This window comes from Ostrinia furnacalis, unplaced genomic scaffold (genome assembly GCF_004193835.3).
Source record: "Ostrinia furnacalis isolate ACB-3 unplaced genomic scaffold, ASM419383v2 OfSCF7458, whole genome shotgun sequence".
NCBI lineage: Eukaryota > Metazoa > Arthropoda > Insecta > Lepidoptera > Crambidae > Ostrinia > Ostrinia furnacalis.
Genome location: NW_021137697.1, coordinates 462163 through 534251, shown reverse-complemented (window position 1 = coordinate 534251; position 72089 = coordinate 462163). Strand labels below are relative to the sequence as shown.

Genomic DNA, 72089 nt, shown 5'->3' with positions numbered 1-72089 from the left:
CGCTCGCGCGTAATTATATTGCTGTCGCGACTGTGCGACGGGCGCCCGCAGTGAGTGTGCGAGCGCGATAGCAACATAATTACGCGCGAGCGATAAGGATGGGTAGCTAGGGGTCATTGGACAAAATTCTACGTGCTCACGGACCAGACTATACCTCAGAGCATGACACATGCTGAGCGGTAGCCATTTAAAAAAACATTTATATTCATTCAGTAAAGTCTTATAAAATAGGTAAGTTAAACGTATAGTCCCTGTAAGAGCATTGCAATTTTACTCGTCCAACATCCGGACTCCGGAGTGGTCAACCGCGTACACTTGCGCAAGTTTTAGCAGAGTAAATACAAATGAGTACGTCATCTTCATAGAAACACACACGCACACACTGACAAAATTCTGCGCAACCCTCTAATCCACGCTAAATTTTGTCAGTCTGTGCGTGCGCGCCGCATACGCATCGGCGCGCTCACATACAAACCGCGCTCGGTGCGTTTCTATGAAGATGACCTACTCATTTGTATTTACTCTGGTTTTAGCGTAGGTCCTAAGGCCGGGTTCTCACTATGCCGGACCGGCAGATCTCCGGTATCTCCGGTCCGGTAAAATCGCCGGAAGGCCTAGCGGCGGTACAAATTGTATGAAGCTGTTCACATTATCCCGGATCCGGCATTTTCGCCGAGCCCGGCATTTTTACCGAGCGTTTTGTCGCTACAAAATGCCGGCAAAATCACCGGACCGGTAATGTGAACGAGTCGCGGCCCACCCCGCCGGGCCCGTGCTTCCCGCCCCGCCCCGCCCGTGCTCCCCGCACTTCATTCGGCTCGGATTTCGGATCCGGTGTAATGTGAACGTCTCTACGAGCTACGGCCGTTGGGCGAGGAAAGTTATCGAGTGGCGACCACGGGCTGGAAAACGTAGCGTGGGCAGGCTTCCTACTAGGTGGACCGACGATCTGGTAAAGGTCGCGGGAAGAGCCTGGATGCGGGCAGCGCAGGACCGTTCATTGTGGAAAACCTTGGGGGAGGCCTTTGTCCAGCAGTGGACGTCATTTGGCTGAAACGAACGAACGAACGTAATGTGAACACCCTTGTCCGGTGTCCGGTTTCCGGCAGAAATGCCGGTCCGGCATAGTGGGAACCCGGCCTAACTGTTTCCCTCGCAGGCCCGATGGCGGCCGACCGGCACGAGCTGCTGGAGATGAGCCGCGAGCAGTCGCTGCTGGAGCAGATCATCCAGCAGGCGCAGCACTTCTTCATGCGCCGCCGCAGCGAGTACGTGCTCGACACCATCGCCAAGGAGGTACCAAAGTCAAAGTCAACATTTCTTTATCTGCATTAGGGTGGTCTTTATTTTTCGTCTTTTGAATTAACCCCGGGGCACTTTCTCATTCGATTATATACCTCTAAATATGAAATTACCTTTTTTTGTTTTTTTTTAGTCAAGATTTAGAGGTCGCTACCAGCTGACAAAATATTTACAAAAGCTTTAAAAATCTTAAATCATGGTTTAATAAATGTTTTATTTAAGTGTTTATATCACATTTTACGTGAAAATGAACATCGCATAGATAGTATAGACAATCGCTTCTTGTCCCCTTCTCCCCCTCTTCTATACCGACCATGGTACCGACGCGTCGAGATACTCACAAGTAAACTCTACTCTATGTCTTAAAAATAATTGATTCAAATAATGTACATTGTACATAATATTATCTTAGTTCATAGCAACAACAATAATTTTGTAATATTTTTATTTGGCTTTGGCTTTAAAAATAAATGAATCTAACAAATACAGATTTTGTTTTTACTTAAAATTTAAACCTTGGTAGCGACCAATAAATGTCTTTTAAAAATTAAAATGAAATACTTTCATATGGTATATATTCAAATTACGTGTTGCCCCGTTTTTCGTAGGAATAAGGACCACCCTAATCTGCATAGACCAGTCTCTCCCAAAGTGGGCGATAACGCTCCCATGTCGGCGCTGCAGGCTAAAGGGGGCGGTAAGGACCCAGAAAAAAAAATCGGGACGTTGTGTACAGGCTTGGGAGGCGTCATTTACTAGTTACTCTTAGACACCGACTGAGCACTCGACACTCGACTACAAATGGGGGCGCTAAAAAGAATTTATTCTCAAAGTGGGCAGTAGACAAAATAAGTTTGGGAACCGCTGGCATAGACTATTATACAGGGTGACTTTTGTATCAGTATCCAAATTTTTTCCTGACATTAGGTATCGTTTATAGATGACATTTTTAATAAAAAATAGGTAGGTCAAATTTTAACATCAACTATTTTTTTCCTAACCAATTAATCACGTAGTGTGGTTACCGCGCTTAGCGCGTAAACATTTTGCGGGAGAGCTGGTCGAGCGGAGAGCTGGCAACGTGTGGCAACGCTCGACCGGCCGGCCTGGCTGNTAATTAATAATTATAGATTTTTTTATAATTATACCTAGGTGACATGCAACGTTTACCACTGTGCGGTGGGACTATGGTTAAAATAAATTACCCGTAGACCCATGACTGGCAAAAACTGTTCAGAACGGTGGGACAACGGGTAAAAAAAATTACCCGTGGACCCACCAGGGGGACATGTTGGGGGGACCACGGGTAAACGCCGGAAATATTCGGGTACCAGTTATTCGATGTTCGGCTATCTTTAACCGTCCCGTTAAACCGTTTTTAGAACTACAAAATATTCCAAATATTGGTAAAACCGCAGTCATAAAAGTTTTATTCTTAAAACGTTAAATTGTTAGTTTGAATATCATCAATTGTTTGATTCCGAGTTCATGGCGCTAACTCGCAGAATGTGTTAGGCTTTTTTTCAACATTTACCTTTGCGTTTTTAAATTTGCTATTGGTAAACGCGTCTCTCTCTACGCAGTGTGAAGTGTTCCGTTTCTGCTGAAATGGTTAATATGTAGCAGCCGACATTTTCAAAAACTTTAGATACTATCTAAATGTTTATTCTAGGACATACGTAACAGACCGATTTCCAGCGGGTTTCATTCCCATGCTTACTTGCCTCAGACTAAAGAATATCCTCACGTCTTGTTCCCACCTCTTCAACCATAGCAAGCGTCTGCAGCTTAGCTGCCAATGAAACCTAAGCAGTGAAGGATTCCCTAGAGACAATGTCGTGAAACCCGCAACGAATTTAATCAGGGGAATAGGAGGAGTTCGAAGTATAATATCGACTTACCTCCATTGCGGAACTCGAGGTAGATGACTAAACATAGAATAATATTTAATACATTATTATATACATAATTATTTAAAAATACAATAGCCATATTAATTTGGACACTGATTTCCTGGAGCGCAAAACTTTATAATACCTATTTATATTCAAAAGCTTTTGTATTTTTTTAAGGTTTATAAAATTGGTAGGTATCTGTAACAAATTATTTAAATTTCTTTATTGATAACGGAAGGACGATAGTTAAAAATTAAATTCCAGTGAAAATAAAAAGAAAAACAGATAATAATGAAACAAAAAGGATAACATTATGTACAAAAAAATCAGGAATTTCAAAGGATCTATTCTGTTATTACGTCTTTTGGAAAGTTCAAATTACTGCGTTAATGATCTTATATTGTATTCCGACACTATGAGAGCCACTTAGGCCCTTATTAGATATGGCTAGGTCTTGAAAATGAGCGGCCTTTTAATCTAGAACGGTAACTGCTAATGAACTATTAGATCCTATCAGTTTTTCCCCAATAAGGCGCCTCCTTAATTCGATTTCTGTAGCAGTTTTAAAATGTAAAATATTTAGGTAAGTAAGTAATTCCTAAAATTAAACTTTAACTGACTCTCTGATAACTTATCCAGACACTTTTACAGTTATACATTATTTTATATTTTCTTCATTCTTCATTCGTTGATCAAAAGATGTTTTACATTCTTTTGCTGTATTTTAGCTGAGTTGCACCACCTTACCAGAACCGTAACTATTGATTTTGTATGGAGTTTTTGACGTATACCTAGTTAAAGTAAGATGGTGCCACTCACGCTTAGATAGCAGGTACCATCAAAGTCGAAAAACGCTAGCTCAAAAAAATCTGCAAGCCTACAGAAACATGAAGTTTCGTACAATATTTATCTTTGTTTCAATATTTTTCTTATGTAAAAGTGAAAGCTAAAAGTACTGCTCGGCTAATAGCCCAAAATTATAGGACGTAAATGAGATGAAAACGAGACATAAAATTGTTCGTGTAGGTAGCGTCCGATTTAATTAATGAAAATTGTAAAATATTTACGTACACGTTCTGCTGTGACGTACATTTTCTAGTTCTCATATTTCTGGCAATAATTTTATGGTGGATATTTTATTTGTACCCGTATATTTTTAATCTCAGGCAGGTAATTAAAGTTATAACATACCTGAATGAAATAATTTTATTATGGAACAGAGGAAATATTTAGGTACACGTTCTGTACCGTGTAGTTTTTAGTTTTAATATTACTGCCAAAAAATTTAAGGCGGATATTTTTATTTGATGTAATTTTTTTAATGTCACGGAATTAAAATATACTCAAACTAAATAATAATATATTTTTAGAGAGACAAGGAAATTGTTTTTACGGAGAAAAGGCTTTTGCCAACTATAGCGGGGCTCAGCGCCGTCTTCCGATTTGACAACCGTGGCGCCTGGCGCGTTCTTGCGACAACTAACAATATATTTCCATAGAAGATAGCTGCCATGGCAACTTATTGCGGATTCGCGCCCGCTGTTTCGTCTTTTAACTTTTTACTACAAAGGATGCATGTTAACCGTCACTGACATCAAATAATTCGATTTTTTACTATCATCAGTAACAAAATATTGAAACGGCACAATTTAGGCGTCTTGTCGCAAGGGCTAAACTATCTCTATCTGTAAATAATACCTATCGCTAATCCATAAGCACCCGAAAAATCCTATCATTTTTCTATTCAAGAAGTTCAAATTAATACAAACATATTGTACACAAGACAGACAAGGAACGGAGCAGGAAGCGAATAAACGTTTTCCCGTGCAATAAAAATGTCACAAGATTTTCCAATAATTCAATAGTAAGGTATTAAACATTCAATTCACTTTAACGCCACTAGAAGTATTTTCTGCCCCAAATAGTCGGATATTCCATAATTCAATAGTTATATTGAATCTATGAAGCTTTTTTTTTAATTTAGATTTACCTTTTTTAAGATATTCTTCTGCTATTTAAGTGTAAGTTATGTAAGTATATCAAGCAAATTTTCGTTAGCAAGAATATTATTTATCTCGAGATATTGATATAATTAATTCGAGATAATCTTGTGTATTTTTTTCTCTCTGAAAAGCGTAACAACAAAACCTTTTAAAACGAATCGGGAATTGGAAACTTAATAGAAAAAGTCGACGAAGGACGAATTTGTTAATGAAATGAACAAAAGGAAATCCTCAATACGAAAACAACTGGGTTTTAGCGATGGTGAAAATCTCATATTTACCCAAACACTGTTAGTTTGTACAAGCGTCATTAACCTTTTTCTGCGTATTTACTAATAGCCAACCCTTGAAAGAAATGCACAACCTCTTAAATCGTTTGAGGAAACAAAAACTGTAACCACAACTTCTGAGCACACTCTAAAAAGATCAACGGCGAAAATTTTCGACGTAATATAGAAAGAAATGACGTTGCAAATGGAAGAAATATTGCTAGAATGGTGCCTCAAAATGGCTCTTAGGACATAATGTTCGACCGACCGAAGTGAAAAAAGACATAGCGATAGTGCGCGACCACAGAAGTAAGGCGGTCTTGTGGGTCTGCGAGTATTAAAGGAGCTTCCGAGCAGTGGAATGCGGTTTCAGTGATTCAGATAAACGTCCGGTCAGCATTCATATATCAAGCCGATGACGCTCCCCAGAATACGGGCTCGCTCGCTTTTTCACTATATGACCGATAAAGTTCTCCAATGAAGTGTTCCCGTGCTTGTTTTAGGTGCTTTTCAGTTGAAATAACACTTTCTTCTTTTGTTTGAAGCTCAACGTTCATCATATTAAAACTTGCTTTAGTAAATTTTACGGAAAACTGCATAACAGACACATTTATCATTTTTATGTTACGAATTACCTACTGGAATGGATTATTATGTAATCATGTGCATTGACAAATTCTCGTCGCTATGTTTCGGATTTTTTATTTACGATTTTGATTAATATTACGAATCAACGGATTTCATAATATTTAATATTAGCCCATCATCATCTTGTTACGTAAGATATGCACTTCTACAACCAGCCGAGTTACATTAGTATTATTTATTTCAGGTGCAATCTTCGATCAAAATACGGAGGAAATCCAGAATGTGTTTCGATACGCAATGACAGTTCACAACCAAAACTTCAGCAGCCGACGGCTCGAGTTACAGGCGTATGTCGACGTGATCAACACTGCCGACGCATTCAAGCTATCACGCCTGAGTGAGTATTGAAATGAATTATTTTTTTCTGTATGTTGGATATGAGATGAAAGAATGTCCTCTTCTTGCTTGTAATTAAAGTCGCACGGAATATTGGATGAACATAACCAAATCTTTTACATATTTAGTTTTTTTCGCAAGTCTTTCAAAAGGTACCTTATGTATTTACTTTTTGATAAATCAAACATTACTAAAGTAAATTTTCCTATTAATTTGTGTCTACGCATATTCTTCGTTACTTTCCTGTAGGTACATAAACTCCAAAAGTGTTGGCTGCATTAAATTTCCTCATAAACCATTTATCGCTAATGAGTTTTCTCGGATGTTGTAAGCTTTATGAGTTCAACGCTATCTCTAAAAGTCTGGCAGTAGTAATTAGGACTAATACCCACTCATTATAAATCTCGTATATTTTTCTTTATCCGATTTAGATTAAAACAGGTCAACCCTTTCTTTCCAAAACCTTGTTTATGTGATATTATGGCGTTTTAGGATNTAGATCGAACTTCACTTGGTAAGTTCGTTTGATCATTCAATTTTAGAGTATTTACAACCCTTATATAAAAACTACGTTACACAAAACAAAAAATAACAAATATTTTAGCTGTGTTATTTGTGTGTTAGCTGTGGAATGTTTATTTATGTGTTATTTTAATCGTTGCATTGAATATTAATTCGACAATATAAAAATGAAATTAATACGTGGAAAAATCTTATGAAATATCTTCACTAAATTGAATTGATGGCATATCGGTATATTGATCAATATTAATTTCAGCTTACTTTTTTCATGATTTCGTTTGGGTTTTGTTTATTAAAACAGAATAGTTGTTCCTAACTTCGTGGCTTTGTTCTAGCCAAAACAAATTTAATTCCAATCAAAAACCTTTTGTAAAGGACGTTGAAACGGAAATTAACGCCGGGATTTCTTGGTTCTTTACCGATCATCCTCAGAACTATAAGTAAATGGAGTTCTACAAAGGAAAGTTTAATAGTCTATTAACCTTATTTTTATTGTAAACATGTACACATTGCAATATTATTTCGCTAAAATTCTCGAGAAAACGCTAAATGTGTGTACCGCTTTACACACCCGTCCCAATGGAAGCACGATATTCTTGCTGAGCTCAAAATATCACAATATTTCTGTATGAATATATTCATATCAGGTGATATACCCAAATATCGACATTCATCCATCACTGAAAGCATGAGGGACGGAATTTGATTATCTTTTTCATATTAGACATTCCGGCTTGCACTACAAAGGCGCGCAAGATAAACTGGATATCAGACGATACTTATGCATCAATTTTCTCCGGAGATGCCCAGTGCGACTGAAATTATTTTAATAACAAAATTACCCTTTAGGTACACAATGTTAAATTTTCAAACCGTTTAAATTGTAAAATGTTGAACTTGCAGAAAGTTTAATTCCATTAATAGTTTGTTTATAGAAAGAAATAACGAGAGAACAGCTTTTCCCGTGAATAAGTAAACATACGTACCGACATACATTATCTTGATACATTTTGATCGGACAAACTTAACTACAAGTTGACACAGATGACATCTTTTGGTTTAATAAAGGAACAATAGATAAAAATAATAGCATATTTTGGAGTCCCTTGTAGAATGAGAACAATACAAAAATACTGACGCGGAAATTAAAAGGAGAAACAAAAGCAAATTACCCGTGAAACAGAAAAAGCGCCGGCCGCAGACTCTCGCGCCTATTTTTTGTAGTGCCGTTCCTGTCGGCACAATATCGATAGACCGACAAAAATAAGAATTCTTATTTAGGCCATAAGAAATCTAAGAACGATGTCCAATTTATTTCGTTACCCAATAGTTCTTTACAAGCCAAAAAAAATTATACGACTGATAACGCTGACGACAAAAAAATGTATGCCTAATGTTTATAAATATGATTAGAAAGTGATTTTCATAAAATATGTTTGGAATCTTCTATGTTTGCTGTCCTGTCACTGTCTACAAACACATTTTGGAAATAATATGTTTACAGGAGTGTTTAACGCCAGTAGAAAATCGATTTTATTTGACGGTCTCTCTCGGCTTGTCCTTTTCATGCCTTACAACGCAAATCCTTTTCGCCCTCCTTTCTTACTATCTAGCCACATCTACATACATAACTTGTAGAATCATTCAGCCAGGCAGCAGTCGCAAAGCTTTCCACTGATTTAACCCACATTTTTACAACGGGTTAAATGGGTAGCACATTGGAATAAGTATTTTTATTGCGAATCCATTAGAATTACAAAATGTGTCCACAGATGAAACATTAACGATTACAAATTTTTTAAATCTTAAATCGTATCGATAAATTCTGTAATGTCTCACAACACCATCTCTCAAACGACAACTACATTCCGGATTCTACAGACGCTTTTACCTCGGGAATCGCGCTTTTGTATTCAAAATAAAACCTTGCACGATTTTGACGTTCAAACGCATAACATTGAACATTTGAGAAGTGTTACAAATTGTAAGAGTAGGGGCGCACACCGTTGATTTTTAGTTGGCCGATAGTGCCCGATTTTAATTTGTATGAAGAATCGGCCAAATCGAATCGGCGTAGTGTGCGCACCATACATGCCCATACTGATCAACTGCCCGACTAAACTATCGGCCGACGAAAAATCAACGGTGTGCGCCTACTCTAAACATCACCTGATTGAAGTTATATTCTTTTTATTTTATAAAATATTATCTTTTTGTGGAGGAAAAATTAAGTTAAGTGTTTAAGCTATTGTTGTCCGATTACGTCTTAACGCGGAGTTTTATATTTTGATAATCTGTTCGATAGAGCTTGATGAGATAAAGTAATTTATTACTTCAATATTATTATTTATCAGATTACAAGATCACGAAAAAGCGCTTTTCCAATATTATGTTAATTTCCCAACATAGTATTTATAAATATTCATTATAACATTAATCCGGCTGGATTTGGCTAATCCCAGCAATTTCATCCACGGGTAGTGTGATTTGCTATAAAATAATTCGCTTGTAATCTAAGATTAAACGTATCGGTATATTATTATTTTTTACAATAAGTAATATCAAAAGGTATTTTGTATACTTTAGATTAAAAAAAAATGTAGTGTAAAAATATACTCCTCCAGATCCAATAAAGAAGAATATACGTAAACATTCAGGGATTATAAAATCAAAAACTTTGCTAATATGAATTAGTGCGAACACTCAACTTATTAGCGGACCTGACGGTGCAATATCTAATTGAAGTTTAATTTCGCTTTCGAACTCTAAATTACAAGTTATTCAATTATTAGATTTCTTAGCGGGAGCAGGTGATATTATGCGATCTGAGACGGTAGCTACGGTTGCTATATCTTTGTAGAGAATTTTGTTGATCCAGTCCCTAAAGCCGAATTCACAAAAGACAAAACCTTTGTTACCTCCGTTTATCATTTTCCACCGACAGACATAAATACTGGCTAACGACGAAGGACGACGAGCGAGAGTTAAAAGAACTCTTTCAACAAGCAATACTTACCTATTCTATTCGTTAAATTATGATAACTCCAAAAGCAGTCATACTATTTTGGATTGTCTATAGAATATTTTTTTGAATACTTTCCTATTCATCAAGTCATATTTAAAGTTATTATTTCTAATTTAGTTCAGTTTAAGTGAATGCGTATCTTAGTCAAAGGTGCCAAGATTTTTATCATCCTAATAAAATAGAGCTTGTAGCGTTTCTTTCAAAAAGCTTGCCTTGTGTCTGCACCTTAAGGCAATTACCTTAAAAGCCTGTCACTGGAGCTAAATTTAATGAACTTGAAAATAAAGTGAATTGTCTTATTTAATCCGTCTCCGCTTTCTGTATTTTTTCCATCTCACCCTTGATAACTGAATTAAAACTACGCTTTTCGGGACGAATCAGACATTACTGAATTATTTTTTACGTTTCTTACGTTTCAAATACCAAACTATATTGATGGACAACGTAAAGGAACTGGCACATGAAATATTGGTGCGACTGCTTTAAAGTTCGAAAACTTGTTAGGAGGAAAATAACTTCAATATCTAATACATCAGCCTTATAAACTACTTATTATGATGTTGATTTTGTTTAAAGCAAATAAAAATGGGACTTAACGACACCTACTAAGGAACAGTCAACTAATCTACAATCGTCAAATTCTCGAAATAGCCGCACATTCTGATACCAGAAGTCAGAATTTTGTCAAACCCCATAATTTGTACCTAATCATAAACAGAACATCAATTAATAATATGGTACATTCAGCGTCAAATATCTAGTTCGTGATACCTATCCAAAGTGGTCACTTTAACGTGACTCCCACTGTATAGGTTATGTATATTTTAAAGCTATTGGTAGTTTCTTCTTTTTTGGTTATATCTATTAGATTGTAAGGATTTACGTTAAGCAAGCGAGAAGTGGTTTCATGGATGTGGCGTTGTGTGACGAATCTATGGCATTGTGTAAGAAGATGTTCCCATGTTTGTGGCGTTTGGTCGTCACAGGGACAGTGGTCATCTGCGACGATGTGGAAACGTTTTAAGTAGCTTTTGTGATATCCGTGGTTGGTTAAGAGCCATTTTACATTTTCGTGCAAATTTCTAAGATTTTGGAAGCATGAATTACTATCTTAAGCAACACCCAGATATTATTGAATAACTGCGAAAGATAGGTCAATCCTTAGTATTGACCATTAATGAAACGGATTTACTAAAACTCTTTTGCTTAATTCTCAGTGCCCCATCTCCCACAACCATTTTACGGAAAAATTGCCGCAGACTCAATTTCAAAGTCCTGTATCTATTATTTATGCTCATATAATAAGCTTAAAAATATATAGTAATCATCGGACATATATTCTTGTTGTCCATTAATGAAATGGATTCTTGAATTTCACTACCATTATTGAGTAAAATTTAAAAATAATTTGGCAAATTTGAAGATTAACGTCACATTTTGATCGTGGTTTTTGGTTTAAAAACACAGCAATAACTGCAATAAAAGTATCCCAAAATAAAGAATATGCATTGTAGAATAGATTTCTACAGTTATTGTTTAAATATTAGTAACCACTTTGTCAAAATATTGATGTGAATATCAGTATAAATTACAATACGCAAGCCGACATCGATTAGTATGGCGCGAGCGCCCGTCAAGGCAGGACCTGTGTCACTTTTCCCGCCATGACGTTTACGTGCGTTCGTGTCGTGAAACGGTGATTTATATGGCGACCAAATACATTTGATACTATGCCGAGAGGTCCCTGTTTCAAGTCGGCCGTTTGGTGTAGTGGTTCGAAACGGACTAATATGCCGAGAGGTCCCGGGTTCGATTCCCGGCCGAGCAGAAACTGAAAGGATGGGAAAGTAATTGTATGTACAAGGAAGGGAACTTAAGTAGAAGAGAGGAATCGTTTGAGGAAGGGGAATATGTTTATTGTAGAGATTACAGAAACCCTAATAAGAAAGTTTTTACTAAATGTGTTATCGATGAGGTATTAGGAAAGAGAACATACTTGTGTAAAGTTTTAAATGAAGGTTTAATTTGGAAAAGACACTTAAATCAGATTATTCGTTCTGTACCTTCAGAAAGTAAAGATATTAATGATTCCATAGATTCTCAAACTTTACCTTTAATTAAATGTAATGATAACTTTAATAGTGAAAAAGAGTCTAGTATTATTTCAGAAAATGTTTCAATTCCTGTAAACGAGAAAACAATTCAGGCATCTCCAATTGTTTCCTCGGGTAGAACTGTAGAAGATTTAAAGTTAAATAGTGATAATATTCATTCCCCAACAAATGTAACTAAGGATAAAAATGTACCAGGCAATTCTCCAGTTCCTGTAGTCCGTTCACAGAGAGTCCGGAGACCTCCTGTTAAGTTAGATTTATAAGTACTGATTGGAATTGTAAGAGGGGAGTATATGTTATGTATCGTTATTTTATATCGGTATTTAATTTGTTATTATAAGCGCGTATCCAAACGTAGCTAGTTTAAAAGCATTATTCAGGATGTGTATCCGAGATTCCTTCTTCTTGATACGCCAGACAAAATGGCGATAGGCAATCTTGTAAGCTCTGTGTTTAATCGAAAATAAAAGACAGTATCTTCAAATAGAAACAACTTTTATTTACGTCTCCAAGGCGGAGACATCACACTAAGTACCTACTTTTTTCAATTTTTGGACTAAGTAGGAAAGTTTACTCTCTATGCATCCTGAACTAATTTCTGGAGAATTGCTTAGGTACCAGCTCACACACTCTACACCCCCTTTTTGGTCACTTTTTGAGTGGACTATTTATGCTATTTATGAAGTCTTACAAACGGGGCGGCGCGGCAGCGATTCTCTACGCGGCACCCACCATACAAATGTACTTAAGGGATGGGAGAAGGCGGCGGAGCCACTGCTACTGCCGTCATATTTCAAAACTGAATGAAACTTTTCTAAGGATCCAGCTACCCTGGTCATGTGACGTGCTAATTTTGGGACAACCTGTATATTTTTAATTTCAATCCTTACATGTTTTACAGATGGTGCAGGCATTATCTAATAATAAAATTGTTTAATTATGTAATAAATAGTAATAATAACTTGCATTAGGCATTGTAGTATGTTATGCAGGTTAGATAATTTTGTAATGAGATCGTCGATTTCCAAAATTCAGGGGTTGTGTCAATGTGAGCGAGTGTCTCATGGAAGAAGTAACATTTTTAATTTTGTGTTGATACTTCACCCTTTAAGACAGAGGTTACCACCCTATAGATGACCCACGCTGAACTGTCCCACCAAACTCAATGACAGGGGGGCGCTACCATCGTTCAACTATACTGGACATCACAAAAATCGGCCCACCTACGTTTTACAGGAAAACTCGTTTCTACTGACACAATCATGGTGCCCCAACAATATATGGTGTTATTTGAAAACCCAATAAATATCCTTAAAGAAAAACACATTTAATTTCATAATAAACGATTAACATATTATACAATAAATGTGACTTGAAAAAAGACCTCACTTTAGGCTCACCTCTGGGATCGTTTAGACCAATTTTTATGGTTATAAAACCAAATAATGATCTCACATGTCCTATTTAACAGATGTATAGCGATTAATCCCAACTTAACAGCTTTATAGCCATAAAAGTTGCCGCAACTTAATTACCTATTTTTTTAAGAAGTGACTGGATTCTTCTACAGACACATTTTTGGGGTAAAAACCTTTCCTTTAAAGAAATGAAGTTTCGAACTAGGCTTTTAAATGGTGCCAATATTGGTGGGAAGTGTGGATGCATACGTTTAAAAGTGCTTGTCGCGGAAGGGTCGATTTTTGTGATGACCAGTGTATATTGTTTCCAACATGGCAAAAATCCATCAAAAATCGGAACCAGCGATCCTTTATTGACGGTGGCGCCCCACTGTCAATGTCATGGATAGGACAGTTCAGTATTTTGGAACTATATTCCATTGTCTTAAGTAGTAATAGTAGTGTCCGTTTGAGTTAATTTTAAAGTCTTATTAAAAAAGTAAGTAAAATTAAAAACTATTTAACAGTAAAACAATATTTTATTCAAAATTCACAATGATACATACAATTGGAAAACCTTAATTTCACTTAATTGATAAACAATGCTTGCTTATCTGTAAGTAATAAAGCAATGATTTCAAAAAAGAAATACTGTGATTAAAATGTCTTAATTATAAAATATGTGCATAGGGGCTAAAATGGAGTCTATGAAATGCAGACAATACTTTGTTATAATCTATTGAGTTTAGAACGCGAGACCGGCGTCGGCGGTGGTCGTGAAGATTTTCTCTATGGAGTTGGCGTAGGCAGCTGTTCTCAGATCTAGGCCCAGGTTGAACTTTTGAGCAGTCTTCATGATGGCCTGTGTACAAAACGGAATGTCAGTAAAGAGGACACAATAACAGTTGATATTGCACGTTTTATTATTTAATATATTTATTTTATTAGCCCAATAGGGCTAGCGAGCACGTATCGACAGTGACATAAACTTTTTTGTCACCTCCATACATCTCTATGGATGTGACGAAACACTCACGGCGACAAGTCACCCGTGCCCTTTACGGTTAGTAAAAGTTTAGTAGAATAATTGTTGAAGTCACGTTCATGTTTTTATAGTCCGCAACAATAGAATCTGTCAATCTATATCTATACTAATATTATAAATGCGAAAGTAACTCTGTCTGTCTCGCTTTCACACTGAACCGATTTTTATGATATTTGGCATAGAGGTAGTTTGAGTCCCGGGAAAGGACAAAGGATAGTTTTTATCCCGGTTTTTAAAACAGGGACGCGCGCGATAAGGTTTTTCTATAACAGACAAAATTCCACGCGGGCGAAGCCGCGGGCGGAAAGCTAGTTATAAATAATTTTATAAATAAGACCAATTTGGGACGTATGCATTATTTATTTATTTAACGTGTTTTAGTGAGCAGTGACGCTGATTTTATTTATCAACTACCTACTTGTGCATAGCGATTGCAGCGCCATTTTTAACGAAAGTTCTTTATCCAACGGTGCCTGCTTGTACCATATACAGAGTGAAGTATTGTTAAAACTGCCCAGGACATTAACCAATAAAATAAGGCAAAAAAAACTGCAAGGAAAAATCTCAAAATTAAGTCTATCTCCTATATTAAGCAAAATCGTAGAATATACATGGGACTGATTTGAATACACCTTGATATAAGGACTCTAAATTTTATCTTTGAACGTTAGGTCCCTGGCCACCCTGTATGTAGGTAAACTTGCCAAGTTACATAATAAGAGATTTCATGACAGAGTTCAATTTTATTTATACTAAGACATAGAAGCACGTAAAAATTCATCAACAAGTCATACATTATTTGGGATCATTTATCATGCAAAAAGGTTTAGGAAGTTAGTCAAATGATTCCAAACATTTTAAATTAATACAAGCAAGTTAATTTACACTTCAACAATACCTACTTTTTTCCATAAGAAATTATACTACCTAAAAGGGATATTAAAATTAAAACAATAATTGTAAAACAATATTTTATTCAAATAAGATAATAATATAATCGGAAATTATCATTATTTAAATGTCACAATATTCGCTTAACAATTAGTTTCAAGCCCATGATTTCAACAAATAAATACTGTGATGTCTTTTGTTTAAAGTTTCAAGAATATAATAAAATGTATAAAATGCACAAAATACTTATATTTAGATATCTAAGTCAGTGTTTAGAACGCAAGTCCGGCGTCGGCGTAGGTTGTGAAAATTTTCTCAATGGAATTGGCGTACGCGGCTGTCCTCAGATCCAGACCCAGGTTGAATCTCATGGCTGTCTTCATAATGGCCTGTGTAAACAAAATGGCGAGTGTAATATTTAGATCAGGAATCCTTCATTTATTGATTTGCTTCAGTACCTACCTACGAGGAAGCAACAGTTTCGTTTGGGTCTGAGATTTTGGCTCGTCCGTCTTTGGTAATAGGCCTCTTTTTATTGTTGCTTATCTTTTACATTAGCAGTACATTCTCTTTAGAACCCTTTCTTAAATATCTAGATAGGTATACCTCCATCATTGATTTATATACCTATTAGTATAAAAGATATAGGCGAGTAACGTGTTTTTTCTTGCAGTCTATTTGATTCAGGCCACTAAATCCATGTTCATATTTTAGTTGGCAAAATAACCAACCGCTTTGATACCTATTTTTAATTTTCACGCACTTTTGAATATTTTTCACCCATTCTGACTTACCAAGATTACCATTTTCAAAAATGGTGGTGTGCAAACCATTAAGATTAAAAGTTAGTAGTCATAGTAGTAAGTTAGTGGTAACAAGTCATGCTTTACCTAGATTGGAACTATGCGAAATATGTTCGCGTGATGTTCTTTACTTTAGATATTAAGACAATATTTAACAATTTTTTTTATGTGACAGGAGCTTAGGAGGCAAACGAGCAGACGGATCACCTGATGGTAAGTGATTACCGTAGCCCATAGACACCCGCAGACCCAGGGGCGTTACAGGTGCGTATCTTCACCTTAAAGGCCGGCAGCCTTTAAGGTGAAGATACGCTCTCTTCTTGAAAGCTTGCAGGTCGTATCTGTCCGGAAACACCGCAGACGACAGTCCATTCCACAGTTTGGTTGTACGGGGCAGGAAGTTTCTGGAGAAACGTACTGTTGTGGACTGCCAACCATCTAAGTGATGAGGATGGAAGTGCTGTCGGGTAGATCGGTGGTGAAAAGTGGCGGTCTGCCAAACTGTCATAATATTAGTAGGGTTAATGTCTCTATGTGCCCTGCCCATTGCCACTTCAGCTTGCTAATACGTCGGGCTATGTCAGCGACTTTGGTTCGTTTACGGATCTCCTCATTTCTGATTCGATCTCGCAAAGAAACACCAAGCATAGCCCTCTCCATAGCACGCTGTGCAACTTTGAGCTTCTGTATAAGGCCTATAGTGAGAGGCCACGTTTCCGAGCCATAAGTTATCACTGGTAACACACATTGGTTATACACTCTAGTCTTCAGGCATTGAGGTAATTTGGACGATAAGATGTTGCGTAGTTTCCCGAACGCTGCCCAGCCGAGTTGGATTCGACGATTGACCTCCTTCTCGAAATTGGACCTACCTAGCTGAATCGTTTGTCCGAGTTAGTACGCAGAACTGACGGCCGATGGGGCAGAAAGGTTCTGGAATGGAGGCCGCGTACCGGAAAACGCAGCGTGGGACGTCCACCTACAAGGTGGACCGACGACATCGTAAAGGTAGCAGGGAAGCGCTGGACGCAGGCCGCTACCAATCGATCAACATGGAAAGCATTGGGGGAGGCCTATGTTCAGCAGTGGACGTCCTGTGGCTGAAATGATGATGATGATGATAATGTCTCACCCTAGCAGAGCGCTCCATGGTGTAGTCAAGTCCGGAGTGCACGATGTCCTTCTCGGAGGCTCCAGAGATCCTCTTCTGGAAGGATTCAGAGGGCGTGACAGGGATGCGGCCTCCCACGCGACCGAAGCGCCTCTCGAGAGACTCCTGTACCGATTCTGGAATTTAAACACGATGTTTTGTAGAGGGTTGATAAAGCGGTGTTTTAGTGCGAAGTCTCAATTGTCATGGAAGAAAAACCAATTTAGAACGACCAAATCAACCACTATTCTGTTTCACTGAGGCCATGAGGAGAAAAACTATGAAAAACAACTATGGGAGGGGAATGGTAGACCCCTCGAAGCCGGAGCTCGAGAGCGAGTCGCGGACGAATGTCCGTCTTAGTAAAGGTTTGGTGCATTGGTTTCCAAATTTATTTGAGACGCGCCCTCTTTCGACCATACAAAAAATTCCGCGCCAAGTCAAGATTATTTATTGGTCGTATCGAGCAGTCTGGAATGCATTCTTTCAGCGGTCGCAGGTTTTTTATACTTAAGTACACAGATGGCCCGCGCCCCCCTTTAAAGTTCTTTGTGCTTCCCCACTTTGGGAACCAATGGTTTAATGGGTAGATAGATTCCACCCGTCTGGCGGGGAGAGTCCCATACAACCCACTAAACGCATTTTTAGGGGTCTATGATCAAATTTAATGCCATAGAGCTTCGTTATTCAAAGGTTATCTTACCCAATAGGTGGTAGTTGGACTCGCGCTCGTATTTGAAGGTGAGACGGCCGTAGGACACGTGGTTTAAGTTCTTCAGCCACTCGAAGAAGGAGACGGTGACACCTCCAGCGTTGATGTAAAGGTCGGGGATGACGAGGATGTTGCGATCGATGAGGATCTTGTCGGCGGCTGGTGTGGTGGGGCCGTTGGCGGCTTCGGCGATGATCTGACGAGTCAAATAAATAAATATAATTAGGACTTTTTAGGGACGAAGCACACTTCATCATCATCATCATCTCAGCCATAGGACGTCCACTGCTGAACATAGGCCTCCCCCAATCTTTCCATGTTACCCGGTTGGTAGCGGCCTGCGTCCAGCGCTTTCCTGCTACCTTTATTTATGATGTCGTCGGTTCACCTTGTGGGTGGACGTCCCACGCTGCGTTTTCCGGTACGCGGCCTCCACTCCAGAACCTTGCTGCCCCATCGGCCGTCAGTTCTGCGTACTATGTGCCCTGCCCATTGCCACTTCAGCTTGCTAATAGTTCTTTTACGGATCTCCTCATTTCTGATTCGATCTCGTAAAAGACACCGAGCATAGCCCTTCCCATAACACGCTGTTAAACTTTGAGCCCGGAGCGAAGCACACTTATCAACCCGGAAACGAGGCGGTCAGTCACATTATCCGCACTGTAAGGTAAACGCCTTCCTCGCGGCGAAAGACAATACGGTGTTGATCCCTTTCCGGGTTGATAAGTGTGCTATGACATTTATAATGCAACATCTAGTCTTAGCTTGTTTATATAGCAGATTTCTGATAAAACATACTAATATCTAATATGAAAAACATAAAATACCTAAAACGTCATAACACATTGCGGATATACACTAATACCTAATTCATAGTCTTCAAATCGTATTGTAACTTCCTCTTTTTGTTTCACAAATGAAAATTATTAGAGATGGGCCGACTAGTCGCCGACTAGTCGGGAAAGCCGACTATTCGGCATCATTTGTAGTCGGCCGACTAGTGACGACTATTCGGCAAAATATGCCGATTATAATCGGCGCATTACAAAATTAAATATGTGAATGAAATAGAACTCATAATCACCAAGATGATTTGAGGTAGATCAATGCGTTTATCTAAACCACTTTTGATTGCAAAAATCAGTAAAAAGTGGTTTCATCTGATTTAAAATTTTGGCTTTAAGATTAGTTACGTTTACCAGGAAATAATCAAAAATGTGTGTAAAGTTTATGTAATTTGTCCATATACAAATTATGACACTTTTTTTTTCGGGGAAATAATGCATGGAATTTCATACCTATCCTGCGGGGAAGTGGTAGATTATGTGCGGTTCCTCCCATTGGAAGGATGAGGAATCCCCACATAAATAACCCCTGAGATCGCGTTCCCCTTAGTGTGAAGAGCTATGGAAATCCGGACAAAGCCATCAACTACCACAGTCCGTCCCGGCAATTGGTGGTAGTCCGTGCTATCCACGCCCCCAGCTCGCTGACCATCGCCGTGGATGGTGGAGAGGAATCAGTGGGCCTAGGATGCATGCCGCGATAAGCGCAATTTTGCCCATACTTTGACGTCGATAAGTAAGAATAATATCACGGTGCGCATCCTAGCCCAGCAGGAGGCGATCATATTGTCACATCATCTGACCCCTCCGCCGTCGAAAATTATGACATCTACCTTAGGTAATGTTAGGTGATTGTAATGTTGCTTTTTATTTTTTCTCATGTTAAAGAAATCTCATTTCTCAAGAACTTATATTTATCTCTTTAGAAATATAGATATTCATATTTCTTTGAGAAATCTAGATATTATTCTTCGGACAAGTAGGTATCAGAATGATCGGCATTGCCGACATTGTCGGCCGACTAATCGGCAATTTGAAAACCGATTAGTCGGCTAGTCGGTTAGTCGGCAAAGACCATAGTCGGCCCATCACTGTTTATTACTAATCAAATCAATCCTATCTAAATATTGAAACTCAATAAATCACAGGCCTGAATCTGTACCGACATTGGAACTAGTAGAGTGTCTTTTGAAAATTTTAACCTGAAACTATACCTACATTATTATAATCAGCGGTGATAATGAGCCATTGTGACGGGTTTAACCAAGTTGTTTTCTTCAAGTCATATAATGCGATGACGTCAATCCTGCCCCCAGCTCGACTTTACACTATCTGAATTATTTTTAACTTGTCGCCAAGTGATCTTGGAGTTCAGTGATCACATGATTTACATGTCTGAAAACCGAAAACAATTGGGCCTGAAGATTTTTCGTTTGAATGAATGAATATGTAAAACGTTTGTGTAAATTTTTCGACACAGGTTCTGAAGTAGTAACTAATACACTATAATGATTTGATTTGACTTTAAGTTGACTGATGATTTTCGAAATTCATTGAGATTTTTTTTTCTATTTACGGGACTATTCGCACCTCTCTTCCCCACTGCTATAACTCCTGCGTCCGTTTCGTATTATTTAAATTAACTTGTTTTTTTATTGTAGAGGTTACTTAGTTAAGCCGCTATGAAATTGTTAACACGTTCTAGCATTATTAATATTTTCAAAATCATCTTCCTGATCCTTATGACGTGATACAAAATCCCTACTAGGAAAAAATACTAGCAGTCATGTCGGAAAACCTTACAACAAAAGTTTCCTGTTGCTAATAGAAAACAGTCACTCAATTCAATAGCGATGTTTACGTGTATTTTAATAAAAAATACAATAGTATGACCTAGCGTCTAGACTAGAGGCGGCAAAAACCTAATAACATTGGTAATAGTGGTTTGGTAATGACCAAAGCTACATGCTAGTTTCCGGGAGTCTTTTACAGTGTTTTTAACTATTTTATTGACTGCTCGTATCCATATTTCAATACTTGCCTACTGGAATAATACTTCTATTTCATTTCTACCCTGTGAATACCTGTTTAAGGTAAATAAAGATTTATTTATTCATATATTATGTATTCCTGAAACCTTTCAAAATAATGAAGTCTTTCTTTGATTACCAACTACCAAGGTATATTACTATTAGTTTCTTCTATTGTTTAGGTGGTTACAAACCTGGTATCACACTTAGAGGTCTTTCAAATTAGCTGCACGTTAGTCGTCTGTTTTCAGGACCGCACGCAAAAAATTCTATGACAACTGCGTTGGAATAAAAATGTAAAGTACCAACAGTTAGTTGGCAGCCTTACAAGCGACAGACGTCCTGCTCATAACGCTTAATTTGAAAAAGCCCTTAATGGGCGTCTGATTTACTTTATAATACTATGTCCCAACCAAACTGGGAACAATTAAATCAAGATTACTCTTACTTCTATGGTTATTCACGTCAACAAGGATAATAAAATGGTCCACAATATAACAAACGTCCTCGTTCACTTTGAGATGACCTCAGATATAATTTATTTTTTTTTCATTAGCGAGCGAAATAAAATGACAAATATAACTGCTACAAATACATAATGAACTTGTTTATCAAGACATAAAATATAATGAAACTACTTAAATTTCCGTTGAGTCCAAGTTCAATTTTAGTATGATAACATTTTGGCTTGGTTGTGACATCTTTATTATATCTATACTGTTTATAATTAAAGTTAACTGCTATTAAAATTTAACTAGCAGTTAAATTAAAGTTAAATGTATTAAATTGCCTACTGTTANGACATCTATAGACGAACCACGCTGAACTGTCCCACCAAACTCAATGACAGGGGGGCGCTACCATCGTTCAACTATATGGTTTCCAACATGGCTAAAATCTGAACCAGCGATCCGGTATTGACGGTGGCGCCCCACTGTCAATGTCATCGACAGGACAGTCCAGTATTTTGGAACTATACCTTAGGTAATGTTAGGTGATTGTAATGTTGCTTTTTATTTTTTCTCATGTTAAAGAAATCTCATTTCTCAAGAACTTATATTTATCTCTTTAGAAATATAGATATTCATATTTCTTTGAGAAATCTAGATATTATTCTTCGGACAAGTAGGTATCAGAATGATCGGCATTGCCGATTAGTCGGCCGACTAATCGGCAATTTGAAAACCGATTAGTCGGCTAGTCGGTTAGTCGGCAAAGACCATAGTCGGCCCATCACTAAAAATTATTCATTTGGCAATAAAATTATTCATGACGAAAGTTTTGTTGTATGTTGTTTATACATAGAACGGTACAAGTTACTATTTATACCTATTTTCTGTATTTTACTAAGGGACTCGCACTAATAATGTGAACAGGCTCAAGAACCTCACAGCTGAAAGCTGCGTTTCTTCAAAATTGATAAATATACCTTAGCAGTAGGTATTTATTTTTTGTTTTCCTACTTATTTCATACCATGACAAACGTTTATCCCTTATCAACGATACGTTAGTTTTTATTTATCTAATCACATCTCTTTGATAAAAATAAATATGAATTTCATAAAAACTGCCGATGAGGCATTATTTTTCAACTGCTATTGATAACAGCTTATTTGTTACCGTATCAGAAAATAACCGTATTAGGTAATTCGTTTCTAAACTATAGAGATAAGATATAAAGTACGAGTACCTACATTTAGGGATGATATCATATTTAAAACGTTGAGATAGTATCTTTATAATAAGTAATAGATTGATATGCGTGCACCACCCGTATTAAAGGACATGTAGCAAATAGGTAGCGGAGGACCGTTCGTTGTGAACATTCTTGGATTAGCTTAGGCCTTTGTCCAGCAATGGACGTCTTTTGGTTGGAACCAATTATGAACTGAAGAGAAAATCGACAATTTCATAGTTAAAGTAAAGCCTGTGTTACCTACTAACATTGACATGGGCGTATCAAGTGGAGAGCAGGAGTGGACCGATGGAAAATGGTTAATGAGGGCTATCGTTTTAGCGCTCTCCAGTTAACGCCACTGTAGAGTAAGGTCCTGTCACTTGCTAGTAGCGAAGACAGTGGCACCAACTGGTGAGCGCTAAAGTGGTAGGAGGACTATCGCATTTGCACTCATCAAGATGGCGCCACTGTAGAGTAAGGTCCTGTCAATCGCCAGGGGTGCCAACTGTTAAGTATAAAAACGATAGCCCTCATTATACGCACTTACTACGACTAGCGTCTTTCGAACTGCGTAGATTCGGCATTCAACATTGGCGACGCTGCGTGGGTGGTGGCAAGACAACGGAGTTCGAAAGACGCTAGTGTACCCCACACAAGCAAGGAACTGCTTTAAACCTCATTTGACCCTCTCTAGGTTAAACTGCCCCTTGCAAAGCTGTGTTCGTTTCGTTTCTTCAACCTTTGCTGGACAAAGGTCTCCCCCAAGGATTTCCACAACGACCGGTCGTGCGCTGCCTGCATGCAGGTTCTTCCCGCAACCTTCACCAGATCGTCGGTCCACCTAGTGCAGTGGTTCTTAACCTTTAAGTCATGAGGGACCATTTTACCAAATGGCAATGCCAGATTTTGTATGGAAAGTGGCGTCTTTTTTTTTTCGCGCGGCCATCGACCAAACTTTGTTTTTTGATTACAAAATAGTGTAATAAACCAAACTTACTATGGCATGTATACCTCTAAACTCAGTCTGAACTGAGTTACGAGCATTAGAAGTTTGATGATTTTCATACTAGATTTGCTTTTTGTGCGCAAGTTTTGTAAGAAATTGCAACAAAATATTGCGCTATTTTTTTATTGCGCTTATTCTGCTCCATACTGATGTCTGTAGCCTTTAATGGATGGTATTGTTTGTTTACACATACGATGTCAATATTTTGTTGCAATTTCTTACAAAACTTGCGCGCAAAAAGCAAATCTAGTATGTAAATCATCAAACTTCTAACGCTCGTAACTCAGTTCAGACTGAGTTTAGAAGTATACATGTCATAGTAAGTTTGGTTTATTACACTATTTTGTATCCAAAAAACATGGTTTGGTCGATGGCCGCGCGAAAAAAAAAAGACGCCAATTTCCGGCATTGTCTTTTCTGTCTTGTCAGGGACCACCTCATAATCATAATCGGTCAAAAGTAAACCAGTTTGACTGCAAAAATCAGTTAAAAGTGGTTTTGACTAAGGCGTGCAAGTGCTCTTCGTGGACCACTTGGAATGCCTCCAGGGACCACCAGTGGTCCGCGGACCAACGGTTAAGAACCACTGACCTAGTGGGAAGCCTGCCCAGCCAAGCTGTGTACCCATAACAATCAGTATTCCTTACCTTGGCGTTGATCTTGTGCGCGTTCTCCTTGTGGATGACTTGCTCCACGGCGGCGGGGACGAGGATGTCACACTTCTCATAGAGCATGTTCTCGCCTTCGTAGGGCTTAGCCCCGGGGAAGCCCACAATCGTGCCGTTCTCGATCCTGTAGTCTTCCAAAGCCTGCGGATGCAAATGGGAAATAATTAAAATACGATTTCGTTCGATTCCCAACTTAGGAAATTCGATTTTTTCAAGTTATTTTAAAATTTTAGATTGCCAGAAAAAAATCTAACTTTAAAAAAGTTTCGAGAGGAAATGGGTGATATGGAAGACCACTTCCAAAGCCTGCGTTTTCTAATGGGAACTAATTAAATGAGAGCTTGGGAAATAGGGAAAGCTGTAGTCTTCTAGAGTTTATAGGCTCAGAACATATTGTAATAAAAATAGGTACCTACCTATAGGTAAGTTGGTGAAAATAAAATAAATAAATATTTGTCAGGTCCCGGTCAGCTGGATTGGGAATAGGTCAGCATTAAATTAATTTTAGGTACTATGGCCGTTTTCGATTCTGAAGTCTTCCAGAGAACGGGTTCCGAACTTATTAGGAATTAGAGATGAAACGGATAGTTGTTTGGCCGGATACCGGATACCGGATATTCGGCCAGCTGCTAGGCCGGATAGCCGGATATCCGGCGGCCGGATAGTTGGCCCATAGTCTCGTTGCATGTCGTGACGAGTTTAGCGCCGCACAGGTGCTTCGAACGCGATCAGTGGGTCTATTAGTAGACTAAACTAGACACACTTTTCGAAAATCGAATTCGTCCGAATAGAATGTCAGATTTTGCCATTTGTCTAGGGGGCAGATTAATTCGGGCGATTTCGGTTGCCATCGTGAGTGCAGCGAAAATTAAATTAGTTTACTTACTGCGTAATCTGACTGAACAGCATCATGTCATCAGTGAAAAAAAGATCGCCTATTTTGTTTGGCAATAACTCAACATTAACAGATATTTACTATTTATTTATTCATCATTAGAGTGAATAGCTCAGAAAAAGAAATTAGTTTTTTGAAAGGCCTTAAACTTTTTGGACTTTAAATAAAAGCCGTCATTATTATAAGCCATTTTATTGATATTTACCTCAAACATTAATGAATTTCATTTTATTAACAGGAAATTGTCTTACTTTTTTAATATCCGGTATCCGGCCGGATAGTGAGTTACTATCCGGTATCCGGCCGAACAGTAAATTTAGGCCTACCGGATAGTTACCGGGTATCCGTTTCATCTCTATTAGGAATGGGAGCAAATTAGAGATTGCTGTATAACTCATTTATCATAAAAACTATTTAGTGAATGTAGTTTTTAAATGTAGTATGTACAGATTTTATTTCAATATGATTTTGAGGTGATGACCGCACGTGATCTGGTTACGGCTTACTAATATCAGATTAAACGATAAATAAATTAATCCATAAAGATAGGCAATACCTAAACTATTGGGGTGACATCTACCTTGCATAGGAACTACTGATTGTTAACATAAAGATAGAAAATATTATGTATTAGGCATAACATACGAAAGAATCTGTAGGTATCTTTAGTACTATGATTCAGTATTTTATGTTTGACAAACAATCGGCCATCAATAATTTTGATGGATAACACTTGTCGTTTGTCATGCTCTGTCGGTCCATTATTATCGGTAGTGGAAAAGATATTTGTAAAATAGGTATTATGTTGTGCCTATCTATAGATATCTCACGTGATTGGACAAAAACTGTGACCACCTGTTCAGTAAAAATAATTAGGTATTTAAATAAGGATATTATTATTCTGCTGTGCCTACATAGGAACGCTTAGATATAGGTTCCTTGTACCAGTAATCGACATTTCGACATACTCGTAAATTGTCGTACATTTTATCAAACCAATATTTTCAAACAGATGGGATGGGCGGATTTTTTTAACTTTATTTATTGGTTAGTTTTGATAGTGACGTAATATTATCACATGACTGATAAAACTACTTAGCGACTTTAAATTATTTGCTATCAAAAAAAAAAGAATGATGGAGCGCGTCTTCGTGGATGAAACGAACGAACGTACAAAACGTTAGTATTTGTAGCCTCTATTTCATTCGGTAAGTAAGATAGATGAAATAAGATAATTTACAATTTCATCAATAGACCTACCATTCACACGATTAGGTAACTATAGTGACATTGTTTTAATTCCAAATCAGTGTGGTGATAGTTAGATAAGATATCACAACTCAAATAAGGAATGTGGAGGCACTATGGAGACAACCGAAACGTGTAAACCGTGGCGCGATATCACGCCACTGACCTTGGTAGTTTAGGTACCTACGCAATAACGTAATGTTATGCTAGTACGAATAATAAAGAATAAGAAAACGTTTTCGTAAGGAACAATAAAATTTCAGGTATTTATTTATTATGAGTCACAATATAAATGTGTTGAAAGATTTAAGATCGAAAGAAAAAGTGAATTTGATGAAAATTACTAGATTTAATACAGAATCGTAAAATAATTGGGGAAATTTTCCATCGCTGCACGAACTGGTATTTTTAAGCTGTCTTTTCTTTTATCATTAAAATAAATATTCATGTCTACGACTGTTGAGTAGCACGTCATGTGGAAAAAAGAACAAAACATTTTCCTGTTTGGTAATTTTTTATGTTTGGCATTGTGGGAAATGGATGGAACAAAATATCGATTCCCTCGATCTTTTTATGGCTATAAAGGTCCAAATGCATTAAGCAACGAGTACTGCCCTTAAGTCAGTACATTCCAATGCAATGTTGTGGACTTGTGGAAGGTTACAAAGCTTCATAGTCATCGTCCTATAAAGCATTAGGTTAGTACCTACTGAGAGTAGGTCTTTACGGTCAACGCCGTCCAAGTCATGGATTGTAAACCTCCATGATTACTGAAAATTTCCATGGTCCTAAAACTTTCCTTGTGGCCTCCTCCATGGTCTTGATGCTAGATCACTGGCCTTGGGAACATTACCCTTTAAGTTGTGGAAGGTTCCTAAAGCGTACGTAGACTACTGCCAGAGTAAATACAAATGAGTAGGTCATCTTCATAGAAACGCACCGAGCGCGGTTTGTATGTGAGCGCGCCAATATACGTATGCGGCGCGCACGCACACACTGACAAAATTCGGCGCAATTCAACCACGACTGGCTCCCCGCTAAATTTTGTCTGTGTGTGCGTGCGCGCCGCATGCGTGTTGGCGCGCTCACATACAAACCGCGCCCGTGCGTTTCTATGAAGATGAAAACTCATAAACCTCATTTATTTCTGTAAATAGGCTTAAAAAAAGCACTTTTACACGTCCCAGTATTAACCCTACCACTGCTTCAGTACAATAAATCGGCCAGTGTTGAGAAGAAGCAGCGCAAGAAACTCAGTCACTATTGTCTGTCAGCCTCTTTTTCAAAGGTTTACAGGCTTTCAAATGTACAAAGTTATAAATATGACCTACTCATTTGTATTTACTACTAGCTTTCCGCCCGCGGTTTCGCCCGCGTGGAATTTTGTCTGTCACAGAAAAACTTTATCGCGCGCGTCCCTGTTTCAAAAACCGGGATAAAAACTATCCTATGTTCTTTCCCGGGACTCAAACTATCTCTAAGCGGGAAAGCGTAACAGACAGACAGACAGACAGAGTTACTTTCGCATTTATAATATTATATAGTTGGGATTCTACTGACCTTGGGGTCAATGCCCTCGGGGTTGTGGATGGCGCCGTCGTGCTCGATAATGCCGATGCAGGTGGCGCCGGCGCGCACTAGGTAGCGGCACGTGTGCAGTCCCACGTTACCGAAGCCCTGAACGATGAACGTCTTGCCGCCCCAGCCGGGGGTCGTGCCTGGAGATACAAGTCATCATCAGATAGATAAAATCTTACCATCGATTTTAGACGACAAATGTGTGAATCTATCATGCAAAATCGATAAAATGCCGTGATAAAATAACGTGGTTCACATGCTAGGTCATCATTAGTCCAAGGCTGCTCAACCTTTTGAAGAGTTGGGTCAAAGGATGAATTTGGTCATTAACGACGGGCCACTTACATTTCCTATTTCAGTTACTCTCAGGACATGCGCAATAAAAACTCAATAGACATGTTGACACCACAGTCAATTGACGTACTTTTTAAAACTGTCAAAACGAAACTCTCCCATAGATTTTGTATGGCACTACAAGACTTATTATTATTCTGTGCTACAAGCAAGTGACGTCACTATTTTGTCAACCCAATTAAACTACTTTTTTCAATTACAATTCGAACAAAAATCGAAATTTACAGGTAATTTAAAATAAATTAGGTTTTTAAGACCAGAATGAAGAGTCTTTTTAAAACAGTTGGGGTTTCGAATTATTGGGGTATGGTGTCAAACTGTCTATTATTAAAATCAAACCATACTTGCGCGGGCCACTTAAAATTCTTTAGCGGGCCTGTGGTTGAGCAGCCTTGGTTTAGTCATAAGACGACCCTCTTTCATTCATAAATGGAGGATTTGGCCTACACCTCCTCAAGTTGGTCACGGGACTATTCCCACCTCTCGTTCCCACCACTGCAACTCCTGTGTAGCCAGGATCTACAGCTTGACCGCCACAAAAACCCAACCAATGAAGGTCAAGTTTGTCCCGGGGGAAAGTTAAGAAACAAACAGACAGACATTCAGTCACCTTTCGTTAAATACTAGCTAAGTCCTCAAGTTGGTCAGACGAGTTGGGGAGAAGAGTGGGATTGGTTCCAATTTACTCTGCCGTAACCACGCGGCATAGCAGACATATACAGAGATAAAACCCTACGATCATGTCTAATGTTCTTGAGGAATGCAATTAATTTAAAAGTGTGTAATAAATGCAAGTTTGGGTTAGTGTCCCATAGATAGATCTATCCACATTAGTCAGTTTAGAAACAATTACGTAACTGTTGAAATTACTTAATTACCTAATCAATGTGCCTTGACCTGTGTGAGGGCCCCCCTAATAGTAACAAGTTCAAATTATTGCTCTTTGGCAAGATACAACGCGATAACTGACATTGAGCAAAACGATATAAATAACGCGATATTGAGCAAAAAAGTTAAACAACCATTAGTTGTGGACTTTGACATAGATAGTAAGTTTAGAAAAAAAACATTTATAGTGATAGCCGCATTATGATAGTGATTGAACTTGAATTTTGGAATATGGCATACGCGAGATGTCACGTTGTCGACTTATCTAAAATATTCAGAGTCAAACACCAATGAACAATAAACAAAATTAGATAACAAGGCTGTTTTAAAAGAAGCAAAAAAATGTGATGCAACAAATGAAACACATTTCATTTCTGTAAGAAAAAGTCCAGTTGAGATAATTTTCTTGTGTTTTAGATTCTTTGAAATCAAATAACCCCGTAAGTTATGAGTACCTATTGTTAGTGTGTGTTGCTAAACTACAAAGAACTAGATGCATCTAGTATGTGAGAATACACATATTTCACTCAACAATAAGTGGGAGGTTTTATAATGATGAAGTATATGCAATCATAACATTTATCAGTGCTTGTTCCACCTCCATTTATGAACAAATGTAATGAGCATTTTTAATTTTCTATTCAATCTGTAGGCGTAATTGTTTCAGCTAGTTACGAACTAGCTTATTGAAAACACGTCTGAAATGTGTACTTAACCTACTTTACGTGGGCGAGAAGTGTTTAAGTTCTCTATTACTAGAGCATCGTTAACGAGCAGTATAAACTGTTGACAAAGGATTTCTCTGGAAGCCTAGCTACGTAATTTGAAAAGAAAATATTTTGTACTGTTGTGTTGAAGACTTGACAACACATTAAGTATACATATAGGGTGTAGTGAACGGTAAAATTAAATATTGAGGGCTCGGTAGACAAACCAGCTTAAATAGTATTCTTATTTGAGAGAATACACGGTTAGTGTAATAGTTAAAATACAAAAGTACCTACAGATCAATATCTGGTAAAAAGTGTAAATAGTATCGATCTCAGCATAATGTCTTAACTTCACTTCTTCATATTTGCTTGGTATACTGACCGATCATGCTCATGTAGTTGGCTTCGTTGATGAAGTTCTCCAATCCGTGGAATACTCCTCTGCCGGTAGCCGAAACTCTGCCGTGGATACCACCCTGGATAATTTTAGAGAATTGTTAATAATAATATTTCATCATTTAAACTTTACATATTACATTTGTAGCAAGTCCGCACCGCATAAATAAGATGTAACAGTGTGTTGTGATGTGTACATGGTAACATTAGGACCAACCGCACATAATATGACACTAGGGGCATTCAATAGTTGCGGATGAAAATTTTACGAGCGATCCTCCAGTCGCTTAATATGCGGGTGATGTTTTAATGACACTTTTGTTGAGACCAGAAAACAAAAGACATTTATGAAATTGGAAGAACTCTAGAAGAGGTATTACAGGCATAGCGGATAATTGATATGAGTATGTTTCTACGGCAGTGGAACGGTGCAGGCTTACTTCAAACGTCAGCGAGATAATATGTAACAGATCTGTTAAATTACATATCATCCCTTGAAAATCTAGCGCAAGCTACTTACATCGCAAATTGGAAACAAAAATAATAATAACGTCATCATCATATCAAATGCTTGAACAACATATCTTTATTAATCAAGACAACAAATCTTAATCCTCCCTATCTCGGCTTCATTTTTACAGTATTTGTTGAAGTTAATCTGTAAAAAACCCAAATGTCAGTGGCGTAGCGTGCCATAATTAGACGGGCCCTGTATCAAAATTTGTTGGGGGTCCCCACGTCTTTTTGACATTAATTATTTATTTTTGAAATGAATAAACTTCTTTATGCTTTTTAGCGACTTCAGTTGGTAATTGATTAAGTTTAGTTTATATGAGATTCTTACACTCGTATTTACAAACATTACTATGAGGTCTCACAGTGCGCGTGGACGCACAGGGTCTCAAAAACCTATTCACACTGCTTAAGTGTGTACCAATCACAGAGCTGTAATCAAAGCTGTTCGTGCGACTTCGCATAGTGTTGCTGCTTTACTTAAGGAAGTGTCGTTTGTGAATACGCGTTTAATAACACACGTTCTGAGCCCACAGGGGCTCGAAACAGCCCGAAATACCCATCATTGATACAGCTGATACTTCAGTAGATAAGGCCCTGTATCTGAGTATTTCTCACCTGGTTGATGGGTTTTCCCGTGACGCAGGCGTGGGCGTTGATGTCTTGGTAGCCCACGGTCTTGGCGTAGGTGTCGGCGATCCACGACATCTCACGCTCGCCGGTTCCCATGTCGGGGGCTGGCACGTCGACGCCGGGCCCTAGAAAAGAAAAGAGAAGTTTAATTCATGAATTAGTTATTTAACTCTCGTGTAAGTACAGATGACACGTTTATACGCACTGTAACATCTTAAGCCGGGTTTTGTCCTACATAATCAACAATATTGGCTGAAACGAACGAACGAACGAATCAACAATAACATCTCAACATCCAACAAAATTGCCTGCAAAAATGTTGAATGTTGATGTTTTTATGTAGCTGTAAAAAGTAAAGACTAATGAGGTGTCGCCTGTATGATGAAACTTAAGGAATTGAGCAGTTGTAAACTTGTTTCAATTTTGAATATTCAAATTCAGAAATGGTATTTTGCATTTGTTACAAATATTTATATTCAAGTAATTGAAGCTCTTTGAAGGTTCACAAAAACGGAACGCTTTAATTCAGAAATGTCTCTTTGTTAAAATTGCATTATCATTACTGTATCCAATATGGCTCTTAATTGATAAGCCGGTGCAAGCCAGATATTACTGATAGCTAGATTTATTAATAACACAAACTTTACATGTATTGCAGCATTACTTACGATGTTAATGTGAAAGTAATATGGTCCTGTAATTGCCTTTCATAACACACAATTAATTGGCACAGGTTAGAAACACGATGCGATGTTAAATTTTACCGTAATTTAATTTACGTAAGGTCAGTTTTCTTCGCACTGACTGATTTTCCAATTAATATACATAGTTCGAACATTCTCAATCTCAATCTAGTTTATGACGACTATAACTAGGATTTCAATCTGTGCCTTAATCAATTCATTGTTTTCATTTCGAATGCCAGTGTTAATGATGTAATTTTCTTTTACTCGATGTTCAGAAGACTTCTAGATGTCCTTGATCTTATCAGTTGCCATGCTGATGGCGATAGCAAGTGATATTGGCCGTCACCCGTGATAAAAGAGTTTTAAACATAGCAATTAGTTACCTACACTAAATACCTATTTCTTATTTGATAAGTTTGACGTGAGACTACTGCCCATGAAAACGGGCATACGTCACGCGAAAAGTAAGCTTTAAAGTATTGCATTATTATAAGCATGTTGGATGTATTTGATAAAATAAAGCAATAAAAACGATAATTGCCCAGGGACCACGTATCGTATTGTGTTCCATATATCACTTTCTACGTAGAGACAGGTAAAACTTAACAAATGGTAAAATATACCGAAGTCACGACGCCAAATGATTGATGATTATTGGCGCGGCTGAAAATGTTCTTAGATACCTACCGACAAATGGAAATAAATATTTTTTCATTTCTCTTTTTATAGGCCTTGTAGAGTTATCAAATCAGTACACTAGTACGATAAATTAGTGAAAAAGGTGTGAAAATATTGTCACAATATTTAAAGTAAATGCTGGGGCTATGGAATTGCGAAAATACCTGATTACGACGTGTGCATATCCAATTCTCACATGATACGGTCGATAGTGTCAAGCCACGGATCAAGCTTAGCAAACAATGTTCATCCTTTGAAGTTATATTAAGTGCGATTTTGAAACAAACATTTTAGACTTATTTACCGCAGGCTATAAGCTACACACACTTACGGGCCATTCTTAAATTTGTGCCAATTTTTTTTAAAAAATTAAAGATTTTTTTTTTGAACTTTTTGCGATGTGTATCGAAAGTATAAACCAAAAGCATACTTTTGATGTATATGGACAACCTTAAAGCCCTCGGAAAGGAAACAAAATAGCCTACGTAAACACGGCTGTGACACTGCATGACACGGATGTGACAGTTTTACATTTTTACTGTAAATAATAATATTTATGTTGTTAAATTTATATCATAATAGTTTAAATTGATTAACAATAAAATACACTAAATTCGTTTCATCAACAAAGGTGTTATTAGGTAATATGTACTTTTTTCTGAACATCCAAAAATTTAATTAAAATTGAGATCAAAAATACCGTCAGGTAGTTAATATATCTACTAGATAATAAAAAAATAGACTTTTTTATTATTGGCACTATCTGATCATGCTTCCGATATGCTACCTACATGGTTTCGATATGATAATATGCTTAACAAATTAGTAAATCTTAAACACAGTAGGTACCTAATTGAGTATCAAATGAGATTTCTGTAGGATTCACATAACAGTTGGTTTTGACAACTTAAACATGTTTCATAGTCACCGTACCACTAAAAATATGGTTAATAGCAATTCCTTTTAAAACAACTCCGACCACCTCTGCAGGGCCTTTACCGGGAGCTGTCTCAGTAAAATTTGATATTACTGCAGAAATGAGAAAGTGCAATAATTTTTCCTTCGTGGCATCTAGAAAATCATACTAGCGAAAAATAAGTACACTTACTAAAAGGCTACTCCTAAAAATTGCACAATACACAAAATAATTTAGCAGAACAACAAAAACTATTAAAATAATAAAAATAGAATGTCACAACCACGCGTTGTAATGTCACGACCATGTACTTAAATAGTTTGCGGTAGTGACACATTTTTAATACCATGGCCGTGACAATTTGGAACGTGTCCGATATATCCAAAAAACTATCTGTGAATTAGCAGATCTTGTGCAATTATCTGAAACTATACTGCATGAGGTACATAATTATGTTTTATACAATAGCGTGACATTGATACCTACCTTTAAAAACCGTACACGGGATGGACGTGTTATGGTTGTCCCTTTTTTCAAATAAATAGGAAATAATTTTTTGCGGCTCACTCACTACGTTCAGCCATTTGCAAATCTAATAAGATGACAATGTTACTGTTCTAAAAAAACTTAGCAATGGATGTCAATATCAAAGATAGTTTTTTACCGAGTTACGCATATTTAAAGTGGCGCACGTGGTTGTGACACAAAAACTGCTCACACAATGTTTGGTGTTCAAAATCAAAAATGGTAATTATTATTGATATAAATTTTTAACAGTCTTATATAACATGTATTAATCTTGCATAATTACTGTAATATTTATCAAAATAACATAACATCTCTTCAGAAAAAAATATTGTATGTCCAAATCCGGGAATCTCACACTACACGGTCCGTGACATTTTGGACTTGTAACTTTTTTTAAATATTCTTCTAATAGTTTTATGATAAAAATGATATTGGGCCTAGTTAATAGAGGTATTTTACTAAGTAAATTAATATACAGTGCACTGATTTTCTTTAAAAACATATGCTGTTCTTACATCTCACACAAAAATGCGTAAGAATAAGAATGGCCCTTACAATGATTTTTCTATCCTATTCTATGCTAATATTGCTAATTCGCAGTTTCCCGAAAAAAAAAGCGTAACAGCTTATTACAGATCACAATGATAACAGATCTGTGGGTTATAATACTGCTTTATTACAAAGCATTACCGCCAGAAATTGTTCCGAAGTTTTTTCAAGAAATTGCGGTTGGTTGCATTTGGATTGATGCACTATTGAGTGGTGATTGGGTTTAGTATAGCTTGTCAGCAGTCTCTACAGCTCGGTTTATCGACCAGCAATTACCGAGTATGACAGTCGTTGACCGACTGGCACGAAGGCCAACAGCTTGATTTGAGCAGGCGCAAACCATTGCGAACTTTACTACCGCATTCGTTCTTTGCCAATTTAAACAACCAAACGCCTTAATTATTTGACCTCAGACCGTTTTTACGTCAAATTGTTAATAATTAAGACCGTCAAATAACTTAGCGATAAATAATGCCTATATATTGATTATTATGATGCATATAGTGAACGTTTGGTAGATAATTATTTTATCGTAACTGTTCAGATTTATCTCCAAGTTCAATGCCAAGGTGGTGATTTCGTGATAATTATACTAAATTTCATAACACACTTATTACAAAACGAATAATTTGAAATAATTCATAATTAACCGAATAAATTACTTGTTTTACATATTCCAGGTTTTTGGATGTGCATGTGGATTGAGTGATCCTTGCTTCAATCTTAACAAAAATCGAGGAAGTTTTACTTAAAATATGTTAAAACATTGCGATGAAGTTTAAAAATTTGTTAAACCTAAGATAAAAATGTTATGGCCAATAAATAGGAGCACTCATACCGCACGCTTTAAGAAAACGTCAACATGTTTATTTCAGAAAATAAAGCCTTTCCACTTCTTTTTATAGTATTGAAAAATTGTTAAGAATATGTTAAAACTATTAACAAATTCAGAAATTCCTTGCACGTCCCGTTCCAAAGTTATGACGATTATTTAGGATCACTCACACCGCACACGGGCCGTATGAGTGCTCTTCAAAATAATGACTTTTTATTAATAAATACGTTTTATTTCTGTTGGGAAATGTGTGCAAACTGACGAGCGAATTTGTTAAAGAATAAGTGTGACAAAACTTAAAAGCTGAAGGAAGAAATTAACCTTTATTCTTTCCTCCAATATGCCGTGTGAGTGATCCTTACTTTTACCTCTATCTGCTCATATGTAGTTCGTAGGCAGACTGAGATAGTATCTAAAATTGTTAATTGTTTTTAACAATTATTTGGCATATATTTTGCTTTTATTAAGGTCATAATTTAAGAAATATCAGGCTTAGATGATTCCTAAAGGAAAATGTTGATTAGGGTACATATGATTTTTTATTTTGTGAGACTGTTCCGATTCGTCAGACGTGACAATGCAAAACCAATGCAATCTAATATGTAGTAGGTTTAGGGGCCTCCGCTAAAACTCGCGGGGGGCGTCCGTCGCCGCGGTCGGCAGTAGCGCGAGTTTTAGTGGTTTACCCCTACATCTTGAATGATAGAAATAAAGAAACATTACAATTGTTTATAGGATTGAATTCAAATTTGACTTGTAATATGAATTGAGAAAGATACTCACGGTTTTATTTAAATAAATTACAAATTTCTCAACAAAACTGTTTTTTTTTGTTGGACTATAAAATACGATAAAATAATATTATTAAATCTCACATGTAAACTTCTGATGAATCGAAACAGTCTCTCAAAATAAAAAATCATACGTACCCTAATCAACATTTTCCTTTAGGAATCATCTAAGCCTGATATTTCTTAAATTATGACCTTAATAAAAGCAAAATATATGCCAAATAATTGTTAAAAACAATTAACAATTTTAGATACTATCTCAGTCTGCCTACGAACTACATATGAGCAGATAGAGGTAAAAGTAAGGATCACTCACACGGCATATTGGAGGAAAGAATAAAGGTTAATTTCTTCCTTCAGCTTTTAAGTTTTGTCACACTTATTCTTTAACAAATTCGCTCGTCAGTTTGCACACATTTCCCAACAGAAATAAAACGTATTTATTAATAAAAAGTCATTATTTTGAAGAGCACTCATACGGCCCGTGTGCGGTGTGAGTGATCCTAAATAATCGTCATAACTTTGGAACGGGACGTGCAAGGAATTTCTGAATTTGTTAATAGTTTTAACATATTCTTAACAATTTTTCAATACTATAAAAAGAAGTGGAAAGGCTTTATTTTCTGAAATAAACATGTTGACGTTTTCTTAAAGCGTGCGGTATGAGTGCTCCTATTTATTGGCCATAACATTTTTATTTTAGGTTTAACAAATTTTTAAACTTCATCGCAATGTTTTAACATATTTTAAGTAAAACTTCCTCGATTTTTGTTAAGATTGAAGCAAGGATCACTCAATCCACATGCACATGGTTTTTGGATGTAGTTAGTACCGCCTGGGGACGGCAGTTTTACGCATACATGCATAATCGGCGTGTAGTGTAAATTACCATGAATTAATCTTAATGAGGATGTCGCTAAAGATAGACCAGTGTTTATAGACACCATGAAACGCAAGTTTACATTAAATAGCAATTCCATGACATCATTGACAACGGCTTGTAGTGTGAAGTTATAATAAAATACCACAGAAACAAAACAATACGAATATGACAATTTCAAAAGACGGTAAAATAGAATATACCTATAGCCTGACCAGGAACATAAAAACCCTCGCCATGTTGCGGAAAACTAATGGTACTAATTTCTTTTAATGGCAACAGTAACTGAAAACTTCATTGACATGTCACCTTGCATGTCAGTCTATTGCTGTCAAAGTGTAAACAAACTTTATTTTAAATGTGCGCAATTGGTTTTATGAATTAAATTGCTAAAATATTTTTATAGTCGTGAAAGAAAAGTGGTTCACAATGTGTTAAAGTATTTGTCGAAGAGAAATACTAAGGGTTCGGACAATATTTTCATTGAATAATGTTTCCGACAAAGGTTGTCAAATTGACTGTCATGTTTATCGTATAGTACAGTCCACTATGAAAATTAGCTGTGGTTTGTTTCAACTACCTATTTTAAAAATTTTGTCACTTTCTAAGTGTTGAATTTTATGGGATTGGGAAAGAAGTACCGAGTTTGAAGCGTTCATGAGCAGACATTGCAGTTGAATATTCAAGTTCTGAATTTGATTTATTGATGAATAATAAAATAAATCTACTAGCTCGATTGATGGTTTCATTTAATTTATTTAAATCAGGTTACCTATAATAATATTTTTTCGTTAATTTATGAAAATATCAAATTAGCCCGTAATCCTGAATCCTGATACATAAAGTTAGCCTATTAATTTAACACAGGTACGACTGTACTCAGTGTTGCACTATCAAATGCAATTGAGGCGCCTCTATGCCAGGGTTTTTATGTTCCTGGTCAGGCTATACTTATAATATCTAGGAGGGCTATTTTGTGGCTGGGAATACAAAACAGAAGGCGTATGCCCACGTCATTCATAGCGAAGTGATCATAACTTTCGTCCGTTATGTAGCTATGCTAACATTTTTTCAGCTACCACTATCATTAGGAATGAACTGTCAACATGGTTCAAATTATGTACTATCTTGCCATTGAACTGTTAATCATCGAGTTGGACTTACCAATGAATCCCTTCTTGGCGAGCTCAAGGGTGAATCTACGGGTGATCTTCTCAAGCTCATGCTCGGAGTACTCCTTGGGGTTGATCTTGATGCCAGCCTTGGCGCCGCCGAAGGGCACGTCGACGCACGCGCACTTAAACGTCATCAGAGCAGACAGGGCCTTGACTTCGTCTCTAGTCACGTCCGTTGAGAATCGAATACCTGCAGACAAAAAGTTAAACAATTGAAGATCGGAAATCTGTTGCGGTTTGTGGTAAAAATAATCGTCCAATAATTTTACTTGTTTTACTTTTAAGCTAGTTGGGATTAGTTTAGCTTTAGTATAAACCTTCATTCTGTGTGCATTAATTTCGAAAAACTGCAAGCTACTGAATGATTTCCATTCAGACTAATTTTAACCCTCTATGTAATGGGAAATTTTTGAAATCTCCATGATTACTGTAAGATTTATAGGAATTGGCAAAGGATATATTTTCTGAGTGTTTAGAAAAGAAATACATACATAAATAGATACTTATTTTGCTATGAATCACAACATTGTGTAAATCACTAACATTATTTCATAATGTAATCATATAATTAAGTGCGTCTATTTACAATTATGCAATAGTAAACATGCAATCATAATAAACACACTTAGTTGTTGGATCGTTAACACTAGTAAATTAATTAGAACAGGATAGTAAGTATTTATATGAATCACCGTAGTAAATAGATATTATGTATTAAATAGGAAAATGATTTTTTTGTACACTCTACATCTTTTTTATTAAAAAATTAAGTGATATAAAGTTTTTTCTGGGATATTAAATAAATTGAAATCATTAATAGCTTGAAGAAGGGAAAGTATCTCCCTACAATTGAGTCTGTTGTACTCGTATCATATTTGACTCTATTATTTTTTATTTATCGACAAAATATACATATTTTATTATGATTTACAATTCATTTAAGTGTTTCAGAGGTCAAGTAAATAAAGAGATAAGCGAGACAAAAAGGTATCTTAATAATCATGTTGCCATGGAGAAACAAAGTTTCATGAGAGTCATCGTATTCGCTAAGATTGTTCGTAATAAGTATAATATGTAATTTCGAACTTTCTTTGTGACTCCTAACGTAACAGGTGGCAGATCCCGATCCGCAGAATATTCAGATCAAAACATAAGAGCATCGTAAAAATAGACTTGAGCGTCGTCACGTCAATGTCTAGTGTCGTTGACTTCAAGACTAGATTGTAATTAATGTAGTAATCGCCAACAAAACAAAGGTAATTACCTAATACCACTTCCGAATTGAAATCAATACAGGCTTAAGTTTCTACAATATCGATAGGACTAGAATAATTTAAACCTCTAAAATCTAGCACGCCTAAAAATACATAGCGCTCGGGAGATTCTATCTACAACTTCATATTTTATTCTCTTTGTTTAGGTGTGAATGTTATTAAGTTATAAACCGTCATAGGTGGTTATAAATTTTATGAAATATTTATCTGTTAAACCTGGCATTGATAAATCTTTCATTTTATAATCAGCAATCGAAAGTTGGTCTACTTGTTTTATCAAATTGTTTATCAAGTTGTTGCTCAGGCAAATAAATGACATCATTTGACTAAGCAGATGGAAAAACGTGACCGATCAAAATTATTTACGTAAATATCTGCGTGTTTATTGAATTTGTACGATATTTTATATACTTTTAGGGGGGAATTTGGAATGATAACGAAAAATATTTAGTACGAGGAAACTGTAGCTGTTTACCGTAGTTACACTTTCAGAAATAATAATTTTGTAAAGGAAATAACATGGTTACCTAACACTGACGTCAGAGCCACGCCTCCGTTGCCAACGCGGAGTGCGGATTTTTATCTTATTTGTTGGAGCTAATCGCATATCTCAGAGTAGGTACGTTACTACTCGTAGGTACGACACATGATTAGCGCGTATATTTTTAGGAAGCCATTACGAAATTGTCTCCAAGTCGAGGAAGGGTGTGTCAGCACTTCAGCAGGTGTGACTATCTTACGAATAGAGCGAATATGTGTAATAAGTTTTTCTTCAAGAAATCGTCAAGATGCGCTTTTTACAAGACGTCGCTCAAAATTTGATTCTATCTTAGGCACAGACTCAAGCAGTTAGGTTAGATTCAATATTATTAGATACTAGTCTAGACCTTACAATCACAAAATAAATCTATGATGAAAACTACCTCATTTTGTGATTCATTTCGTAATGCGGGCCAAGATCTCAGGGAATGATACAATTTTAGAAGTATGTAGATCCGGACGAACAGTAAGTATACTGTTATCAAACAGTACCTAAATTGCAGACGTTAAATCAAAGAGTACTGTGTGCTCAAATTATAGCCCCTTTACAGATATCTATTTAGATCCAACACAGTTCTGAGTAACTTATTAAGCAGGTATACTGCTGTATGTTTCTTAGAAGTTAGCTCCTGTCTTCGTAATACGACCCCGTTTCTTGTTGCCTGATTATAACATTGCACGCCAATTAAAATTCTCAAGTTAGTATTAGGTTCGTCAGCTATTAAGATATTACCTATTTAGTTTTGATCTTACCAGCGTTATCTAGTTATTAAAGACAAAATGTAGAGATAGTAATTTTAATTTTAACACTTAGGACTCGCACATTATTTTGTTTTTCTCAAACTCTACGTAGATATTTTGTTAGTGTTTTTGAAAATGCTCGAGAATTTTAGATACACTAAAAGTGTCTTCAGTGAATCATTGGAAGCATTTTAAGAATCAAATGAATCAACAAAATCCATAGACACGATACCTACATGATACCTACTACGAGACTCCGACAGCTTACAAACAAGTAATTTTGCTACTCTTTTAATGTAAAAACTCTTGCAATCCAATGTGGAAGCAGGAATTGAAAACGATAGAATAGGAATAAGATTAAATTTTGTAGTAAAAAAACCGACGATCGGTGTTAGTAAATACAAATTTTAGTGAGAAAATGCAAACTAGCACAAAAGAAACGCGTAATTTCTAGCTACGAGCTACGATGGCGACTACGAAAAAGCTCTATCTTCCGCGTAGCGGAAGCGGATGCTTGAGAAAGTTATTTACATTATTGACTCAAATAATTTACTTAAATTATCCGAATTATATTTTGCCCGGGAATTACCGGAAATTATTCGATTTTGTCTCGCCGTAAAAACCATCCTTGGACTTCAAAGAACATTAAAAAAAAGAATTGGTAAAATTGGTCCAGGCGTTGTTGAGTTATGCGCTTACCAAAACATTTCGATTTTTTTTTATACATTCTCTATTTATTATAACTCATTACTGCTAGTAATCAACTTATTTGCTATTTCTCACTATAATCAAGGACGCTTATGCGAATTTCATAATATTAAATTAGTGAATATTAAATAACTTGTGCCATTTCAAAATCACGCGACACGTCGAACGAGTAGTTATCATTAATATCCGGTAGATCTCGTTTCGTAGATCATCGTGAATAACGTATTTATTAAATTAAATACATAATTGTAAAACTTGTTGTTACAACTTCGTACGCGTGTAAATTTTTTGTTAGTCATGGCCCAATCAATCCTTTTTTATGGGACTGCGTTAAGAAGTTACTTAGACGGCAGGTAAACTTTCATGCAAAAAAATATTACACGAGCGATGCCGATAATTCGAATAAGTACTTTCGAATTCGAAAAATATCGAACAGAAAAGGTTAACATTATTTTCAAATGAGAATACCAAGTTACAAATCCTCTACATTAAAATATATGTATTTCTGTTAAGTAAAAACATTCTAACACAAAAGATCTAAAAACGAAATACATAAACCCAATATTTTTTTCTATCAATCATAAAAGTTTTTCTACAAACAAAAGTCCATCTACATAAGTAATTATTATTTATTTGATCATGCACGCCACAGGCAGGTGTGTACGTATTTTACGAAGCCATAAAAACGATGATTCTTTTGGTTGGAGTAAGAAAACAAAAAACATTGTGTAGGTGGGCGAAATCTACACACAGGTATTACGCGTTACATAAGATTCAACAAGGGTACTGTGTCTCATTAATGAGAAAATGTATTTTTACAGGTGTTTTATAAAATCTTATTCAGCTTACTTTGACGACATTTAGCAGGTTAAGTAAACTATAAATTTAAACATTCGAAGGCAATAAAAAATGCGGCCTTTTTCTATATTTCTTCTTGTGATGTTTCGGCATATAAAATAAATAACAAAAAAATAATATATTGGCCTATTAGGTAACTTTCACTCAACTACTCAAGTATTTAATTTTTTTACATAACCTCACTTAGTAGCGTCTGATAAGCCACTTACCTACAACTTTTGAGTTTAGTCTTAGGTTATTGTTAGTATTTTTTTTTTAGTTCTAGATAGTTTAAATAAAGTTTTTATGTAAAAGTTACTTTCATTAAATAGCAGGAATTAAGTTATTAAGTAAATGTGAAACATTTTGACAATTTTCAGTAAAATAATATTATTATGGGAGCTTTAGATTTCAGTTTTCATATGCCTCTAACTTTCCATTCATGAATTTAATTCTAAATAGTTCAGAATGCACAAAATTTGAGAAAATGTAATTTTCGCCTGCTGCTACGTAACAATACGGTCGGTAACATCACGTGTCTCGCGAGCTATAAATAAATGTTTCTATTAACAATTTTGTATTGGCTTTGCAGCTCCTGAAATGAGTGATGTGACTGTCGAACCAGGAAAAAGTATAATGAAAACACTTACCTCCTTTAGTAGGTGTCCTGTGCGAGGAATGTTGCGCCCTGTATCCCAAGATCATTTCGTAGTCGCCGGAATCACGCCTCAGAGGGAATTGGATTTCAATAATATGATCACAAGGCTGCATCATATTAAGAATACCAGCCACCTTCTTTTTCTTCTCTTCGATGGAGACCCTCGACTTCATGTCCTCCACCAGTTTGTTTTCGATCACCTGGCATGCCCTGTGGAAGAAGTATTCCACCATGTCGAAGAATCTGGGGTTTGCACTGGTCGGGATGTCCTTAAGCCTGTCTGGGATCTCATGGCTGGCGTATGTTCGGCAGCACACGTTCACAGCCGCTGGCGTGATTCTGAGCATATTATTGACGGCTTCATTTTGGATGGTGTTCTTCAAAGGCGGAACTACTGTCTTAGCGATATTCTTTATGTGCAACATGGTTGTTGCTTTTAAGTACTCTAGTCGGGTTAGGTATCGGGTCGCCCTACACTAAAGTTAAAATACACAAAATATAAAGTGTAATATGATAGATTGCAGTGACGACCCGCCCCGACTAACTCCGGCTCACTGAATGAAGGGGCAGATGGCAAAAAATAAAAAGGCCGCAGGTCGTGAATTCGTGATGCGGATTTTCTGTCTCGCTCATAACAGGTTTGGGCGACAAGGCGCATCGATCCGCGTGAAGTTAGGACCGGCATGCCGATAAGGTTTGCCGATTTTTTTATTTTGTTTCCTCCTTCGATCTCTGTGAAACATAATTTCTTATTGTTAAATGAGCATTCTTGTTTGGTGTAATGTGTATCAATTTGGTGTTTCTGGATGATTTGCTTAGCAGAGATATGTTTTGATTGTTTTTCATGATTCTAGGTTAGGCAAGTATGACAAGACAAAGAAGATTACATGATCCTAATTGGATTAGGTTAGAATGCGTTAACAATGTGTGACATTAGCAGTTTTGATAGACTTAGCTCAGTCTGTGGTTTTTATAGACATGAAAAATATTCATATACACATAAAACAATTCAATTTGTACACGTGTGTCTGTTCCCGTGCCATTACTAAAACAATTATGTAACCATGTTTAAGTCATGTATGTAATTTCAAGAAAATTTAATACAGTACAGTATTAGAATACATAGATTAAGCTTCATTTACAGACAGGTGTATAGCATTCTATAGTTTTAGATCCATAAGTTTGTTTACTAGTATTATAGCTAGCTTGGATCATTAATAACATACAGACGATACAGATATGAATATTTCTGATGTTGGCAATATCAAGCGTACAGTCGACGACAGAAAAATGAATGTGCTGTGCAATAACCATAGACAATAGTTCTTGTTTTATGGAAGGTGTTCTTCTTGTAGACTGTACCAAGCAGATGTAAACACCGTTCTTCCCACCGCTTGTCTATAGCTATTACTTCGCTAAATTACTGTCAGACACTATCGGCAGTGAGAAGCTTTGTGCGTAATGCAGTAAAGTGAACAAAAGCTCAATTATAATATTTGTAGCTAAAATTAGATTTTATAAAAAATAACATCTAACGGTGTTAGACGTAGTTCACCAAGTGTATTGTGTACAATATTGCATTCGAGGTGATTTTCATTGAAAATCATATGTTCAAAACAATTATTCTATTATTTTAATAAGTGAAGTGATCCATATGTTTATTACAATATGAGCTTTTGAATTTTAGGATGACGGGCTTTGAAGAAGATGCTGAATCAGCAATTGATGTTTTACCGGACGAAATACTTATACATATTATTAAATATTTACCTTTGGAGTCAATACTAGCCTGCGAAAATGTGTGTCAACGGTGGAGAAAACTGGCGCGAGACGCGAGTGTGTGGAGACCTATTCAAATTGTTTACTCTGGGAAACCAGGACAAAGCGAAGTGAGCGAGAAAAATCTAGAGATTATCTCAACGCACAGCGAACGAATATACCATCTGAAGATTCAATACGTCTACAGCTACCCATTCATAAAATCTATCTTAGAAAAATGCGACAACTTACTGTCTCTAGAGGTAGTGATGTGCCGAGTCGGCAAAGAATTCGACGACGACATTAAAAAATGGCCCAACTTAAGAAAACTAAATATGAAGAACACTCTACTTCTATTGACAAACGAGGACTTGCCGATACGGTATGATCAATTCCAAGATCTCAACTATTTATCGTTGTCAGATTTCGGTCTGACATCTGCAAACTGTGATAGCCTTCTAAGTTGTAAGTATCTAAGTCATATACTAATAGAGAAGATTAGAAACCTCGATGTAGAGTTTATTACCCAATTGATTGTTTCAAAGCAAAACATTTTACAAACCCTTCACATTTATGGTGGGGAAGCTATAAACGATAATTGTTTATGTTTGTTGTCACAATGTCCATTGTTGAAAGATTTGGCAATAATAAGATGCGAGAATCTCACTGACGTAGGTCTAGTCGGTTTGGCCAAGTTAAAAAGGATAGAACATTTACAAATATGGAACAATGTGCAATTCACTGAAATTAATTTGCTTAAAACTTTGAGCAGCGATAATTTGGTAAAACTCCAAAGTTTGAGTCTTTCTAGAATAGGCAACGTTTCGCCAGTCATTGTCGACGTTATTTCTGAATATTACAAGAATCTTAAATTTTTGGCAGTGTATCAGTGCCCGAGAATAATTAACACAGATTATGAGAAACAACTGAAATCTAAGTTCAGAAATATTGATGTTGTGTTGTATTAAGGTGTTGAAAGTGAGGGTTGTGTATTGTCAATATGTTCAGAATATGGCTGGTTTAAAAAACATATTATTTCAAAACATTAAACAAAATAAACAAACATTGACAAAATAAATGTAAAAAAAAGTGGCGAATTCGCCAAAAGCGGTAACAAACTGTGGAACTTCAAAATATACAATTTACTTCGATAGTTTGATAATGTAAATGTTACATATTATATTATTTATATCGTTATAAGCCGTAACCCCTAAAAACGGGTTTAATTTGGTTATTGTTACGACAAAATTATGTAAAAACTTACATACCTACTTTTAGTTGCTAATGTAATGACATTTTAGAATTTTATATTGATGCCCACAATCCGTTACAAAGTACACTAATTCGGTAAATTATTACAATATTTTCACTTACTTTTGGTAAAAGTAACTAGTACGTTAACCTAAGTATGCTATTTAAATTGTCAGTTGAAAGATGTATTGATGTATTAAATAATTATCAGAATAATTTGTTCTTGATAGTCAAGTGAAAAATTGTAATAACATAAATAAATGTTTTGTTACGGATTCGAGCTTTACGGTAATAATTTATCAACCAAAGATATATACAATTTATATTAAATAACGAGATCGATTAGTTATATTAATGAATGTTAGTACACACGTTTAAATAAAAGTACTTCGACAGATAATTCTGGTTTTATTTAATATATTTCAATCAATATTTTCAAATTAAATACGACCATGTTCTGCGCTCATTAACAACGTAAACATTACAGTAACTAATCGAACACTTACAAATTATTTTGATGAAATGTAAATACACACACCGGCAGATTTAGAGGAACGGAAAAAAAAGCATCAATATCATCATTATTTTAGGAAAAAAATGCCTAATTATGACATTATTTTTTAATTTAATTCTAAATATGAAAAAAATAATTGCCAACAGTATATTTTTTTAATTATTTTGTTTAAATTACCCCATCAACAGTTTCGTTGAGTGTTTTGAATTGAATGAAGCTTTTGCTAATTTGGATTTCTTTTACGTGAAAGATGTTTTTTTCTGAGAATTTTGTTGTGTAAGCATTCAGTTACTTATAAGGGTTTATTATGCCCAGCTTAGCACCGTCAGAAATCATTAAGGCAGATGAAATGAGAAGTAACGGCCATGCATACAAATCGGCTGCCGTAAGACGTCGTTGATCAGTATCGACCACCCATGGCAGTAACCAACGGTACAGATTGATCATTTCTGTCGTTAGGAGGAGGGTTCAAGTCAGAAAAAGGCGTACTTCGCGACGGGATGACCGTTTTTTACAACTTCGAGTTTTCAGAAAGTCGCGGTTACCTGCTGTTCAAGCCAGAAATAACCTTAAAGACACTCGAGGAGTAAGAGTGACTGAGCCCACAGTTCACAGGAGATTTACTGAAGTTGGTATAGGGTCGTGCATACCCGAGAAAGCTCCAACTTGTGACACAGCACCGAAAAAACATATTGAACTTTTCACGTGAATATCGTGATTGGGTCTTGAACGACTGGAGGCATGATCTCTTCACTTATGAGTGCAGAGTTCTCTTAAACCAGATCGATGGAAGATAGCGAATATGGAGACACAAAGAGAACGTAACATTTAGTCTTAATTTTGAAAATATCGTGGTTTATGGAGGTAGCTTAATTCTGGTGTGGGGAAGGATTTTTTTGGGAGCTCGCACGGAGTTAGTGGTGGGTGATGGAGGAAATACGACTTCTGAATGGTACACTAGGAACATTTTAGAAGAACATGATGTGCCATTTACTCCATTTATTGTGGACTCCTTTAGTTTAATTCACGATAATGTTCGTTTTCACAGTGCTCGCTCAGTACAGGCACATCTAAACCATTTGGATATACCCATGATGCAGTGGCTGGCAAGATCCCTAGACAAGAATCCTATAGAGCATGTCTTGGACTTTCTTAAAAGATGTGTTAAACTCAGAATACCACCGGTGGTGTTGAGAAACGCGTTACTAGAGGAATGGCAGACATTGCCCCAAAATACCCTTCATATCATTAACTGCAGCATGCTCAGATGAATGGAAACCATCATCAGAGCAAGAGGGGGAAATACCCATCATTAATTCATTCATTTGGATAGTGATAAGCTACCCTAATTTTTAATCTGGCCACAATTTCTAATTTTTGTTCAAAACTGAAAAATTGAAATTTCGTTTCGATGATTTTTTATTAAATAAAAACGACTAAATATTTAAAAAATATATGTTATTTTATTTTATTTTAATTATCTCTTTATTTTGTATAATAAATATTTCATAGATCAGTAGTAATTTTCCTTATTTTCATACTTTTTTTTGCGTTCCGCTAAATCTGCCGGTGTGTGTACATACACATATTATATGGCAGTCCTAGTAGGTACATGATTGTGAAATAACTAATATTGTCGAGATTGACAATCTTAATATTAGTTGGATTTATTTGACCAGTAATTAGTTAAATATTACAATTACATTATGTACTTAATATAAAAATTTGGTTCCCCAAAAATATGCGACAGACACTACAAGACACAATCAATTTATGGTTGTCTATGGTTCAAATTTCCAATATTCAAATATTGACTCGGTTTATAAAACCTACTTTAGGTCAGAATCAGGTATCATGAGTTTACTACATTGTTTTATTTTTTTTCTTGCAGTTCAGTTTCGCTCCTAATTAAACATGAAGTTACTACACATAAAATTTATTTAAAACTACAAAATTATCCCTTAATAAAAAAAATCCTTCAAAACCGATGGTTACACACAGCACTTCGTTAAGTATAAAACATATTTCATACTAGTTTACATCACGATTCTCTCGAGTACATTCAACATTATCACAGCATCCCAAATTTTGCGTATTTCTTACTTATAGCTCACCCTTATTCTGACTATAAGACCCAGTTCACACTACAAACAATATATTGATGGAATAAAACACCACATATACAGTATTATTTACAAATAACATGGCCTCCATAGGTGACGCGTATGTTAAGTTACAAATTAAACTACATTTCGAAATTTCGATAACGTGAATTTCTACTTTGTTCTATTTTACACATCATTTATAAAGTACACTGTCTATTTTTGGTTTAAAACAGGAACAAACGATCTACAAATATATTCGACAGTGTTACATGTAAAAAGTTGTTTGCATACGTGCACATATTGATAGACTTATATTACTATTTTATCGGTTCTAAGTCAAATAAATCTACATACTTAAAGTATGAGATACACGTGGATACCAAATGTGTTTGGTAAATTTGAATCATACGGTGCGTTGTCAATTTGGCAACAAAAAGAGTTAAAAAATAAAATAACACGTGGCTAGAATTCTTACACGCATTCATGTTTTTATAGTAAAAGCATTTGGCAAGTATGTACAACAATAAACACATAGCAAGTACGTAGTGACCAATTACGCAGTGTTTTATTTACGCTCCGCGTGGATCTCTACACAATGAAAGTGAAATCGGGATAAAAATAAGACTTGCACATTGAAACTTTTACGTAAGTATACACATAGATATAACAGATGGTTTTAAATACTATATTATCGCATGTCTGAGATCATAAAAGTGTACAATTGTACGTTCTAGTGCAAGTGTTAAAGGGATCGAATGGTTAAAAAAAGCTACTAGTCCAGTCATTTAAGCTTAAATTAGGTAAGAATCTCGGAATTAGAGATACCCAGCTGTAAGTCTGTAAATACTTGTATATTGACACCCTAAAAGTTGTCTCAAAACCTACATATGGTAGGGTGTAAGCAACTATTAAATTTTAAGGTCAAAGGTCACAAAAATCGGTTTTTTGCGCTTTTTTTGGAAATATCTCATTTCCTATGGGTTTTTTGCTATTTTTATTTATTATCAATATTATAGAATACTAAATTCTCTACAAATTTTGTTTAAAAATTTTTTTTATATGGTGAACCGTTTTCGAGATAGAGGGCGGAGAGCGCGCGGTCACTGCATCACTTCAGGTCAACTTAAGCGGTTTAGGTTTTTCATACAAAAGGATTTTCCCGCTAATTATCGTGGGAATTTCGGTAATTACTTGTTGTAAATAAGCTTTAAGTTTACTAAGGTACCTACATGCCAAATTTCAAGCGTCTAATCTATAAGGAACATACAGACCGACAGACAGACAGACAAAAATTTTACTGATTGCATTTTTGGCATCAGTATCGATCACTAATCACCCCCTAATAGTTATTTTGAAAATATATTTCATGTATAGAATTCTGTCCGTCTGTATGTTCCTTATAGAAACAAAAACTACTCGACGGATTTTAACGAAACTTGGTTCAATTATTCTTCATACACCTGGGCAGGTTATAGTATACTTAGGAATTCCCACGGGAATCCCACGTGTCAATATACACGTATTTACAGACTTACAGCTGGGTATCTCGAATTCCGAGGTGAACTTACTATAATGACTGGACTATACAGCGTGTTGTTTCATCGAGTGTCATTAAACATGAATATATAAAAAAAATAGCAATAAATTAAAAAAAATACATATTTTACGTGACGAAACCAGTGGGGCTAGTTTCTAATCCTGTTTCCGTATTTTTTCAAATCTATTTGTCGCTGTCGCTCATGCCGGCGAGACGCTTTGAGAGAAAGAGATGGATAGATCAAACAATACGAGAACAGCATTAGAAGTATTGCTAACTCAGAAAAAGTATTCGTTTATTCGCGCACATTTTGGCTCACAAGTTAAGAATATAGTCCAGTCAATAAAGCATTATAGATGGAAAACTGTAGAACACAATTTCTGACTTCAGGACTTTATTTAGACTAGTTAGGAGGTGAACATAGCAAAAGTCCCCGCCCTTAGCCCTTGAGCCGGCGGGGAGAGGGGGGTTTAAAGGTGCCACTTTTCGGTTTTTCGCTTAATCCTCGGAAACTATGCGACCTAGTGACATGACTACTTTGAACCAAAAAAAGCATATTCAATTTGCTACAGGTGAGATAAACAAGTGTTTCTATAAATTGTATAGTTTTCGCGGCATCTGCTCTAGAAGGTCTGTAATATTGGAAATTTTATTTTTGTCTTACATGTTCCCATCAGGAGAAAATCGACTAAATCAACATTGAGCAATCATTCTAGACATGCGGGAGCATGTTAAGCCTAGTTCCAGCGAGGGGACTACACCGTGCGTATATTTAGACGAATCACTTTGAGCCACTTTTGACTCCTCATCACTCAAAAACTACTGTGCATTAACACTTCAAATTTGGCTCATGTGTTGAGACTTGCAAGATATACATCAGTTTCAAATTTCATAAATATGCCTCAAACGGTTCTTTAGATATTGACGTCCAAAAATCTACATGTCTGACCTATAGACCAAATTCTAACCACTTCCAGATGACCTCGAAGGTTCAAATTTGGCATCCAGAAAGGTAGTTATGTAAATACAAAGGAACAAATAAAAAACCAGTAAATTTTAACATTTCACATGTGATAGATAGATAGTAGTGCTCTAAATATCGATTTTTGAACGTCAATACCTAAATAACCGTTTGAGGTATATTTATGAAATTTGAAGCTGATGTATATCTTGCAAGTCTCAATACATGAGCCAAATTTGAAGTGTTAATGCACAGTAGTTTTTGAATGATGAGGAGTCAAAAGTGGCTCTAATTGGTTCGTCTAAATATACGCACGGTGCAGTCCCCTCCCTGGAACTGGGCTTAACATGCTCCCGCATGTCTATAGTGTTTGCTCAATGTTGATTTAGTCGATTTTCTCCTGAAAGGAACATGTAAGACAACATTAAAATTTCCAATTTTACAGACCTTCTAGAGCAGATGCCGTAAAAACTATACAAGATATAGAAAAACTTGACGGTCTCACCTATAGCAAATTGAATAAGCTTTTTTTGGTTCATAGTAGTCATGTCACTAGGACGCATAGTTTCCGAGGATTAAGCGAAAAACCGAAAAGTGATACCTTTAAACCCCCCTCTCCCCGCCGGCTCAAGGGCTAAGGGCGGGGACTTTTGCTATGTTCACCACCTAACTAGGCTAAATAAAGTCCCGAGGTCAGAAATTGTGTTCCACGGATTTCTCTCTACACCGTCGTTAAGGCATTCATTGACTGGACTAATAATATTAGTAGGTAACATTCAATAAGTAATAGGACTAAAAAGGTATTATAAATATGGACGAAATTAGGTACTCATAAAAACTCATGCGTTGTGGTGTTACCGACATATCAACCTACTTTCTATTGGTTTTCAACTTTCTACAAAAGGCATTTTCAAAATCAATAATTATGCTATTTCAGACTTTTAAGTAGTATACTACCAGACCAAAAATTGTGACTCAATAGTATTATGTAGTGAGTTGACGTACTGACCTTTATCGCTATACAAATGTAGATGAGCAACTCATGTCTTTTATGAATAATATTACTTTACTTAATTATATTTTTAACCATTCCCAAACGATGAACCATGCACGCTGTAAATCAAAAAGTAAAACAGACAGTCTAAAGAAAACGGTAAATACATCACTGATACAAGCAGGCGGGCGGCGTGTTATCATCGCTTGCGGCCGCGCATGAATTGAAGAGCCTTCTGCATGAGCGGAGCCTTCTTGGGCTTGAAGGAGGAGCCTGTAGTCACCGTGGGCGTGGGCCTGGTGTTGCCTCGGAGCACGTTGGGCGCCGCGGCCAGTGAGGCCACACGCGCCGCTGGACTGGCTGACGCCGCGTGGGCTGTGCCGTGCAGTGCCTGCGAGTCGAAGAAAATTAAATATCCGCTACAGTTTAGACAATAAAATTAGTTTATTCCCGATGTCCTGTGCCCCGCTTGCGCTAAATATTTTTACTAGACGACGACAAACGCGACTAGACGACGAACGAAAATCACAAATTCGTATCGCGGTGTCGCTTTGACAGCTAGTTCAAACGAAAACAAAACGCAACTGCTTCTTTGTGTAAAACTGAAAGCTGAAAGAAAACTACTTTTTCTCAAACGCCTTCACGAATATTTGCTGTGTTTTAGTGAAAAAATAAGGTTTTCGGACTTATACCATTAAAAATGATTAAATCCGTTGTTTTGTCTTTGTTTGCGCGTGAACTTTACCGCTATACCGAATTTGCACCTCAGCTGGAATGAAATTGCGCTTTTGGAGAAGAAGCGCCAATAAATTTGAGACGTTAAAAATTAGCGCAATCGAGGCCTTGTTTGTTGCATTGCAGAAGCTTTTTAAATTGCCTGATATGTTCCACAATGAGGAAAACGTGTTATCAGATATAGTTTTTTCTACCTTTATTTTTAGTCATTATTATTTCAAAATGAGCTTTCCCTCTGATATCATGCGGTAAGTATAGTAAGTGATATCGTATGGGGGGTACCTACCTAGTGATTATGTGGATGCCTCGGAAAGAGAATCCATGTTTCCCTTTTTTTTCTGCGACGACGTTTCTGAACGTGATAATGAATATTATGTTTTAACATAATGTTACTTTGCTAATCATTTGGGAAGGTAAGATAATCTCTCGGGTTAATAAACGATCATGCAATTTGTAGCAGTGTTGCTAATCTCTAAGGAAAGGTTAAAAAGCTCTTTTTTCTCCTTTTTCAGTGTTTAGGTTAGGTAAACGATGAAAATTGATTTAGTCGGACTCAAATTGTCGGCCGTTTGGTGTAATGATTCGGAACGGACTACTATGCCGAGAGGTCTCGGGTTCGATTCCCGGCCGGGCAGAAATTGAAATGATGAATTTTAATTTCTGTGATGGGTCTGGGTGTTACTATATATTACTATACAATGTGTTAGGTAAATGGGTATATGAGCCGACACCAGCCCATGTTAACATGGGCATATAAATGGTATGGTGAAGTCAGAATTTTAATTTTTTTAATTTTCATACAAAATAAAATTTATAAAATCCGATTTGTATGAAAATTAAAATAATTAAAATGAAGATATCAAANATATAAATGGTATGGTGAAGTCAGAATTTTAATTTTTTTAATTTTCATACAAAATAAAATTTATAAAATCCGATTTGTATGAAAATTAAAATAATTAAAATGAAGATATCAAATTTCTGACTTCACCATACCATTTATATGCCCATGTTAACATGGGCTAGTGTCGGCTCATATACCCATTTACCTAACACCCTGTATATGTGTGTCGAATATTCCGCCAAACAACCTGTATAATATGTATGTATTTACAAAAAATTAAGTATGTACCCATAGTACAAGCTTTGCTTGGTTTGGTACTAGAAGCGTAGTGTAAAAGGATATTTATTTATATATTTATTTAAATTGCACTTTTACCAAAGTTTTCTATGTCCAAGGATATTTATTTATTTATACATATAAATTGCACTTTTACTAAAGTATTTTATTAAAATATAGTTTGCATCTTATTATTTAGCTATTTCTAGATTATTATTTTTTTGTAAAATTGAGAATTTGAGACATTAATCAAAAAATTCACGTAAATCTTTATATTATTGTTCTGGTGCTCTAAGGGCTATATTTCACTGGGACACCATGGCGGCGCAACCAGTCGCCGGCTACCAACAAAATGTATACAGCTCTATAGAGAGTTACTCACCTGGTGTCCGTTTGGTTGCGCAAAGCTGTATACATTTTGTTGGTAGCCGGCGACTGGTTGCGCCGGCATGGTGTCCCGGTGAAATATAGCCCTAAAACTGTTGGTCTTTAAAAAATAAAGTGAATAAAAAAAATACAAACTTTTCTGTGCTTAAATAAGATTAAAAATTCATAGAAGACAGATGAGAAGATAGAAAAATCGACAAAACAATCAAGAACTTACTTGTTTTCTAGCAATGTTTCTCGGCGGTTTGACGACGCTGTCTACGTAAGCCATTTTGGTCTGCTTGATGGGCGCTTTCTTGGCCTCTTGCGCTATCCTGATATTGGCCGTAAGGGATTTCAGCCTGTGTTCTTGTTCTTCTTGACATCTCTGTAAAAGTAATTACAATCGCAATTTATTACACCGATCTTGTCGCGACAAGGAAAAATTTCCGTGCTTTTAAGCGATTTTGTGAAAAATATTATTGGCAGGTAGTTGCTAATTGCTCATAAGATAGGCCCCCTTAATTTAATTTATTGTCCGTGGTGCATAATCTTTTTCTTAAAGGTTTTTAAACCTTTGTTTGTCACCTGTCATCCGCTTTGCAATGGACGGAAGTCGCACCTTACTTTCGAACTCCTCCTATGTTCTTCTGATTAATTTCGTTGCGGGTCCAATTACAGTTTAACTNCCTTAATTTCGAACTCCTCCTATGTTCTTCTGATTAATTTCGTTGCGGGTCCAATGACAGTTTAACTTTCCCCCGGGACAAACTTGACCTTCATTGGTTGGGTTTTTGTGGCGGTCAAGCTGTAGATCCTGGCTACACAGGAGTTGCAGTGGTGGGAACGAGAGGTGGGAATAGTCCCGTTATATTGTATCTTGCCATTAATCTATAGGCAATAAGCGTGTTGTCAGGCCATTTTGGACTAAAAGATTATGTGATCTAAGTAATAATAAAAAATATTCCCTGTTATAAAACCAGCAAAATCGAAAGGACGAAGTCCTGAAAAGTTAATGTAATTTTTTATAAAAGTTTGGCTCAAAAATATCTATGAGCCACTCTTTACAAAAAAGTATGTATACCTATTTATATTAATTTTGAAATCAGTTTTGCCCAATTGGAAAATTCACACTGTATTTACACCGCACTACAAGAAGGTTGGTTATAAAGATTATATCTCAACGCAATCAGTTCAGTGACGTTAATCAATTTTAATACGACTAATAAATCTATTAATATGTTCAGCCTGCGACAAGTGTCTTTTATCAACAAAGATTGATCGATTGCATCACTACATACCACGAGGAGTAATGCGATGTTTAATTGTTTAGTAACAAAAACAACAGTCGATATTTTCACTTTCATAAAAATCTGATCGTGCCATTATCGGTGTATTGGTCTTAGCTATCAATAATAATAGCTTATCAGTATACAGCCTTATTTTAACATAAAAAAAAAACAAAACACGAATGCACGCATAGTATTGTAATATCACATACCATATACATTTCCCGCCACGTCTCCATCTCCTGCCGCTGTTTGTTCCTGAAGTTCTTCCCGCAGAACTTCTGCCAGAGGTGATCCGTATCCTCCATGAGATAAGGGTTATAATGCTCCAGCACGAACAACTGCTGCGGCGTGGCGCGGTCGATGACCGGCTTCAGTATGTCGTACGGCACTCCGCCGGTGTACTCTAGGGCTGAAGCAAAAATATACTGTCTAATACAAACCTAGATTCATTATTCACTTATTGGGTTATGGTGGTCAAGCTGTAAATCCTGGCTACAAAGGATTTGTAGCAATGAGAACGACAAGTAGGAATAGTCTCTAGGACAGGGGTGGCCAACTTGATTAGACATAAGATCTACTTTAACGAAACCCTGCGCGATCTATCACTTACATACTTCTTGAAATTTTAAATGAAACAGCAGTTTAGTACACAATCATGTAGTATTTTTTGCCTTGCCACGATCGACTGGACTAATATTCGCGATCGACTGGTTGGCCACCCCTGCTTTAGGAATATCTTAACTAGATGAACAGAGGTACGATTCAGGACAAAAATTCTAGCTCTTGATTGTGGAAAGTCACCATAAGTTTTCTACGGAATACAACATGGAACGACCATTTCGTAATTCTGAAGGCAATTCGGATAAATTTCGGGAGGTGCCTGGATACGGGCGGCGCAGGACCGATCTTTGTGGAAATCCTTGGGGGAGGCCTTTGTTTAGTGGACATCATTCGGCTGAAACAACGATCGGACAAATTAAGTGCCCAAAAATTTGTTACGACAGCAGAGTATACCAGGCTTGAGCATTCAATACTTAGTTTAACAAGTGAAAAGAATCATTGGATACAAACTTAGAAATTAGGTATTTTAAAAAACTCACCATCTATATGTTCTTGAAGAACTTGTACACACATTTCGTACAAAGTCGGTATTTTTCCTATCACTTTGTTACCAGAGTACACTTTGGTTCTGAAAAAAGAAAAGAAAATGCATTATAATCTAGGCCCTAGGGTTAAGCAATAGCCAAGTCATTACTCATGGTTTATGTATGAGCTGCTTGACCTGGTTAAAAATTAGTTAGCATAGTTGGAATGGTCCGACGACTTCATAAAGGTAGCAGAAAGGCGCTGGATGCAGGCCGCTACCGGCCATTGTGGTAATCATTGGACGAGACCTATGTTCAGCAGTGGACGTCCTGTGGCTGAATGAAATGATGATGATGATGATGAACCATAGTTGGGTGATATCTTAATAGCGAACAGCGGCGCTAGTTTCACTGTGGAATTATCCTGTTTGTCAATACAATCATACCTTTGGTTCTTAGAAGACATGGTCATGCTCATCGCGTCTTCATCTGTGAAGTGTGGCAGCAACTTGGGCGGTGATATCTCGATGGCTAGTTTTGCTGTGGAATGCTCCTGTTTGTCAATAGAATCATACCTTTGGTTCTTAGAAGACGTCATGGTCATGCTCATCGCGTCTTCATCTGTGAAGTGTGACAGCAACTTGAGCGGTGATATCTCGGGCAGCGCTAATATCTCGATGGCTAGTTTCGCTGTGGAATGCTCCCGTTTGTCAATAGAATCATACCTTTGGTTCTTAGAAGACAAGGTCATGCTCATCGCGTCTTCATCTGTGAAGTGTGGCAGCAGCTTGGGCGGTGATATCTCGATGGCTAGTTTCGCTGTGGAATGCTCCCGTTTGTCAATAGAATCATACCTTTGGTTCTTAGAAGACATGGTCATGCTCATCGCGTCTTCATCTGTGAAGTGTGGCAGCAGCTTGGGCGGCGGCCGCGGCTTGTAGTTGGGCGATATCTCGGGCAGCGCCGAAATCTCAATCGCGGGCAGCGGCGCTAGCTTTGCGGTGGGCGCTAATAGAGACGCTGGGCTTAGCTGGTGACAACACAGTAAAAATTAATCTCTACCTAACCAAAGTACGTGTGTCGTAGATTATTAACTAGCGACCCGCCCCTGCTTCGCACAGGTACAATGTATTATGCTTAAAAACCTTCTTCTTGAGTCACTCTATCTATTAAAAAATAACCACATCAAAATCCGTTGCGTAGTTTTAAAGATTTAAGCATACATAGGAACAGAAAGCGGGAAGCCACTTTGTTTAATATTTTGTATTGATTGATACTCGAGATTCGGGGTAAAAAGACGAAATATAATTTACAATTATTTGCAAAATCGAGACAAGAAATGGTGTGTTACGTTTACGTGGACAATGGAGGGTCGAGCGAGAGTAAAAACAAAATAATGTCGATATTTAACGATGAAAAAAGAATGCAGTTTTTCTTAGTGGCCAGCGTCGCACGGCCAAGGAGGTGGCCGTGTGCGGCCGCAACAGATACTCTTATCTTCTTCTTCTTTTTTGATGATGTTGGCAATACACGTCGAGGTCGACTTGATTTGTGCCATTTTCAAGTATTTATGTGATACGAGTTACAAAATGAGATCAAGTAATGTATAATGAAAGTTGTGGTGCTTTACTGAGACCTCCTATGGACAACTTGACAGAACCAGAAGAATCACGATGCACTGTTCTGCTTCACTCGCCCACACTCATGCACGTTCACGAACACTTAATGGTTAATAATCCACTATAATTACACATTAATAGACGCCCAAACACTAATTTGAGGAAACAAAACAAAACCGCTAACATGAAGCCGCCAAGAAGTCGATACTCTTATCATCTATCATAGTTGAGCCAACTACCGTTATAAGGAGCGGTTTCATTAGATGTGTGTGTTGTTAACCAATTTATTATAAAAAAACATTTCAGTGCTCAAATCGGATACCACTTAAAAATAACTTTTAAAGGACTTACATCATTGTGATTAGAGTTGGACGTCTCTTTTACAGGTGCAGTTTTCTTTTTGGGTTTAGCAGGACTTATCATACCTAGAGCTTCAGCAAAACTAGCACCTGAAATGTTCAATAATTTTTTAGTAAATCAATAAATAAAATAAAATATAAATCAATATGAAAATAAAAAAAAACGACTAAATGGTTTTCTGTAGTATGTAATTGGAAGAATCAGGAAAATAGTAGATTCAGGACTGCACTATAAGATTCTTACCTGAACCGCAGTCGATGCCATCATCACTGTCTGCACTACTATTTACTTGATTTGTTTTCTTTGGTACTTCGTCTTTCGACTTACTGCTGCTGCTGCTGGATTTGCTTTTGTGTGATGACGAGGAACTTGATTTACTCTTAGATTTACTTTCACTACTTCCCTCATCACGCTTATCAGCCTTGTGTTTACTATCACTGTGTTTAGATTTACTCTCACTCAATGACGAGTGTTTTTTCTCGCTCTTATGACTATCTTTCATAGAACTATCAGTTTTATCCTTTGAACTACTACTGCTTTCTTTTGACTTCTCTTTACTAGAGGAACTGTGTTTCTCTTTTGAACTACTACCATGTTTTGACTTATGTTTTTCATTCGAGATTTCTTTCTCTGACGAACTTTTGTGCTTGTCTTTTTCTGATTTTTGTGAATGACTGGAACTGGAACTTTTATGTTTGTCAGATTTACTAGAGTGATGTTGTTTTTCCACATTATTGTCTGGCTTAGAAGATTTATGCTTGTCAGAATCACTTTTATGTTTTAATGATGATGAAGCTGAAGAAGTTGGTTTGGGATCATCTTTTTGTTTTCTATCTTTTTCAGACGAATTTTTGTCTGATTTGGAACTTTTCTCGCTTTTATCATTTTCCTTCGAACTTTTGTGCTTCTGAGAACTACTATGAGATTTTTCTTTTGATGAATGTCTATCGGATGAATGTTTATCTGTGTTTTCTGTATTGTGATGTTTCTTAGAATGTTTTTCAGACTCATGTGATTTTTTTGAACTTGTAGATTCTTTGTTACTCGAAGAGTCTTTTGGACTTCTGTGTGTTGATTGTTTGGAAGATGATGAGGACTTATGATTGTGGGTGGTAACTTGTTTCGATTCGTTCTTACTAGGCTTTTCTTCTTCCGAAGATTCAGACATTTCAGAGTCACTATTGTCACTCTCTGAATCATTGCTATCATCAGAGTCATCATCACTTTCAGACTGCTCTTTTTTTACTCGGGAATCGTCACGAGTTTCCGAGCGTTCTTTTTTTACTTGGTCTGCTGATTTCTTTTTAATGTCATCATGACTCCCATAACTAGAACTCTTCGTCTTTTTTCTGTCAGGTTCTTCATCCTGCAATATTGGAATACACAAAATATAAGTATTGCATGTCTACTTATTACTGAATGGAAAGTTTTAATGATAGGATAATATTAGCACAGTTTAGTCATTTTAAGACCACATTACTTGATTTGTAACATTTTGAATGCACTGTAGTAGAACATATTAAATGCGTAGAATTAGGATTACTGCAATATTTACTCACTGATATGTACTTACTAGAAATACTTTGTTTATAAAAATCCTACTAATATTATAAATGCGAAAGTTTGGATGTCTGGATGTTTGTTACTCTTTCACGCAAAAACTACTGTACGGATTTTGATGAAACTTTGCAGTTTATAACCCAGAATAAAATATAGGCTAAAATTTATGACGAACTGTGAAAAACGAAATTTCACGCGGGTGAAGCCGCGGGCAAAAGCTTATCAAATAAGGTATTGACACAATCAATTTATGCATCCATTATTATTTATCATGAAGACTTACCTCACTACTGTTATATTTTCTCTTGATCTTATTTCCACTGTAGTTTCCATTCATCAGTTTTGGTTCCGTTTTTACGATTGGGCTAGATTTTTCATAGCGGTCGCTCCTTCCATTCTCATGTCCGTTACAACTGGCGTCTGTAGAAAATAAACAAAATAAATATTATATTGAGTAATTAAATATAATCATTTAATATGTGAGCAGGCAGGGAGCTGAAGAGATGTATGGACAACCTCGGAATATCATCATTATCTACTGGTGAGCCTACCTACTGGCCATCAGATCCGAATAAGATTCCTGATCTGTTGGACTTTTTCATCATAAAGGGCTTTTCCGACAACTATCTAGACATTGAAAGCTGCTGGGACACAACCTCTGATCACTCGCCTATAATATGCACCCTGAGCAGAACAATAATATACAGAGAAACACAGACAAGACTTTATAACCACAGAACCGATTGGGTGCTATTTGCCGATTATTTGGAGGCGGAAACAGAATTGAAAATAAAATTAAAAACTGAAGCTGACATAGATGATGCAACATTCTATATAACCAACCTAATACAGGAAGTTGCATGGCGATGTACACCACAATTGAAAACCATAAGTAAAACTACTAACATACCTCTGCAAATACGAGAAAAACTTGTGGAGAAAAGAAGACTTAGAAGAGTCTGGCAGCTGAGCAGACATTCGTATGATAGAAGACTCTATGAAAAAGCAGCTAAAGAACTGAGGGAAATGATAACAGAGAATGAGAACTATACATTTGAACAGAAACTGTCATCTTTATCTGCTAAAAGGTGTGATGATTACTCTTTATGGAAATTCACAAAGCAGTTCAAGAGACCACAACAATCAGTACCACCATTGAGAGCTCAGTCGGGAGCTTGGGCCAAAACTCCTAAAGAGAAAGCCGAGATCTTTGCTCAACATTTAAGTCAAGTGTTTGTACCAAACTCTTCAACAAGGAGTGATTTCGAAAAGGAGGTAAATGAATATCTCGAGAGCGATCAGCAGCTATCACCACCTATAAAACTTATAACACCAAGAGAACTACAAAGAGCAATAAGAATGTTGAGCAACAAAAAGGCTCCAGGATTTGACTTAATCACTGGTGAAATCCTTAAACATCTACCCAGAAAACCAGTCGTCTTCCTGACTATGCTGTTCAATGCCATAATGAGAATACAATACTTTCCTAGATTGTGGGGCGTCTCTCAAATATGCATGTTGCTGAAACCTGGAAAGGTGCCCACAGATCCGAGCTCATATAGGCCAATTAGTCTTTTGCCAGTACTATCAAAGTTATTTGAGAAAATATTCTTGCAAAGACTTAAACCAATATTAGAAGAAGAAGCCATAATACCAGATCACCAATTTGGGTTCAGGGAGCGACATAGCACAGTGGAACAAGTACATCGTATAGTGAACAAGATAAGACAATCACTGGAGCAGAAAGAATACTGTGCTGCGGTGTTCCTGGACATCCAGCAGGCATTCGATAGGGTTTGGCACAAAGGTCTTTTGTATAAGCTAAAAAGTTTTCTACCTAATTCATATTATATGGTGCTTAAGTCCTACCTACAAGACAGAAAGTTCCAAGTTAAATTTGGCGAAGAAGTATCCGTTCTGTATGATATTGGGGCGTCTGTGCCACAGGGATCTGTGCTCGGTCCTGTGCTATATTCTATATACACAGCGGACCTACCATGCAATACAGATGTAGTAACAGCGACATATGCAGATGACACCGCATGTCTTGCAAGTCATAAAGATCCGGCTTTGGCATCAGAAAAACTACAAAATCACCTGTATGAAATTGACGAATGGCTGGAAAAGTGGAGAATAAAGCCAAATGTTACTAAATCTCTACAAATAACGTTCACACTCCGCAAAGGAGACTGCCCAGCTGTAACGTTACGGGGGCAACAACTGCCTACAGAAAATTGTGTAAGATACCTGGGACTCCATCTAGACCGGAGGTTAACCTGGGCAACCCATATAAAAACAAAGAGAAAAGAAGCAGATTTACAATTTAAGAAGTTCTACTGGCTGATTGGGAGACAATCATCCCTCAGTTTAAACAACAAAATGCTGGTCTATAAATGCATAATAAAGCCTATATGGACTTATGGGATTCAACTCTGGGGATCTGCCAGTAATTCCAACCTTGAAATCCTCCAAAGGTTTCAGAATAAAACACTGAGGGCAATCTCAAATTCACCATGGTTCGCTAGAAATGTAGAGATACACGAGTACTTGGAGATGCCGACAGTCAGGGAGGAGGTGAGCAAATACTGTACCAAATATAAGGAAAGGCTAAAACATCACACAAACCAACTTGCTAGAGAAATTGTGGAACAAACCCACAAGACCACCACAAGACTGAAAAGATAACAAATATTACAGTTGGACCAAAGATGCTAGTGGCTTGGACTGAATATTGGAAGGCTGGACTAGATTGCTACGTGAATTAGTAAAAACCGAGGGAGAGAATTTACTGGAATACCCCTCCTCATGAACACAAACAAAAAAGCAAGACAAAACATCTGATTATGACCTAAGTCGATTGCAGATATAAAAAGGGGAAAAAAAAAAAAAAAAAAAAAAAAAATTTAATATGTTATTTATTACCCTGAGAAATATCCAGGAAAAAATCCTTTGAATGTTATCCGTACAATGAGATGTATAACAATTTAATATTATGAACATAATTTTGGCAGTAAGTACCTATTATTGTAATTGGTATTTTTATATGAAAAAGCTTAAAATACTAATGTATCTGAATACATAAAAAAAACTACATTTTTGAAATATTTCATTGATATATTAATTTATAAAAATAAGTTCAGCTTTTCGCATAATATAGTAAATAAGTCTTATTTGTATTGTGATTATGTAAATATAATATTAGTTATTTATAAAAATAACATCAGCTATTTCTAAACCCACCAACAAATTACTAATCTAATAAGTATGTACTTTACAACAAAGCCTTACCTACTTGTTTTAATTTAGACACAAAATATTCCTGCATAAGAAATCTTGGTAAAAAAAGAAAGAAAAGATGGACATTTGTTCCTCTCCAAATTTACGTATTTGATTTGTCTGTCCTAAATAAAGGCATTGCAATGAACCGTTTCGCACATTCTCAGATATTGCTATCAGAATGCCACAATACCACATCTTTAGCCTTGGCAGCAATTTCATAATACGCAGATAGATAAGTTGTTGGGCAAAAGGCTAAACAAAAATTTGCATATTTTGACTATTATGTTACAAATTGAAATACCATAAGATATTTCAAATTGTAACTGTCCAATGGAAAAATTTAATAAGAAATGTAATAATCAAAATATTAGATACCTTACTAAAAATATCTTGTGAAAATATTATGTGAAATGTGATAAAACATAAAAATACATGCTTAATATTCAACCCTATCCCTTATTGCAATCTAATTAGATTTTTTTATTGTACATTAAAAAATATTGCAATCCATTTAACACCAATGAGGCTAACGTTTTGTCTCACTGTAGTTGTTGTGATCTTCTTCGTCACTTTCTTCCGCTGCCACCATAAGTTTCCATTTGTTGACGAGTGACCGAGCTGCGCTGCCTACATCACCGGGCTCCTTCCGCAGAGCGTTCACAGTTCTCCCAACTCCTGTTTCTTGCAGGTGTTGGACGGTCACGTCTAGGTTGAATAATTTGTCTATGCATTTCAAAATCTGGAATAAAAGAATAAATTGATTTGATTTGTGAATATATTTTTCACTGTTTTGTTTGTGGAATAGAAATAGGTAATTGATTTTTAAATAAATACCTAAATATAAATCTGTTTTAATCTGTGTACCCAAAAATATAAGTATCTGCAGTCTCCTCACTTCATCTCCAATAAATGATGATGACAGTGATGAAATACTATTATTAATACAGCAAAAATATCTTGTCAGTTAGTTTTTACTGTGAGAATTCTAGTTAGATACCTACCTATATTGTTTGTTGTTCTTATTTAGATTTATTTTAAACTAGCAATTACTGGAATAATAATTTACATAACCTAATGTGCTAAAAACTGATAAAAATAAGCTCAAATAGGTATTCATAGTAGGCACCTACATAGTTTTAAAAAACAGGTACTTTCAAAGGTTACTTTGTTACCACAGCAGTATTTTCATTTGCATACTTATGTTAGTGTTGTTCTTTTATCACAATCCGACAGCTGTAATCTCGAGCACAATACCCGATTTAAATACGTGTTAGGTAAAATCCGTACTACTTCAGGGAGCTTTTTCAGAATGTACTTGCTTACATATGTTTGAATTTAGATATTCTTCACCCCTACCTATCTTTTAGAAAATTGCTCAATACGTTCAAAAGTTAATAGGGAGAACCTAAACTATCCATTATAAAAATCTGGTTGAAAACCCCATGGAAGTTACGAGGAAAACAGCAATCCAGTGTGGTATTCTCCGACATACCTTTTGCTCGTCGTTGTCATATTTTAAAGATTTTTCTATTGAATGTTGATAATGTCTCACTAAATCCAGCACAGTCGCCATGCTAAACACAATATGCACAATGCAACAGTTTTTGTAGTTTTTTTCACTGAAGAATGAGTGCCAGCTGGTAAACGGGCACCATCTTTGTCACACACATGTCAATGACGTCCAAATTTGCGCTCAAACGTCATTTCGTTCGGAAATTGTCAAATAAAATAGACCAAAGACAATCATAATGGTAACTTACAAGCGTTAACCCTAATACCGTTAAATTATTAACATGATAATACCGTTACAAAGGATACAGGGTGTAAACAAAATTAAGTACAAATTGAGATGATTGTGTGAATTTGTGTGTAAGGGCATTATGATTCCTACATTTTTTAAATTGATCCTTACGAAGATGAATATTGACGTAAAGATCTGAGCCACTTGAATTGGAAGATACATTTTTGTATGGAGGTGTATAATTTGTGATATGAATTATTTACTTACGATGCACAATTACTATAATGAATTAACCAGTTTTACCAATGACTGATTGGATACTGAACACTAGGTACCTAGTAAAAGAGTCAAATCAATGACCAGTAGACTCATTCTTAGGTGCCTCAAACCTGGTAGGAATACCAAAGTGATTAAGGAATGTCTTGTTTCATGCTTGTTGAGCACGACATCTCAGCTGTTGGCTTACGTACCTAATAAGTAGTATTAAAGCTAGAATCTCCGGGCATGGTTAGATTGGAAACTTCCTTGCATGGTTAACCAGTCGTGGTCGAATTAGATGGGTCGGCTTCGATTATAATTGACGCCTTGTTGTTACAAAAGCATGAAATTACCGGGATGTAGAGCTGCTGCGGTTCCACTAGTAGTACCTAGTGTGTATCATGAGTTATAGTCACAGATATGGATTAGAGTAGATACAGCAAGTTGATCGTCAAAGCGTGCCATTCCGATATGTCCAAATGGACATAGGTACATGGTCGAGTGATGTTCATGTAATCCGATTACAACATTCGGTTACGATGATTTTACGAGGACAGTAGTACGAACATGGTAGAAAGAAGAAATTATTTACGGATTGAGAATTGTAATTAACAGCACAAGTAACAAATAATTAATTAGAATAAAGTAGCAGTGGAAGAAGTATAAAGTAGCATTGTTTTTAATACATATCCTGCGATGTACTCTAAGAGTTAAAACCATGGTCCGTGTATGTGGTGCACTCATACCGATCACAAGGAACCGTACTTACTTTTATAACAATAAGACACACACTAATCCATGTATTCATGCACTTGACCAATGTTTGTCTTGAAACGCTGGTAGGGTAAAAAAAATAACGAGATTTGACGATTTGTAAGAATTAATTTATTTATAGCCTGACCAGGAACATAAAAACCCTGGCATAGAGGCGTGTCAATTGCATTTGATAATGCAACACTGAGTACAGTCGTACCTGTGTTAAATTAATAGGCTAACTTTATGTATCAGGATTCAGGATTACGGGCTAATTTGATATTTTCATAATTAACGAAAAAATTCTATTCTATTTATAGGTAACCTGGTTTAAATAAATTAAATGAAACCATCAATCGAGCTAGTAGGATTTATTTTATTATTCATCAATAATAAAATTCAGAACTTGAATATTCAACTGCAATGTCTGCTAAGAACGCTTCAAACTCGGTACTTCTTTCCCAATTCCATAAAATTCAACACTTAAAAAGTGACAAAAATCTTTAAAATAGGTAGTTGAAACAAACCACAGCTAATTTTCATAGTTGACTGTACTATACGATAAACATGTCAGTCAATTTGACAATCTTTGTCGGAAACATTATTCAATGAAAATATTGTCCGAACCCTTAGTATTTCTCTTCGACAAATACTTTAACACATTGTGAACCACTTTTCTTTCACTACTATAAAAAGATTTTAGCAATTTAATTCACAAAATCAATTGCGCACATTTAAAATAAAGTTTGTTTACACTATGACAGCAATAGACTGACATGCAAGGTGACATTATAATGAAGTTTTCAGTGTGCCTAGACAAAACGCACTTTTTGATCGAATCGAAAATCGAATCCGTCAAATCTCCATACAAAAAAGGGGTTTTTCGACCACTTTGCGACTGGTTTGCGATTATAATTTGCACTTTGTCTAGACCCACAGTTATAGTTCCAAAATACTGAACTGTCCTATCGATGACATTGACAGTGGGGCGCCACCGTCAATACCGAATCGCTGGTTCCGATTTTTGCCATGTTGGAAACCATATAGTTGAACGATGGTAGCGCCCCCCTGTCATTGAGTTTGGTGGGACAGTTCAGCGTGGGTCATCTATACTGTTGCCACTAAAAGAAATTAGTACCATTAGTTTTCCGCAACATGGCGAGGGTTTTTATGTTCCTGGTCAGGCTATAAAAAGGTTAATAAAGATGTTTTTGGTTTTGTATTATTTAAGAAATTATCAGTTTTATCGGAATTCATTAATTGTCGAATCGAGTCACACGATATCTTTCGATGACTTTGCGAATGCAGTACGATGATACGATTATTTTTACGTTGCGGCAATCACTAAAATTCGCTAAAATGACACTAATGACGTTTAAAAAGTGGCACGCTCGGCTTCATACAAATTTTTTCACATGCTGCATCTATCTATATCTGTGGTTATAGTCATTGCCCTGCACATAGGGTTGCCAGGTCCAAAAACACAAAAGCCGGACTCTGTGCTTCATTTGACCAAGGCAATATTTGGCCGGACAAGTCCCTAAAAAGCCAAACATGTCCGGCTAAAGCCGGACGCCTGGCAACCCTACCTGCACAGCTGATAGCCAACCTATACAGGGTGGAAACGATAAGTGATCTCACTCGATTATTTCTAAACTATACAAGATTTCCAAAAACTGGTTACTGATCCTGAAAGTACTTCATGAGCTCTATCCAACGGTACCAGTAATAGGTTATAAAATAAACTGGATCCATCCGAAAATTCAATGTTTCCGACATCCATACATTTGGTACAGCCTCATAATATTAAAAACTACACAAGATATCGTAAAACTGGTTACTGATTCTAAAAGTGCTTCACGAGCTCTATCCAATGGTATCAATATTAAGTAACAAAATAAACTGGATCTATCCAAAAATTCAATGTTTCGATCTTTCATACATTTAGTACTATCAGTCTTAAAATGTCACTCATCTCTGGATAATATTATAGCAAGTAAAGCCTAAAAATAATGTTTTTCATAAATAATTTTAAATAAGAATGCAATTTATGAGTTTATTTTAACTTTATTATTTAATTTAAAAAAAATACATATACCTACTTCTAAATTGTGTGGTTGGGTTGGAATACATTTAGTATGGAAGCTGGAAACATTGAATTTTCAGATAGTTTTATTGGTATCATTTGAAAGAGCTCGTGAAGCGCTTTCAGGATCAGTAACCAATTTTTCGATATCTTGTATAGAAATACTTAATCGAGTGAGATCACTTATCGTTTCCACTCTGTAGATGTGCTATGAACATTGTTTATAGCTATAATCACAGTCTCATAGCTAATCTCCAAAGTTTAGTTTATAGCAGCATTTCCATGTGATTTCCCTTTTAAATAAACATAAGTAATCTATTCTTGTCATCTACATACCCGTAAATTAGTAATTGCAGCTTAATCAAGTTCGTAATTAAAGCTAACATAGCTTTTAACATAAAGATATGGTGTAATTTCTCGGCAAACCATTAATCTTGTGATTAAATAAGTAGTTACCCAATTTAGTTTGCTTAAGGACGGCAGGAAGTCGGGAAGATTTATGGTTTTAAATGTGTCCTCATTAAAATAAAAAGTGTCCTTCGCTCTTATAATCTATACTTATTACTTATTTACTTATAATAATAACTAGCTTTCCGCCCGCCCGCGGCTTCGCCCGCGTGGAATTTTGTCTGTCACAGAAAAACTTTATCGCGCGCGTCCCTGTTTCAAAAACCGGGATAAAAACTATCCTATGTTCTTTCCCGGGACTCAAACTATCTCTATGCCAAATTTCATCAAAATCGGTTGCGAGGTTTAAGCGGGAAAGCGTAACAGACAGACAGACAGAGTTACTTTCGCATTTATAATTTATATTCTATACTAATACTAATATACTATATACTAATATACTTATACTATATACTAATATTATAAAGCTGAAGTTGAGGAACATGACGCTCAACCACCATAAGGAGTTAGAGCATTTAATTTACACAGTCTTGGTTTGTCTATATATACTGGGCAGGGTAAAAAACTTCGTCACCGCGATGCAGGATTGTATGCGCGGTGGAGTTTGCCATAGTAAGATCGTAACAGCGCCATCTGTTGGTACGGTTTGTAGTGGCGCAATTTATTAATCACAGTTTGTTTATTTGGTTGAACGCGCTAATCTCAGGAACTACTGGACCAATTTGAAAAATTCTTTTTGTGTTGGATAGTCCGTTAATCCCTGAAGGCTTTAGGCTATATATCATCACGCTAAGACCACTAGGAGCGGAGCACCAATGAAGAATGTTTCAAATCAGTGATTTTTTTCCTTTTGAGAGCTGACGCTGCGTAAACGGTTAAAGTTTCGCATAAATTATGTATGATAGGATTTTCCCCTTTAAAAGTTCTACAAAAAAGTCCGCTACAGCATATGTCTATCTTTTATGGTTGGCTCACTGTAACCTTTTTGTCTGGATGTCTGGATGTTTGTTCCTCTTTCACGCAAAAACTAATAAACGGATTTTGTTGAAACTTTACAGTATTATTATTTATAAAAGGGCCTCCACTTAACCTCGGAGTGGGTGCCCGCTCGCCCAACAATGCATAGTAATGCATGAAAGTCATGCCGCGGGCACCTGCTTGCGCTGTATACATAAACTCATTTTCGCGCGAGAGTTTTGGCGGAGGCCCTTGAGGTAGTGGCAGTAGTCTTGAGGAAAAGCTCCTTCTCCCAAGGCCAGTGGCATGCTGGAAGCTTGGTGATTCTAGCACCTGTAGGAAAATATAAAAAAAAGTTTATCAATAATACTGCGGTAGGTGTAGTTTTCGATTTCGTTGTAAAAAAATAATACCACCGAGTAACTTTCACCGGATCAAAGACCGAGCTGCATATTCATAAAATATAAGAAAAAAATATTTTCATGTTTATTTAACCTGATTTTTATATTTTAAAAGTATTCAAACATTTAGATAATAACGTTAAAACATTTAAAAATAATCGTATCAGAACGTTTTCGACTTCTTCCACGGACGAAGTCGCGGGCAAAAGCTATTTGTAAAATAATTAGACTAAATTATTAAAAGTGCCTACCCAAAGTCATTATTCCACGCGGACAAAGTCGCGGGCACAGCTAGTATTATTATAGTTCTTCCTTGGGTGACATAAAATAAAATTTCAAGATAAAAATATATCGTCAGTAGCAACTCGTTGTTGGATTATTAATTACTTAATTAAGTGTTTTTTTTTCTTTCTGGTGTTGTACTACGATAAATTACTTTATCACTACGTTCACTACCCTTGTTTGTATAATATAAAACCAAAGGGTCACATGAAATATTATACCTTACCTACTAAGTACTAACATTTCATTGCAAACGAGTGTTCGTGATTCCCATTTTGCAAAGCAGGCCAAATACAGCTAATTTCAATTTACTGAACACAGTCTGGAGACTGGTTGTATCAGTGCACATTGCACATACATTTGCGGCGTGCTTAATGATGTTCAATATTGTGCCCGTTTATCGACACGCCGCCAGTTGTCATCCGAGGCAATTTACGCAGACTCTGCGGCGATGTTAGCCGTTGTAGGTCAGCAGGGCGAGAGTCCTGCGAGCGACGGTCGCCGACGCCTGGGGCGCGCTTGGCCACGCCAGACACCGTGACCCCTGTCAGAGACAACCTCTTTAACCGATTCCCCTCGTGCTTTGTTTGTCCACGACGCCGCACCCACCCTCTATAATCCCGACAACACTTATCGCCTTGCTCTTTGAACTTCGACACCGCTTTTCACAAATACCAATATTGCGGTGTAACTAAGCGAGGTGTGCAGGAATCTGCGAATAAGCACCCACGTTAGATCGTTAATGAAAGACGCAGTATGATTTATAGCCAAAGATAAAGCCGTATAAATGATGTCTTTAGAATAAATTTAGGTGTCAATATAAATTAAATAAATTGGGAAGACCTGGTCCCGACTGAGCAGAACTGTACATTAGCAAATAGAAACCTATAAACACACTTCGATGATTCCGGGTACCTATATGAATATTCGAGATGTCACACTAATATTCTCCATGCGGAAGTTTTGAACCCGCTACCCGCTGGCTTTGTAGTTTAAGAAAGAGCCTCACCATGACCCATGAGGGTAACCATGATTGGATCGTGACAATATTTTTTAAGGCAGTCAGATCTTGATAATACAAAATATGGTTTATCATTACACGATCTACCAGCAGTGTTCCCTAAATAAAATTTTATGGCTTTTCCACAGTAGATAAAGGACTATCCGCAGTATCTTCTATTGGATCTGTGAAATAGTCGTACAGGATAGTGCGTGTGGTTCCAGGAAGCAAGGTCGATTCGATATTGCGCGCGTACGAACTTCGAACACTTGGAACGCGAGCGCATTATCCGCAGAACATCATCAGCGTGACAAGAG

The 72089-nt window shown here is 36.5% G+C and overlaps 4 protein-coding genes across 7 annotated transcripts in view; 2 read left to right on the top strand and 2 right to left on the bottom strand.

Moving 5' to 3' along the window:
• LOC114364667 (mediator of RNA polymerase II transcription subunit 17-like) overlaps positions 1-1338 on the top strand; it is a 4148-nt gene extending 2810 nt beyond the window's left edge. Inside the window, exon 3 of the mRNA XM_028320895.1 lies at positions 1160-1338. Within this exon, the coding sequence (XP_028176696.1) occupies positions 1160-1335 (176 nt within the window). The 3' untranslated portion in view covers positions 1336-1338. The remainder of the gene's footprint in view (positions 1-1159) is intronic.
• Positions 1339-14028: 12690 nt separating this feature from the next.
• On the bottom strand, positions 14029-43918 carry Gdh (glutamate dehydrogenase, mitochondrial). Of its 2 annotated transcripts, none has more exons than XM_028320900.1 (9): positions 43343-43918; positions 38582-38782; positions 31540-31679; positions 30395-30488; positions 28043-28200; positions 24319-24480; positions 18104-18308; positions 17383-17537; positions 14029-14373 (listed from the first exon to the last, which is right to left on the bottom strand). In XM_028320900.1, exons 1-9 carry the CDS (start codon positions 43773-43775, stop codon positions 14257-14259), a joined length of 1665 nt encoding a protein of 554 aa, XP_028176701.1. In that variant the 5' UTR covers positions 43776-43918; the 3' UTR covers positions 14029-14256. The 2 variants fall into 2 exon arrangements, with proteins under 2 accessions (XP_028176701.1, XP_028176702.1); XM_028320901.1 differs by lacking the exon at positions 14029-14373 and adding an exon at positions 15589-15836.
• A 102-nt stretch (positions 43919-44020) lies between these two features.
• LOC114364671 (F-box/LRR-repeat protein 7) lies at positions 44021-46667 on the top strand. Its single transcript, XM_028320902.1, has 2 exons — positions 44021-44936; positions 45038-46667. Exon 2 carries the CDS (start codon positions 45039-45041, stop codon positions 46074-46076), a length of 1038 nt encoding a protein of 345 aa, XP_028176703.1. The 5' UTR covers positions 44021-44936; position 45038; the 3' UTR covers positions 46077-46667.
• A 5622-nt stretch (positions 46668-52289) lies between these two features.
• LOC114364669 (transcription elongation factor B polypeptide 3) lies at positions 52290-65569 on the bottom strand. Of its 3 annotated transcripts, none has more exons than XM_028320898.1 (10): positions 65379-65569; positions 64430-64625; positions 60891-61027; positions 59291-60413; positions 59039-59136; positions 57923-58098; positions 57084-57172; positions 56193-56392; positions 54930-55079; positions 52290-52861 (listed from the first exon to the last, which is right to left on the bottom strand). In XM_028320898.1, exons 1-10 carry the CDS (start codon positions 65457-65459, stop codon positions 52670-52672), a joined length of 2442 nt encoding a protein of 813 aa, XP_028176699.1. In that variant the 5' UTR covers positions 65460-65569; the 3' UTR covers positions 52290-52669. The 3 variants fall into 3 exon arrangements, with proteins under 3 accessions (XP_028176699.1, XP_028176698.1, XP_028176700.1); XM_028320897.1 differs by having other exon boundaries at positions 52291-52861; positions 64418-64625; positions 65379-65568; XM_028320899.1 differs by lacking the exon at positions 52290-52861 and adding an exon at positions 53477-53557 and having other exon boundaries at positions 64418-64625.
• Positions 65570-72089: the final 6520 nt, after the last annotated feature.

Bases quoted from the DNA above. Each gene is read 5' to 3' on its own strand.
- Gdh (XM_028320900.1), bottom strand. From the start codon at position 43,775: ATGTTGCACATAAAGAATATCGCTAAGACAGTAGTTCCGCCTTTGAAG. The intron at 31,680-38,581 runs GTAAGTCCAACT...TTTCTTTTCTAG, and splicing joins CGCCAAGAAGGGATTCATTG to GGCCCGGCGTCGACGTGCCA. The intron at 18,309-24,318 runs GTAAGGAATACT...TTGACTCGTCAG, and splicing joins CGCACAAGATCAACGCCAAG to ATCATCGCCGAAGCCGCCAA.
- LOC114364671 (XM_028320902.1), top strand. From the start codon at position 45,039: ATGACGGGCTTTGAAGAAGATGCTGAATCAGCAATTGATGTTTTACCG.
- LOC114364669 (XM_028320897.1), bottom strand. From the start codon at position 65,459: ATGGCGACTGTGCTGGATTTAGTGAGACATTATCAACATTCAATAGAA. The intron at 60,414-60,890 runs GTAAGTCTTCAT...CCAATATTGCAG, and splicing joins GAAAATATAACAGTAGTGAG to GATGAAGAACCTGACAGAAA. The intron at 55,080-56,192 runs GTATGTGATATT...TTACTTTTACAG, and splicing joins CGTGGCGGGAAATGTATATG to AGATGTCAAGAAGAACAAGA.